The sequence below is a fragment of the Salvelinus fontinalis genome, chromosome 8 (assembly GCF_029448725.1).
Source record: "Salvelinus fontinalis isolate EN_2023a chromosome 8, ASM2944872v1, whole genome shotgun sequence".
NCBI classification, from domain to species: Eukaryota; Metazoa; Chordata; class Actinopteri; order Salmoniformes; family Salmonidae; genus Salvelinus; species Salvelinus fontinalis.
The window spans coordinates 15668885-15740973 of record NC_074672.1 but is presented as its reverse complement, the minus strand read 5'-3'; the positions used below and the strand labels follow the sequence as shown (position 1 = coordinate 15740973).

Genomic DNA, 72089 nt, shown 5'->3' with positions numbered 1-72089 from the left:
CCTGTCTGTTTCTCTCACTCGCTTCCTCTTTCTCTCACTTCTTTTCTCTCCTCTCACTTTTCCGTTCCCTCTATCGTTTCCCTTTGTGCTCCCTTGGATCTATTGTCCAGACAGTGAACGTGCCTGGGGTAGCAAAGGCTTGCTTTCGGCACACTTCTTTGAGAATTATTTAAGGCTGAGGAGTTTCTGTGAAATGAATATTTGATGTAGAGGACCTGAGCGGAGTGCCTCTCCCCACCTCCCCTCTTCCACTAGCCCAATGCAACACTTCAGAGATGGGTTGAGGAGAGACTCCACACCACCTGCCTCCACCTTCACCCCAACTACAAACACACTCCACCCATACCTTTTTTTTTAGTCAAGGGTAGAGTTACATTCTCAACACACAGGAAGAGCTGGTATGTTACACGTGAATATACAGTGCCACATATATGTGCTGATCCAGTTCTATCAGATCCAGTTCTACTGCTTCGAGAGCAGTCTTTTTGTTGTTGTCTCACACTTCTTCCTTTTCCATGCCTCTCCAGTTCTTTACCACGTAGTGTGCTGTCTGTGTCAAGAATATCGATGACATAATGCCATGGTTCTTCAGTGTTTTAATCATGATGCTTTGTCTATGAACTTTTGATTCCTAGAATGGCCACAAGAGGAAGGTAACGAGTCCGACAGAAATGACTTTGCTTCCTATTAACGGCAGCTTGGTTTTAGAAACATAGTCTTACAGTGTCATCTAGTGGCCAACTCAATAGTTGTCCTTGTTTGTACTCAAATTCACTATAATGTATCACAAGATCATGGTCAGAAAAGCCTGAAAGCAAAGAATGCAAGCTACACAAAGTACAGTGCCTTCAGAAAGTATTCACACCACTGGATTTTTCCCACATTTTGTTATTACAGCCCAAATTTAAAATGGATTAAATGTAAATGTTTGTCACTGGTCTACACACAATACCCCATCATGTCAAAATTTAATCATGTTTTTGAATTAAATTAATTAAATTAAACGTTTTTTTAGTCCTGAACTTATACACATACAATTCGAGCAGTGAATTTCAAACACAGATTTAACCACAAAGACCAGGGAGGTTTTCCAATGGTTCCCTGGTAAAGAAGCGCAGCTATTGGTAGATGGGTAAAAATAATAATAAAAAGCAGACAATGAATATCCCTTTGAGCATGGTGAAGTTATACACTTTGGATGGTGTATCAATACACCCAGTCACTACAAGGATACAGGCGTCCTTCCTGACGTCCTTCCTGACTCAGTTGCTGGCAGTGGTGAAAAGTACTTTTTGGGGTATCTGTACTTTACTTTACTATTTATATTTTTGACAACTTGTACTTTACTTCACTACATTCCTTAAGAAAATATTGTACTTTTTACTCCGTACCATTTCCTTGACACCCAAAAGTACCTGTTACATTTTGAATGGACAGGAAAATAGTTCAATTCACACACTTATCAACCGAACATCCCTGGTCATCCCTAGTGCCTCTGATCTGGCGGACTAACTAAACACACATGCTTGGTTTGTAAATGATGTCTGAGAGTTGGAGTGTGCCCCTGGCTTTCTGTAAATAAAACAAGAAAATGGTGGCACCTGGTTTGCTTAATATACGGAATTTGAAATGATTTATACTTTTACTTTTGATACTTAAGTATATTTTAAACTAAAAACTTTTAGACTTTTACTCAAATAGTATTTTACTGGGTGACTTTTACTGAGTCATTTTCTATTAAGATATCTTACCTTTTACTCAAGTATGACAATTGGGTATTTTTTCCACCACTGGTTGCCGGACAGGAAGGAAATCACTCCGGGATTTCTCCATGAGGCCAATGGTGACTTCAAATGAGTTACAGAGTTTAATGGCTGTGATAGAAGAAAACTAAGGATGGATCAACAAAGTTGTAGTTAGTCCACAACACTAACATAATTGGACAGAGTGAAAAGAATACTCCAAAACATGTATCCTGTTTGCAATAAGGCACTAAAGTAATATGGCAAAAAATGTGGCAAAGCAAGTCACTTTTTGTCCTTAATACAAAGTGTTATGTTTGGGGTAAATCCAATACAACGCATTACTGAGTACCACTCTCCATATTTTCAAGCATAGTGGTGGTTGCATCATGTTATGGTTATGCTTGTAATCGTTAAGGTCTAGGGAGTTTATCAGGATAAAAAAGAAATGGAATGGAGCTAAGCAAATTCCTCTGAAACCTGGTGCAGTCTGCTTTCCACCAGACACTGGGAGATGACTTCACCTTTCAGGAAGGACCATAATCTAGACTGGAGTGGCTTACCAAGAAGACAGTGCAGGTTCCTGAGTGGCCGAGTTAGTTTTGACTTAAATCTACTTGAAAATGTATGGCAAGACCTGAAAATGGTTGTCTAGCAATGATAAACAACCAGTTTGACAGAGCTTGAAGATTTTAGAAAAGAACCTTCACGCGTGTAATAACAATAATCCATGTGTTTCACGTCTAGGAACACACAGTAACACAAATCAAATTAAGCTTTATTTACACAGCACATTTCAGACATGGAATGCAAATGCAATGTGCTTCACGGGAAAAAACAAAACAATTAAATAAAAATACTATTCCAGAGACTGGGGGTATAGTAACTAAAAGCTGTCTTTCTATTCCTCTTGGTCCTAGGCTTTGGGATAGTTAACACAGGATCCGAGGAACCTACTGGGCACATAACTTATGTCTGACATGTATTGGGGTACACAATCGTGGATTGATTTAAAAACCAATAGAATGATATTTAAATGAATTCTAAAACTCACAGGCAGCCAGTCCAGAGGCCTTAAACCCGGTGTAATGTGTGCTCTCCGTCTGGTCTTGGCCAGTACCCGTGCTGCAGCATTCTGTATGTTTTGCAGTTGACCAATGGCTTTCTTGGGTCGACCAGACATGAGAGCATTACAGTAGTCATGCCTGCTTGTAATAAAAGCATAGATGAATCTATATCAGCCTGAGAGAGAAACAGACGCTCCTTGAAACCTAAGTCATTCACCAGAGAACAATGACAACGATTTGTATTTATTGGGTTAAAGTTAAACTAAGCAATGACCTTTTTGAGTTAAGGTATATACACTGAACCAAAATTTAAATGCAACATTTAAAGTGTTGGTCCCATGTTTCATGAGCTGAAATAAAAGATCCCAAAAATTTACAAAAAGCTTATTTCTCTCAAATGTTGTGCAAAAAAAATTGCTTACATCCCTGTTAGTGAGCATTTCTTCTTTGCCAAAATAATCCATCCACCTGTCAGGTGTGGCATATCAAGATGCTGATTAAATGGCATGATCATTACACAGGTGCAGCTTATGCTGGGGACAATAAAAGGCCACTCTAAAATGTGCAATGCCACAGATGTCTCAAGTTTTGAGGGCTCATGCTGACTGCAGGAATGTCCACCAGAGCTGTTAACAGATAATTTAATGTTCATTTCTCTACCATAAGCCACCTCCAAAGTGGCTTTAGAGAATTTGGCAGTACATCCAACCGGCCTCACGACCGTAGACCACGTGCATGACATCGTGTGGGCGATCGGTTTGCTGATGTCAATGTTGGTGGGGTTATGGTATGGGCAGCCATAAGTTCCAGTAGTGATGTGTGGGTTGACTCATAACCCACAGTTCCGTGGTTATATCTGTAGGGTGGGCGGTTTTAGGGTCATGAAATATTGTGTTGATGGAGGGAGGGAGGGAGTGTGGGTGGGTTGAATAAAGAGAAACAATTAATTTAAAAAATCCATAAATGTACAGTACCAGTCAAAAGTTTGGACACACCTACTCATTCCAGGGTTTTTTACTATCTTCTACATTGTAGAATAGTAGTGAAGACATCAAAACTATGAAATAACACAAATGGAATCATGTAGTAACCAAAAAAAGTGTTAAACAAATCTAAATATATTTGAGATTCTTCAAAGTGGCCACCCTTTTGCCTTGATGAAAGCTTTGCACTCTCTTGGCATTCTCTCAACCAGCTTCATGAGGTAGTCACCTGGAATGCATTTCAATTAACGGGTGTGCCTTTTTAACACTTTTTGTTTACTACATGATTCCATGTGTGTTATTTCAAAGTATTGAGGTCTTCACTATTGTTCTACAATGTAGAAAATGGTACAAATAAAGAAAAACCCTAGAATGAGTAGGTGTGTCCAAACTTTTGACTGGTACTGAATAAGGGACTTATTGACATTGGAACCCATTATAGAGCTGTCAACGCCAACTCTGTCATCCCACACAGACAGACAGTGTGCGAAAGAGCCAAACAACAGGCCGCAACAGAGACGGCTACACTGTCTGAGTCAATCAACAAGGCTTTAGATTACAGTGGCGTTGCCATTACCACAGACGTGGACGGATTATTTCAACAAAAGGGAACATTGGGAAGACAGAAGATTGGCAACTGAAAAGTCGTGTCATCACCACCATGGAGTTTGACCCAAACCTGAGGAAGACAGCAGAGAGCATCCACGAGCAAATCAGCAAGGAACTCAACGACTTTGGAAATCCAGGTGAACGTCTCTCTAGAATCGTCTTTGTGACCAAGACGCAAACAAAGGCAGCGCTGCGCAACCACCACTGGATCCCTTACACAGCTCATGTACTGAACACAGTCCTAAAACATTCCACGAAAAGAAGGCACTACAGTGTGTCCGTGAAGTTACTGAGCTGATGGAAGCATGCAAGAGCCTTGTGACTTACCTAAAGAAGACCAGTGCTGTCACCAACTTACCCCGTGCAGTAATCCAAGATTGCAGGACTCACTGGAACAGCAAGGCTGACATGCTGGAGTCGGTCAGCAAGCAATACCCAGAAATACGACAAATGCTCGAGGACAAAGACCCACTGGACCGAATGAAGGGTATTTACCAGGATGAGCGGAGTACTCTCATCGGCTTCATGGAAGCATCTGTAGCGCTAGAAGGAGAGATGTACCCCATTCTCCATTTGTTGATGCTCTGGTTTTACAAACTAAAACAACACTGTGAGCAACACATATAACAAACAACACATATAGAGATCTACTTTATATGTAGATCCACCCTGCACGGTACATATCCAGGTGCAACCAACTGAAACCTGGCACAGTGAACACTATTCTGTTTCCTAACAGTGCAACCAAAAACAAGCGCATTTTTGATATTTGCGGGTTAGGGTCTGGTGCGGGCCTTAGATTTTCAGTATGTCACATATAATCTAGCGGATGGGTTATCAATTGCAGGTGGGTGATAGTGAACAAACAGCTGACCTGCGCATCACTAAGCTACGGACAATGAAAATAATTGCATTTTATCCATGGCAATTTGAATGCACAGAGCACATACCGTGACGAGATCCTGAGGCCCATTGTTGTGCCATTCAGTGGCCGCCATCGCCTCATGTTTCAGCATAATACAAGACCCCATGTCCAAGGATCTATACACAGTTCCTGGAAGCTGAAAATGTCCCAGTTCTCCCATGGCCTGTATACTCACCAGACATGTCATCCATTGAACATGTGTGGGATGCTCTGGATCAACATATTCAACAGTGTGTTCCAGTTCCCGCCAATATCCAGCAACTTGGGACAGCCATTGAAGAGGAGTGGGACAACATTCCACAGGCCACAATCAACAGCCTGATCAACTCTATGTGAAGGAGATGTGTCGCGCTGCATGAGGCAAATGGTGGTCACACCAGATACTGACTGGTTTTCTAGTCCACGACCCTACCTTTTATTTTAAAGGTATCTGTGACCAACAAATGCATCACTGTATTCCCAGTCATGTGAAATCCATAGATTAGGGTCTAATAAACTTATTTCAATTGATTTTCCTTTTTATCAGCTGTAACTCAGTAGAATCGTTGCATGTTGCAATTTTATTTTTGTTCAGTATTGAACAAAACTGAACCCGTTGGAACGCAAAATAAGTTGTGGTTTATTGGTAAACTATAGGCAAAAAAAGAAGATATGAGAGAAAAATATTAATTTGTGAAGTTCACCTGATGGTCTGGTCGACGGAGGCACTGAGCAGCTGGCTGCTGACCTCGCAGGAACTGAGGCAGGTGACACCTTTTACTGTGGGAGTGTTCAAAGCACCGCAAGCACTGGCCACTCTGGATAGTCCACACCTAATCAGAGGAGAGACAAGTTAGGGAAGGTAATGTGAGTATTCACTCAACCCAATGTAAGAGTTTGAACAAAGAGGGGAAAGTGACACTCCCATAATGTCAGTACAGACCTGTTTATCTGTTTTTGTGCTGGGCCCCTGTGGCCAGCATCTGTCCCCCTGCTGGAACACATAAACAGCACTGTCATCCATCATCATGACGGTATCCTGCGTCGCACTCACACATACGAACATATGCAATATGTCTGAGCTGTGTGAGGAAGCGTTCCTCCTCCACGTCCTTCACGGCAGCCTTCTACCTGAATAAGTCAGTTGTTATACCTGGGGTCAGGAGACGCTGGTGATACTGCCGTTTAGGGACAGCGGGAAGAGGTTAAAATGCTAATCAGCCATCTCAAATGTGAGAAATCAAGCTGCTGCATAAGCCTGGTCACAGATCAGACTATGTGCCGAATGAATGTGAAAAAGACCCTATGGGGGCCCAGGGGAACATGTAACCTTTCCCAGCAGGGCCATGAGATGGGAGGGGGCACTACGCTGACCTCCCCAGCCAAGGCCTCAGCGATAGCCGTGTGATGCTTCTCTTTGCTGCTGCCATCTGGGTAGGCCTGGAGGACACACACTGAGAAATGACACAAACACAAGACTGCAGGAGCTCGTAAGAGCCCATAACAAACAGACCAAGGTCATCTCTGAGTGACAAATGTCTACTTTTTCTAGGATTTCAAAAACCAATGATTGCAAAGTTAAGCCAACCATATAACTAATTTGAACAATTTCCACAGAAAAGTTTACAAACATTTACTTGAACAGTGGTAACAGAATGACAATTCGTTCTGTTTCTGCTGTCATTCTGTTACAAAACGTCATCTGCACTGTTCAAGTAAATGTGTTTTTGTCAAATGATTCTCGTGCATAGAGTTGTATGGTTTGTTTAAACTTTGCAATCATTGGTGTTTGTTTGACATATACATTTTAATGCAAGAAATATGAGTCTCTGCATTACTCTTAACGTGGACTCGCCCTTCTAACACGCTAATTAACTATTGACTAACTGATGGACAGTATGACTTACGTAATTGTAGTGGAAGGGCTCCAAAGATGAATGGATCCATCCAGCAGTAGAATAATCAGAACCATCTGGGCGCTGCTTAATGAATTAATCCCACAAGCCTGATCTGGCAACACGGCCAAAGTGGAGTCAGTTACAGCCCTCTCACTCTCTTTCTCTAGTAACTCACAGGATGAAACTGAAGAGGAAGTGAGGTACTCAATATTGTCGCTGTACTAGTTTCCTCCAAAACCAATGCATTCAGTTCCTTCTGGGCTTGTAAGTAAACATTTCAAGGTAAAGTCTACACTGTATTTGTATTCGGGGCATTCGGTGCATATGTCATGTTTTTGATCATCATGTCTTGTCCCTGTGCTTCCCTCTGCTGGTCTTATTAGGTTCTTTCCCTCTTTCTATCCTTCTCTCTCCTCCTCCCTTTCTCCCTCTCCCGCTCTCTCTCTATCGTTCCGTTCCTGCTCCCAGCTGTTTCTCATTCTCCTAACGACCTCATTTACTCTTTCACACCTGTCCCCTATTTTTGCCCTCATTAGAGTTCCTATTTCTTCCTCTGTTTTCCGCTTCAGTCCTTGTCGGATTCTTGTTTGATGTTTGCTGTTCAGTGTCCTTGTTCCGCCCTGTCGTGTTTTTGCCTTCATCAGATGCTGCATGTGAGCAGGTGTCTAGTGGTCGCGTCTCCAGTCGTTCATCTCTACTGACGAGAGGATTTCAGTTTTCCTGTTTTGTTTTTACCTTAGATATATCAGGAGTATCGTTTTTGTCTAAGACTGGAATAAAGACTCTGTTTCTATTACGTCGCTTTTGGGTCCTCCTTCATCAGCATAACAGAAGAATCCGACCAAGAATGGACCCAGCGACTACGGATTCTCGCAAGACTGCCATCGAGATCCAGGGAGAAATGCTCGGTAGACACGAGCAGGAATTGTCTGCTGCTCGTCATGCCGTTGAGACCCTGGCCGCTCATGTCTCCGATCTCTCAGGACAGTTTCAGAGTCTTCGTCTCGTGCCACCAGCTACTTCCTGGTCTTCCAAGTCTCCGGAACCTAGGGTTAATAACCCACCTTGTTACTCTGGGCAGCCCACTGAGTGTCGCTCCTTTCTCACCCAGTGTGATATTGTGTTCTCTCTCCAGCCCAACACATACTCAGGAGAGAGAGCTCGGATCGCTTACGTCATATCGCTCCTGACTGGTCGGGCTCGGGAGTGGGGCACAGCTATCTGGGAGGCAAGGGCTGAGTGTTCTAACGTTTATCAGAACTTTAAGGAGGAGATGATACGCGTTTTTGATCGTTCTGTTTTTGGGAAGGAGGCTTCCAGGGTCCTGGCTTCCCTATGTCAAGGTGATCGATCCATAACGGATTACTCTATAGAGTTTCGCACTCTTGCTGCATCCAGTGACTGGAACGAGCCGGCGTTGCTCGCTCGTTTTCTGGAGGGACTTCACGCTGAGGTTAAGGATGAGATTCTCTCCCGGGAGGTTCCTTCCAGCGTGGACTCTTTGATTGCACTCGCCATCCGCATAGAACGACGGGTAGATCTTCGTCACCGAGCTCGTGGAAGAGAGCTCGCGTTAACGGTGTTTCCCCTCTCCGCATCTCAACCATCTTCTCCCATCAGCTCAGAGACTGAGCCCATGCAGCTGGGAGGTATTCGCATCTCGACTAAGGAGAGGGAACGGAGAATCACCAACCGCCTTTGTCTCTATTGCGGTTCTGCTGGACATTTTGTCATATCATGTCCAGTAAAAGCCAGAGCTCATCAGTAAGCGGAGGGCTACTGGTGAGCGCTACTACTCAGGTCTCTCCATCAAGATCCTGTACTACCTTGTCGGTCCATCTACGCTGGACCGGTTCGGCTGCTTCCTGCAGTGCCTTGATAGACTCTGGGGCTGAGGGTTGTTTTATGGACGAAGCATGGGCTCGGAAACATGAGATTCCTCTCAGACAGTTAGGGAGGCCCACGCCCATGTTCGCCTTAGATGGTAGTTCTCTCCCCAGTATCAGATGTGAGACACTACCTTTAACCCTCACAGTATCTGGTAACCACAGTGAGACCATTTCCTTTTTGATTTTTCGTTCACCTTTTACACCTGTTGTTTTGGGTCATCCCTGGCTAGTATGTCATAATCCTTCTATTAATTGGTCTAGTAATTCTATCCTATCCTGGAATGTTTCTTGTCATGTGAAGTGTTTAATGTCTGCTATACCTCCTGTTTCTTCTGTCCCCTCTACTCAGGAGGAACCTGGTGATTTGACAGGAGTGCCGGAGGAATATCATGATCTACGCACGGTCTTCAGTCGGTCCAGAGCCAGCTCTCTTCCTCCTCACCGGTCGTATGATTGTTGTATTGATCTCCTTCCGGGGACCACTCCTCCTCGGGGTAGACTATTCTCTCTGTCGGCTCCCGAACGTAAGGCTCTCGAGGATTATCTGTCTGTTTCTCTCGACGCCGGTACTGTGGTGCCTTCTTCCTCTCCCGCCGGAGCGGGGTTTTTCTTTGTTAAGAAGAAGGACGGTACTCTGCGCCCCTGCGTGGATTATCGAGGGCTGAATGACATAACGGTTAAGAATCGTTATCCGCTTCCCCTTATGTCGTCAGCCTTCGAGATGCTGCAGGGAGCCAGGTTCTTTACTAAGTTGGACCTTCGTAACGCTTACCATCTCGTACGCATCAGAGAGGGGGACGAGTGGAAAACGGCGTTTAACACTCCGTTAGGGCATTTTGAATACCGGGTTCTGCCGTTCGGTCTCTCTAATGCTCCAGCTGTCTTTCAGGCATTAGTTAATGATGTACTGAGAGACATGCTGAACATCTTTGTTTTCGTTTACCTTGACGATATCCTGATTTTTTCACCGTCACTCGAGATTCATGTTCAGCACGTTCGACGTGTACTCCAGCGCCTTTTAGAGAATTGTCTCTACGTGAAGGCTGAGAAGTGCGCCTTTCATGTCTCCTCTGTCACTTTTCTCGGTTCTGTTATTTCCGCTGAAGGCATTCAGATGGATCCCGCTAAGGTCCAGGCTGTCAGCGATTGGCCTGTTCCTAAGTCACGTGTCGAGTTGCAGCGCTTTCTCGGTTTCGCTAATTTCTATCGGCGTTTCATTCGTAATTTCGGTCAAGTGGCTGCCCCTCTCACAGCTCTGACTTCTGTCAAGACTTGCTTTAAGTGGTCCGGTTCCGCCCAGGGAGCTTTTGATCTCCTCAAGAAGCGTTTTACATCCGCCCCTATCCTTGTTACTCCTGACGTCACTAAACAGTTCATTGTCGAGGTTGACGCTTCAGAGGTGGGCGTGGGAGCCATTCTGTCCCAGCGCTTCCAGTCTGACGATAAGGTTCATCCTTGCGCTTACTTTTCTCATCGCCTGTCGCCATCGGAACGCAACTATGATGTGGGTAACCGCGAACTGCTCGCTATCCGCTTAGCCATAGGCGAATGGCGACAGTGGTTGGAGGGGGCGACCGTTCCTTTTGTCGTTTGGACTGACCATAAGAACCTTGAGTACATCCGTTCTGCCAAACGACTTAATGCACGTCAAGCTCGTTGGGCGTTGTTTTTCGCTCGTTTCGAGTTCGTGATTTCCTATCGCCCGGGGAATAAGAACACCAAGCCTGATGCCTTATCCCGTCTCTTTAGTTCTTCTGTGGTTTCTACCGACCCCGAGGGGATTCTTCCTGAAGGGCGTGTTGTCGGGTTGACTGTCTGGGGAATTGAGAGACAGGTAAAGCAAGCACTCACTCACACTGCGTCGCTGCGCGCTTGTCCTAGTAACCTTCTGTTTGTTCCTGTCTCTACTCGTCTGGCTGTTCTTCAGTGGGCTCATTCTGCCAAGTTAGCTGGCCACCCCGGCGTTCGGGGTACGCTTGCTTCTATTCGCCAGCGGTTTTGGTGGCCTACTCAGGAGCGGGACACGCGCCGTTTCGTGGCTGCTTGTTCGGACTGCGCGCAGACTAAGTCAGGTAACTCTCCTCCTGCCGGTCGTCTCAGACCGCTTCCCATTCCTTCTCGACCATGGTCTCACATCGCCTTAGACTTTATTACCGGTCTGCCTTCGTCTGCGGGGAAGACTGTGATTCTTACGGTTATCGATAGGTTCTCTAAGGCGGCACATTTCATTCCCCTCGCTAAGCTTCCTTCCGCTAAGGAGACGGCACAAATCATCATTGAGAATGTGTTCAGAATTCATGGCCTCCCGTTAGACGCCGTTTCAGACAGAGGTCCGCAATTCACGTCACAGTTTTGGAGGGAGTTCTGTCGTTTGATTGGTGCTTCCGTCAGTCTCTCTTCCGGATTTCATCCCCAGTCTAACGGTCAAGCAGAAAGGGCCAATCAGTCGATTGGTCGCATTTTACGCAGCCTTTCGTTTCGAAACCCTGCGTCTTGGGCAGAACAGCTCCCCTGGGCTGAGTACGCTCACAACTCGCTTCCTTCGTCTGCTACCGGGCTATCTCCGTTTCAGAGTAGTCTTGGTTACCAGCCTCCTCTGTTCTCGTCCCAGCTCGCCGAGTCCAGCGTTCCCTCCGCTCAGGCTTTTGTCCAACGTTGTGAGCGCACTTGGAGGAGGGTCAGGTCTGCACTTTGCCGTTACAGGGCGCAGACTGTGAGAGCCGCCAATAAACGTAGGATTAAGAGTCCTAGGTATTGTCGCGGTCAGAGAGTGTGGCTTTCCACTCGTAACCTTCCCCTTACGACAGCTTCTCGCAAGTTGACTCCGCGGTTCATTGGTCCGTTCCGTGTCTCTCAGGTCGTCAATCCTGTCGCTGTGCGACTGCTTCTTCCGCGACATCTTCGTCGCGTCCACCCTGTCTTCCATGTCTCTTGTGTCAAGCCTTTTCTTCGCGCTCCCGTTCGTCTTACCACCCCCCCCTCCCGTCCTTGTCGAGGGCGCACCTATTTACAAGGTACGGAAGATCATGGACATGCGTTCTCGGGGACGTGGTCACCAGTATTTAGTGGATTGGGAGGGTTACGGTCCTGAGGAGAGGAGTTGGGTTCCATCTCGGGATGTGCTGGACCGTTCGTTGATTGATGATTTCCTTCGTTGCCGCCAGGGTTCCTCCTCGAGTGCGCCAGGAGGCGCTCGGTGAGTGGGGGGGTACTGTCATGTTTTTGATCATCATGTCTTGTCCCTGTGCTTCCCTCTGCTGGTCTTATTAGGTTCTTTCCCTCTTTCTATCCTTCTCTCTCCTCCTCCCTTTCTCCCTCTCCCGCTCTCTCTCTATCGTTCCGTTCCTGCTCCCAGCTGTTTCTCATTCTCCTAACGACCTCATTTACTCTTTCACACCTGTCCCCTATTTTTGCCCTCATTAGAGTTCCTATTTCTTCCTCTGTTTTCCGCTTCAGTCCTTGTCGGATTCTTGTTTGATGTTTGCTGTTCAGTGTCCTTGTTCCGCCCTGTCGTGTTTTTGCCTTCATCAGATGCTGCATGTGAGCAGGTGTCTAGTGGTCGCGTCTCCAGTCGTTCATCTCTACTGACGAGAGGATTTCAGTTTTCCTGTTTTGTTTTTACCTTAGATATATCAGGAGTATCGTTTTTGTCTAAGACTGGAATAAAGACTCTGTTTCTATTACGTCGCTTTTGGGTCCTCCTTCATCAGCATAACAGCATATGACAAAGTTTGATTTGATTCCACACAAATGCCTTTTTCTACTGCATGTACATGTATACTGCATGTGTATAATCAAATCTAACTGTATTGGTATATGATATAAAGGTAGATGGACATGTGTAGTAATTCAAGACAAAGGGTATGACTAAAACCACATTCTTTTGCGCTGACCAGGGTATAAGCACATACTCATGTTTATCTTTTCATGTCGCTCTCTTTTTTTCATCCTTTATTTATTCCTCCATTTTGTTCTATGCTTTCCTGTTCTTCTGTAGAAGTTAACCCCATAGTTCAGGTCCTCTGTGAGACCCAGAGGACCTTTTTTTTACGCTACACATAAATCACTTCAAGAAGTCTGCCCAGCCACCAAATCACCGCCAATTAGTGGTTGTAATGAGACTCTCCGCTACTCTTTCTCTCTCCCCTGGCTCTGGCCCTGCACTACAGGGAAGGAGGGAGGAAGGGAGGGAGAGAAGTCGAGATGATGAGTTATGGAGAAGGATGGATGGAGAGTGAAGGTGAGAGGTCCAAAATGATGAGGCAGTCAAACTCACACTGATGCTAAAATTGGCCAACTTTATAGAAGCAATTGAGAGAGTTCTTAGTAGAAGCATGTTTGTTTTATCTAAGTTGTTGTGCTTGTTTTTCCAATTTAACATGTCTTGTTTTTTTGTGTGGTGCTTCCTAGAATTTAAGCTGTACAGATGTGTTAGCTGTTTGGTTTATCGCCGTTGGAGATGTTGTTATTATTTTTGCTGGACTGCTGGTGTACGTGCAGGGCTGGGGTGTAACACACTGCCTGTCTCTCTCTCGCTGTGTGTGTGTGTGTGTGTGTGTGTGTGTGTGTGTGTGTGTGTGTGTGTGTGTGTGTGTGTGTGTGTGTGGTGGCGGGGCTCTCTGGGTTGGTTTTATGAACATTAAATGTATGCGCTCTCCTGGGACAAGCTTTATTAAAGCAGAACATCTGTAGGAAGAGGAGAACATAGAAGCAAAGGAACTTGGCTCTACTCTTCCCTGTTTTGGGAAGTACATTACAGCCTACTCCAAATCAATAAAACAAGCAGGTCATGCATGTCAGAAATTAATGGATGCAGATTGAGAGAACCAATCACTTGGACTATATTGCAACATATTGACAGGAGCCAGGTCAAGTGGTCAACACTGTTTGGGCTACAATAATAATGTAACATATACTTTTTAGAATAGATTTAGGTGATGTTTACATTAAAATGCAGTGCTGCCTTCCAGCAACATAACGTAATACCATGGTTGTTGCGAATGCTACAGGGTCTTTCCTACCTTCCTGTTTGCCTCTGTCTCCCCTGACAGTCACCGAGATGGCGCTAGTGTGACAAGTCCGTAGTCGTCCCTCTGTATCAGCAATGGCATCAGGCCTTGGCAGAACCAGGGTTCCCTGATCGGTCTTCACTAGGGACAGGGCTGGGCTGAACAGGGCCTGGTCATTGGCCAGCTGGACTGTCTGGAGCCTCTCCATTGTCCAGTACTCATAGCAGAGCATTTCTATTGGCATATACCTTTCAGAGCCTTAACACACATGCAGTGTCAAGCCCCTGAGATTAGTGAACAGACAAACAGCAGAGAACATTGGACATGCGCAGAGCCTGTCAGTCTTCTGCATCATTGTGTAAGAACCCTGGCTGTGGAGAGTTGAGGCTTAGCGCTTCCATCACCTCGTCCATTAAATTCTCTCTCTTTCCACTACATACAGTGCATTTGGAAAGTATTCAGACTCCTTCCCTTTTTCCACATTTTGTTACATTACAGAAATCTTATCAATCTACACACAATACACCATAATGACAAAGTGAAAACAGGTTTTTAGAAATGTTTGCAAATGTATTACAATTCAAAAACAATATCTTATTTGCATGAGTATTCAGACCCTTCGCTATGAGACTCAAATTGAGCTCAGGTGCATCCTGTTTCCATTGATCTTCATTGATGTTTCTACAACTTGATTGGAGTCCACATTTGGTAAATTCAATTGATTGGACATGATTTGGAAAGGCACACACCTGTCTGTATAAGGTCCCACAGTTGACAGTGCATTTCAGAGCAAATACCAAGCCATGAGATCGAATGAATTGTCCGTAGAGGAAGGGGAAGGGTACCAAAAAATGTCTGCAACATTGAAGCTCCCCAGGAACAAAGTGGCCTCCATTATTCTTAAATGGAAGAAGTTTGGAACCACCAAGACTCTTCCTAGAGCTGGCCGCCTGGCCAAACTGAGCAATCGTGGGAGATGGGACATTTGTCAGGGAGGCGACCAAGACAGACCTCTAGAGTTCCTCTGTGGAGATGGAGAACTTTCCAGAAGGACAACCATCTCTGCAGCACTTCACCAATCAGGCCTTCATGGTAGAGCCAGACAGAAGCCACTCCTCTGTAAAAGGAACATGACAGCCCGCTTGGAGTTTGCCAAAATTCACCTACAGGACTCTCAGACCATGAGAAACAAGATTCTCTGGTCTGATGAAACCAAGAATGAATTCTTTGGCCTGAATGCCAAGCGTCATGCTTGGAGGAAACCAGGCACCATCCTTACGGTAAAGCGTTATGGTGGCAGCATCATGCTGTGGGGATGTTTTTCAGCGGCAGGGACTGGGAGACTAGTCAGGATGGAGGGAAAGATAAATGGAGCAAAATACAGAGAGATCCTTGACAACCTGCTTCAGAGCACTCAGTACCTCAGACTGGGGCGACGGTTCACTTTCCAACAGGACCACGACCATAAGGACACAGCTAAGACACTGCAGGAGTGGCTTCTGGTTCAAGTCTCTGAATGGCCCAACCAGAGCCCGGACTTGAATCCGATCAAACTTCTCTGGAGAGACCTGAAAATAGCTGTGCAATGACACTCCGTATCCAACCTGACAGAACTTGAGAGGATCTGCAAAGAAGAAGGGAGAAACTCCCCAAATACAGGTGTGCCAAGCTTGTAGCGTCATACCCAAGAAGACTCAAGGCTGTAATCGCTGCCAAAGGTGCTTCAACAAAGTACTGAGTAAATGGTCTGAATACTGTAAATGTGATATTTTAGTAGTTTTTTTTGTAATACATTTGCAAACATTTCTAAACCTGTTTTTGCTTTGTCATTATAGGGTATTGTGTGTAGATTGATGGGGGAAAAAGTATCTAATGCATTTTAGAATAAGGCTGTAACGTAACAAAATGTGGATAAAGTGAATGGGTCTGAATACTTTAGAATGCACTGTATGTGGGAGAGGACTGGACTCTGGTCAGGGTCTCCTGTTAGTGAAGAGATTTACAGCAGAGAAATCCCCATAACCCACTCTCTCAGCAGCCACAATCACAAGGTCAGGAAAGCCTTCGCTTTGATTCTGCTGGGAAAGGTACCGTGCCTGCTGCCACGGTGATGGGTGCTCGTGGCTGGGGACAGGTGTGTGTGTGTGTGTGTGTGTGTGTGTGTGTGTGTGTGTGTGTGTGTGTGTGTGTGTGTGTGTGTGTGTTGTGATGACCCTCCCACTCTGTCTGCCATATTCTTTCTCTTTGCTCTTGTTTTCCTTATTAAGATGTCGGTGGGCGGAGCTGGGAGGGTGGTCAGCGACATGGGACACACCTGGGCCTGGGTGTGTCCCGGGATAAATACACCTCTTCCTCATTCATCGAGGAGACTTTCTTCATGCAGACACACTGATAAAGTTTGATTGTGGCCTGTTTGTTTGTTTGTTTGCTTTGGCACCTTTCAACACCCCTCATTATCACATTTATGCACGCAACCACTCACTTACACTAGTGATTACTGACTACACACACCATTGCTAATTGTATTTACGTTACCTCAGTTAATAAATATATTTTTGTTATTCCTAATTTCCACTGTCTCCCTTTTTGTTACGGACTTTGAGCCGGTTCGTGACAGCGTGTGCGCTCGGGAATGTGTGTACTACGACCTTGTCTGCTCAGCATTTAGAAAGGGTGGGCTTGAGGAAAGGGTCAGTAAAGGGATCGGATTACCATACCCCAGTCAGTCCCTAAAGAAAGTGAACATACACAGGGACTAGCAGGAGTGTCCCAGTCCCCGACACTTGCCTGCTCTTGCCTTGATTCAGCCCCATCTGGTCCGATTGTTAGACCAGCAATTTTGCAGGCAATCCCCAAGAAACACCAGTCTGGCTGCTTTTACAAAGAGAGAGAAAATAAATTGCTGGATCCCAAATGTTGCTTGGATAGGGTATGAGATTGCGAAAACACCATGTGTGTTTGCATATGGCATGGGTGTAGGGTGATTTTGTTTGTGTGTGGGGGTTTCTGTGGGTGTGAGCAGCCGCACCGAACGTTGTGTGTGTGTGGGGGGGTGTTCACTGGATGACCCATCCCAGTTAAACTGACTCACCAGTCCAGGGACAAACTTAAAGCCCAGGTGGAGTAGAATGGAGTGATGTGGAGAGATGTGATGTCTGATGCAATGCACTGCTATGGGCCTCTGAGCTATGCAGCACAATATTAAGCAGGCGGGCAGACCAGGGGAGATTGCTTCCTGTTTACCAGGTGCATCTTCAAAGCAGAACCGATCAGACGAGCCCCTCCAGAGCCAACAGGCTGACGGGGATGTCTCAGTTAGGGGTAGATACAGCGAGTCATGTTGTGGTCTACTCTGAATATACAGCGGAGGTGCTAGTTCACTGGTATCGTAAAGCTTGATTTTAGGGATCGTTAAAAGAATGCACAGTACAGTTTAGATGGCATACCACTCTCAGCAATAGCTTTCCAGGTTTGTGGAAATAGCTGGATAGGTTTACTGATCCAGACAACAGCGCACAAATTCTGAATAGACAGATGTGATGATGCACACCCGGATTATATTACCACTCACACAGACCTACTACGCCCTGATCACGCCCTGAATCCCTTTCTACACACACACACGAAAACGTCCAGCTGCATGAGAAGAGTTCAACTCAGCCAGTAAGAAAAGGGGTGTGGTGAAGGAGACTGAGAAGGAGGGATAGAGAGAGAGAGAGGGGAGCAAAGGAGAGAGGCCATATGAAACCAGCAGAGCATAAGCCACGCTTTATCCTGCCAGTCTGTCCCGCTCTGTGAGCACAGGAAACACGCGACTCCCCCAGCCCTCACTCACTCATTCATCACTCTCTTTCACACACTTCTACAGACACACACACAGCGGCTCACCAAGGACTGGAGGATGGCTGTGTCCATGAGAAGAATGAATGGGTCCTGGAGAGGGATGGCTCTAGCCCTGCTTCTCTGTACTCTGCTCCTACACAGTGAGTACTACACATCTTTAAGCCTCTCCACCTGGCTCTTAAGTTATCTGTGTCTTACATGCTCAGTCTTAAACTATGGTTGAGTCAGTAAGCGAACTCTGTAAGCATGGCACCTCAGTAAACGGAACCTTGTAGTCTCTCTGAATCTGAGAAGCTAGGAGAGAGTTAGAAGATGAAAAAAGGCATAGTAAGGGAGAGAGAGTTTGTGAGCAAGTAGGATGATGCAACATAATCTCGTAACTTAAACTCTATGCCAAGATGTGAACGTGCCAATCAAATGTACCATGATGTCATTTCCAGCACCTTAAATAGCATGTGAGTTTTCTCACAAGTGTGTTCAGTAATGCTTGTGTTATTATGTGACATGAAGCAGTTTGGAGCATTACAGGGCTGGTGAAAAGTTGTAGCGGTGGCCAGCTGACAAAGGGGCCTCATGCAACTGCTCTGGAGTGGAAAGTTGCCGTTGAGAATAATTAGAGACTACATCCTGAGAAGGGTTTGTGTGAACATAAAGATGTTTTATTGTCACATATACCGGATAGGCGGAGTGAAATATGTTGTTTTACAGGGTCAGCCATAGTAGGGATAAATGCCTTTCTCAAATGCACATTCAGCTTTTTCACCTTTGTCGGCTCGAGTATTCGAAACAGTGACCTTTCTGTTACTGGCCCAATGCTCTAACCGCTGGTCTATCTGCCGTGTGTGTGTGTATGGGTGGAGAGCAAGCTTTTTCCAAAACGGGCTCTGCTCATTTCTGAAACATGGAGGTCCATTAAGCGTTAAGTTATTCAGATGTAATCTTTTTAAATGGGGAAATATACTTCTGGGAGTACAATCGGCATCTCTGCAGTGTGTTTGGGGGTCTTTCCATCTGTGTCCAGAAGTTTAATAGGAGAAGGAAGCTTATCCTGTGTCTGATTCCTGCTTGTCTTCTGAAGATGCAGGATGTGTGTGTGATGGGGAATTGACCATACATTATCTGTTGATTCAGCAGGGAGTAAAAATAGGTCCCTTAAGGGACGCCCCTTAGGTGGTGGCAACCGTCAAACTGTATGTGTGGTGGGGATTTCTGTTTAAACGGGGACCTCTTTTCCCCTCATGTTGGGAAGGTGAGGGTAGAAGGTTCAGCAGTCTGGTCCAAATCACACTGTTAAGTCTGTTAATATAGATGATAATTGCATAGTGTTAGGGCTTGGAGAGGAGACCGGTGGGACTGGTGTTGGTCCGGGGTGACTTCTCCAGAGCTTAGTACTGGCTCATCTGGGCACTGGGACAGTAAAACATTAGTTCTCTGGCACATTGTGAACACTATGCCAGACTAACCAGGAGGAGGAAAATAAACGATGAAAGCCTTAATGTTACTCCAAAGTGGACCAGAACATGTGCTAAGAACATGCTCTATACGCATGGCACATTAGAAAGGTACATGTGTCACGAACCTGCTCGAAGTTCGTAACAAAAAGGGAGACAATGTGGAGATAATGAATATATTTTGTTATTCCTTAACTAAAGTAAACTAAATACAATTAACAATGGTGTGTGTAGTCAGTAATCAGTGTAAGTGAGTGGTTGCATGCATAAATGTGATAATGAGGGGTGTTGAAAGGTGCCAAAGCAAACAAACAAACAAACAAACAGCCACAAAAATGCCACAACCAAAATCTATCAGTGTGTCTGCATGGAAAGAGTCTCCTCAATGAATGGGGAAGAGGTGCATTTATCCCGGGACACACCCGGGGCAAGGTGTGTCCCATGTCGCTGACGACCCTCCCAGCTCCGCCCGCCAACATCTTAATAGGGAAAACAAGAGCAAAGAGAAAGAATATGGCAGACAGAGTGGGAGGGTTGTCACACATGCCAATTGCAGCAGTCTGGTTATTAGATTCACAAGATTTTAATGGAAGTTCATTTAGTGACTGCCCCCCCATAGGTCATGAAGGATGCGGTTTACTTTTGGCATTAAACAGCTATACTGTGATTTTTCCTTTTGATTGTATCATTGGCGAGTACCCTAACAAATGGTTAGATCTTCAACTAACTATCAACTATTTAGGTTTATATTGTGAAATTGTTAGAATCAGAACATTACTGTACGTCAGTAATATGTTACCATTCCCGTTTCAGGTTAGCAGCTTTTTCAGCTCTTGCTTTTCACTTAGAGAATCTTAGAGTGGTGTTGCCACAAGTCCTCCCTATCTCCTCCCCCATTCCAGACACAGCCAACCACGCTCCACTGGTCACACTCACCTGCAACATAGTTGACACTTGCGCCAAAGGCACGGCTACGTGAATTTGCCAATGAATGCTCAGCATTTGGAACACATTTGAAAAACCTCTGCCAAACCCAGAACATAAACGGCTGTAGATTGTTGCCAGGGTGATTCAGTTCTGCGTGTACGGCCTAGATCATTGGCATGTTTTGTAGAAGCTGGTGGTACTGATGTTGAAATGTAAAGATATTCACGCCCCTAATGAGTCTATAGAGAGGCCCTGTGTTCCATATCAGCCCACCGTTATGACACTTATCTGTCCCTTTTCTAAACTACATGAAGAGGTTGGATGTTCAGTTCCACTAAAATACTATTTTAATGTTTCACAGTGAATTAACATTGTATCTATATTGGGAAAGTTCTTTTTATCATGTCTTGGTAAGTTGATGAATCCAGCATCAGTCCAGAGGACAGTTGTGGTCTTGTTCTTGGAGGGTATTTGCTGTGGATAAGGTTTAATCAATGACACAGTGGAATTAGGGCCAGTGATGTCATCAACCCGAGGAGGAGAGGCAGCTGATTCCAGAGTTCTATTAAATGACCTTGTTTGTGCTTCTACTCAAAAGAGCCAAACATGAGCCATTACAGTACAGGCCTCTGGATATATCTGGAAACTAATAAACTCATTTCCCAGGGGCCACTGGGCTTATCTTTCATACAAACATGCATGTTTGTGGATAGCCTGATGCCTCTGGGGAGATATCATTGAGGTCAACCACATGACCCCCCCCCCCCCCCCCCCCCCCCCGACACGGGAGCTCCACTGTGGTGAGTTACAGTTGGAAGCTACAGTTGGTTGGGCCGTTATCTGCAGCAGTTGCAGCATGGCTGTAGTGACTCAAGGTTTACTGTGGGTAACTGAGATGGGAGTCCTCTGTAACTGTAGTCCTTAGGGCTCCTAAGCACCTGACCACAGAAGGCCATGCATTCCAGTGGTGGATGCAGGGCTCAGATGTCGCAGCAGGAATGCCAATGCAAACCTTTTTAGAGGTGTCAACCACTGAGACCAACAACCCAGCCAACCAAAATCGGTTTTGTGGAAGTTCCCACAACATTCATTAGGTCGCTGCAAATGTTCTTGTAACACAAAAACTGTCCAGTCGTGCTGATGATTATAGACTTTTTGTATCAAATATTTGCCTGATGTTCTAAGAACGTTCCTAGAAAACATTTAATCTGTTCTTTAAAGGTTCCCAGAATGTTTCATAAAGTTGTGGGATAAGATATGTTCCCAAAACACAAAAACTGTCCAGTTTGTGTGGATGATTCTAAAATGTTTATTTTAGGATGAAAAAAACATTCACCTGATGTTAAAGGAACTTTAGCAGAACACATTTTGGCTGTTCTGTAAAGGTTCCCAGAACGTTTCTTTAGCTTGTTGGAACATTGTGGGGATATGACGAAAGAAAAGCTTTTTTTATACACACTAATAATTAGATAATCATAATAGTCAAAATCGAAAACGGCGATTTAAAACACCTGATTTTCTGAGCAGTCTTTCAGATGATCAGGTTCAGGTTCAATCGTGTTCCCGCGGTGTATTTGAACTACGCAGGTGCCAGCACCAGCAGCACAAGCCTCCCTCTTATGCACGAGTGAAGTGAGTTCTGAAAAACTCAAAATATACGTCTTAAAAATTGATTTCACACACAAACTTTATATGTCCGTTATTTTGGGGAAAAGGCTTCTCAAAAATAGCATGTTTGCTGTGGTAGAACGTTTTATTTTGATTGCCGATTTTCCTGCATTTAAGTCCTATCAGGTAGTCTGATTTCAGATGTGTCCATGTAAACAGGGTTATTAGGGAAATCGTTCTTCTTACAAAGCATGCAAACATTTAAATAAAACTATATTAATCTGAATATTCACAATGATGATATTATTGTGTGCATGTAACCAGTGGTGACCCGTCATTCAGGGCATGTGGGGCTCTACCCCAACTGTTTTGAGCCCCACATTTTTAGCAAAAAAATATATTATTATTTTGGCATTAATACATGTCACATCAGTTTGCAAACAATGTAGAAAATATATATCATTGAGTTAATAAAGCCACATACAAACATGGTCTCTTTTTTGTTTCTTGAGTAAGGCAACTCCAAAATGCAGTTTTTTCAGCCTAGCTCAGTGCTTTCTGTGGTGGTGGGGCGGGACAGCAGAAAATAGGAGCATTGCGCCGTGATTGGCTTAGTGTTCTGTCACTCATGGGGACACTACATCACCACCAAGTCTAAATCCTTAGTAAGGGTAGACATCGAAAGTTCAAGCCCTTTGGGTCCTGCCATAGTTACATTAGTAGTGCCCTTCCATGAAGGCTCAAGGTCATTGGCCACAGATAAAATGACATCAAATCACGTTATATGTACAGTAGCTTTGATTGGACTGATCTTGTCAACATCTAACTTTGAAAATCTTAGCTAGCAGTAATCATGAATCAAGTCGACAATCTACTGGCAAATCCTTTTTAAATTATAGATAAAATGTATCGGTGCTCATCGGCCATTGGACATAAACATTACACAACAAGTCGCAAATTCAGCAGTGAGTGGTTTGAAAGGAATCGGTGACAGTGGCTAACGAGCTCAGACTGGGAAAATACGTTTTGAACGGTCATCCAACTCGGAATTGTAAATCCGGCCTCATTCTCTTTCGTTGATGAAATGAAGGACCGCTGCAATGACGGCCTACCCCGGCCAAACCCGGACGACACTGGGCCAATTGTGCGCCGCTCTATGGGACTCCCAATCACGGCCAGATGTGAGCCAGCCTGGATTCGAACCAGAGACTGTAGTGAGGCCTCTTGCACTGAGATGCAGAGCCTTAGACCACTGCGCCACTTGTGAAAAATGTCTTATATGCTGCTGCATAAATTATGTAATATGCCAGGGAGATATGTATACTGTAGCTAAGAAAGTAATACTAAGTGTATGTTGTGTAGTAAGCTGGGTTAGGGTTAGTTATTGACTACGTCCATCCTAGCTCGCTCATTAATGTCTTAATCGAAATTATAGATAGACTCTTATCCGCTTGTCGTCCCCTTGTGCCATAGTTTGTACATCTCAATTGTCAGTAGAAACCACATTTTGTTTAAGCAAGTCAGCCAAATCAGCTATGTTTTTTTTTAAAGGCAGTAAATGAGGCTGAATTAACTGTTTTGCTGCCAGACAAGATTCCGCTGATAGCCAGGTGTAGCAGTGGTAAAATGTTGGGACTGCTGTTGGGACAGCTTTATGTAGGCCCTAACAGTTTGTGGGCGCCGTTTGTCACCGTTATAGTGCAATGAATGTATTGTTTAGTGTTGTGTTGTGGCTTTGCTGGCATGCATCCCACTTTGTTTTGTTTTTTGCCCCACCATGATTTACATGCTCAAATCGCCACTGCATGTAACCGTACTCTGAATCAACTCAATGGTGTGTTAAATGTGTGTTAAGCTAACCTAACGTTCTCTTCATATCCAAGCCTGCTGTTTAAACTACGCACTTTCATCACGAACACTGATAGCGTTTGTTTCCGTTTCCCATTGCTTTGATTCAGCATCTAGACAGTCTCAAATATGCATCACTGAAATGGACTGGGTCATAAATGCTGCATGATGTCATATCAACGCCTCTTGGAATACATGAATATGAGGAGCCCTAGCATCTGTAGAGAGGGGGGAATCTAGCTCTACCTTTACAGCTATATGGAGAAGAGAAAATACACTTGAATGTGTTTTAATTTCACGGTTGGGTTGGTACTCCAGTAGCTGCTAAATGTGCCACTAATTCAGTGCTTGTGGCATAGTGGCGTGAGCCATTGTATTCCAAAGTATGTGCATCCATTCCAAATGGCTGAAGAGGGACAGACACAATGTGCATTCCTATCATTTGGGGGAATTCCAATCCATGGCTCTCCTCACAACACATCCTTTTACATGTCTGAGTATTTTGTCTCTATGGCAACCGCTTGATTGATGTTTTGATAGGCCGGCTAGACTTTCAGGGTGGCATGAAGCATAAAGTCTGGAAAAAATATGGACACCCAAAGCAGCACAGTGAAGACCAGCACAAAGAGGAGTGATGGCTCTATGTTTGAGCCGGTTGGACGCCGGAGTACCAGTAGTTGGAGTGGGATCGGTTCTGAATCTCTTTTCTGTGATATAAACTAACGGACAAAATACAAAGTTTAGTTTAAGGAGAGGCATTCCATACCCAATGGGGAGATAAGATTGTGCCCTTCAAGTCTCCATGCTTTGACTCTGCAATGCTCTCAGACAACATCTCCGGCCAACATAAACAAGGGCAGAATATTGGCACTTTTTTTCTCATGGCCCTCTGCTATTGACTAGCATTCCATCGGTCCCAAGTCAGAATGGTTAACGTTGGACTCTGGCTTTTTACGTAACCGGCTGGCAGATAACGGTCTTATGACCGAGTGAGAGCAGGGTGTTGGGTGTGTGTCCTCTTTGGACTAGAGCTGGATTACAGTTAACTGGCAGTTTCCTCAGTGGTTTTGTTAAAACGAATATGTGTCAAAATGAAGCTGAAATCATCTTGTTTGTCGGTGTCATTTCTAGAGGGTTCGACAGGAAATTCTCACAAACAAACACAACCGCTCCCCTTTGTCCAGTCGATTACCTCGAACTCTGGACAACATAACAAAGACCTCCTCCAATAACAAAGAGCTGTTCTCTTCAACAGAAAATCTCCATTTGGGCATTGGCTTCTATCAAAACTTAAACGAAGGCAACAAACCCAAGGTTAAGCACAATCACTACTGCCGACAATTACCTTTCTAGGACAAGGGACTGGACAAAGACAAAAGACTGTAGACTCTAGCAACAATATTTACCAAGCTAAACAGTCTTAATGAATTAGAGACGGTGTGTAACCATTCAAATATTACTCTCCTCATTATGACTGTTTCTAGCAATGTTTTTGTTCCTTATTTATGTCTGACTGTTATTGTCATGTATTGAAAAAGAGCATTTTGGTTTGATATTTTCTAGTTTTACAGCTGTTGAGGCTTTAACAAAAGCTGCATCCCAAATACCACCCTCTTCCCAACATGGTGCACTACTTTTTAACAGAGCCCTATGGGCCCTGGTCAAAATTATTCCACTACATACGGAATTATGGTGCCATTTGGGATTATACCAAGGAGCAACAGCATTCTCCTCTCCGCCAAGTTCTCTTTCATTTCAACTCACCACCGCAACCTGCTAGAGAGCAGAAACATTTTGGGAGCTTCTAGACAACACTCCTCCAGACTAAAGTCAGTGAATCTAATGAACAACCATGAAATTAGGGGACATTTCAAAACATCGACATGGACTTACGCTGTGTCTGTGCTTCTTTCGCCAATGCTTACATGAGCTCAGCCTCTGTGTTGAAACCTTATCACAGATTTAACTCATGGTCATTTGATGTCACAGATTGTCAGAATAGAAAACCACAGTGGGTTTACAAGAACAGTAAGTGTATGGCAAGTGTACATCTAAGGCAAGACATGCTTGTCAAGAGAAGGCAGAGTGAGGCAAGGCTCTCAAGGGTGTTTCGTTTAGCCTGGGGAACAAAGGATTTTTAATGAGGGTTGGCTGAGGCCCTTTCACTGCTAGAGTAATTGCTCCTGGTAATTAATGTTCAGCTAGAAAGTCGTTGGGGCCTTTATGCTGCTGGCTAATTTAAAACAAACGATTACATCCTGTTCCTGCTCTCAGTGGCACTTTCTTTCTCTGTGTCTGTGTCTGTGTCTGTGTCTGTGTCTGTGTCTGTGTCTGCGTCTGCGTCTGCGTCTGCGTCTGCGTCTGCGTGTGTGTGTGTGTGTGTCTGTGTGTGTGTGTGTGTTTTGTCTGTGTGTGTGTGTGTGTGTGTCCTGGTGTCTGGGAAGGTCTCTATGTGCGGGGTAATCACGGCGTATAACCAGTCAGTCTTTTATTCTTCACTCCCTAAACCACTGCATAAAGCCCGCCAGTGGAGGAGGACTATAAATGTAGATATCCTAAACACAGCCTCTCCCCATTCTTTTCCCACTCTGATGTCAAAAAGCTGTGGGAACTCATCCAGCAACATCTGCACTCAGCAACAGTAAGCCCAGGCAGCTTTGGTTCTGACAGTGGGAGCTGTGAGGCGAGGAACAGGCCTGTCAGAGCAGCTGGTATTTGGGCCTGTATCCCAAATGGCACCCTATTCCCTACATAATGCACTACTTTTGACTGGAGCTCTATGGACCTTGGTAAATAAGTAGTACACTATGTAGGGAATAGGTTGCCATTTGGGATTCAACTTTGGTGTAGAGGAGCGAGGAGCCCTATCCTTCAGTAATGAGATGAATGGACTATTTAGGAAACAGAGGCTTAAGTTACGGAGGGGCTGCCTGCCCAAACTATTTTGATGAGAGCGTTGTTAGTGCTGGAAAAATACCATGCCCATTTATTAAGCTTATAACAAAGCCTCATCCACATTCAGGCCTTTTTGCCCTAGAATGGATTTCAAAAGCAGATTTATGGAAATCGATTTTTGGCATAGTCCACAACAAAGTTGTGACAGTCACAATATATAGAAAAATGCCTGTGGCAGTATAGAACCTTACATGTAGCCTATGAGTGAAGGCTCTCTGTCGTTATGAGGTAATTGGTGAACCTGCTGTGTGTGTTTCTATGGGAGGCCTGCTGGGTATTATCGATGGCCCCAGCATACTCACCTCTGAGGCTTAGTGAAGTCTCAGCATGCCGCGTGCTGTGAGAGACATATCCTGTCCAAGGATGTGCATAGATCATAACATTCCACCGTCTGCCGCTAAAAACACTAAGATGTTGCCGCAGTGGATAGCAGTCGTTTTACAGGCTGCTGACCAATTCTGCTATTGTTTTTTTATGCTGATTTTAACTTGTTCGAGACTATCCTATCAACGGGACTTGAACTGTAATGTTCTTTGTTTCAAGGAGTCGTCCCCACAGTGACCAGTACAGATGGACTTGGTTGACTTGCTGACTAGTAGGAATGGGATCCCTTTTCAGCCTCCCTGGAAATCCACCCTGGTCTGAGGCGGGGGGGAGGGGGGGCTCTATTAGGAGAACACATGAGACTTCAGTTTAATAGCGCAATTGAAATTTAAAGGTAATTACCAATTGAGCCGACATACAGTATCAGTCAAATGTTTGGACATACCTACTCATTCAAGGTTTACTATTTAGAATATTTTTGAATAATAGTGAAGACATCAACTATGAACTAACACTTATGGAATCTTGTAGTAACCACAAAAGTGTTAAACAAATCAAAATATATATTTTATATTTGCCTTGATGACAGTTTTGCACAAAGAATATTCCAAAACATGCATTCTGTTTGCAACGAGGCACACAAGTAATACTACAAAAAATGTGCCAAAGAAATTCACTTTTTGTTCTGAATACAAACTGTTATGTTTGTGGCAAATCCAACACAACATATTACTGAGTACCAATCTCCATATTTTCAAGCATAGTGGTGACTGCATCAAGTTATGGTTATGCTGGTAAATCGTTAAGGACTGGGAAAATCTTCAGGATAAAAAAATAAACAGAATGGAACACAAAATCCTAGAGGAAAACCTGGTTGTCTGCTTTCCACCAGACACTGGGAGATAAATTCACCTTTCACCAGGACAATAACCTAAAACACAAGGCCAAATCTACACTGGAGTTGCTTACCAAGAAGACAGTGAATGTTCCTGAATGGCCAAGTTACAGTTTTGACATAAATCTGTTTGTAAATCCATGGCAAGACCTGAAAATGACTGTCTAGCAACGACCAACAACCAATTTGACAACTTAAAGAATTCTGAAAAGAATACTGGGCAAATGTTGCTCTTAGAGTCACTGATAGACTCGCGGCTGTAATCGCTGCCAAAGGTGATTCTAACATGTATTGACTCAGGGGGTTGAATACTTATCTAATCAATATACTATATATTAGTGTATATTCATTCCCCGTGTTTTTTTGTTTTTTTCTTACAAATGTTTGCCTTTTTCTTCTCCTTTTAACATTAGTATTTTGTGTAGATCATTGACAAAAAATGACAATTAAATACATTTGAATCCCACTTTGTAACACAAAAATGTGGGAAAAGTCAAGAGGTGTGAATACTTTGAAGGCACTGTATATGTACTTATTATTGCTAATAATGCTGTGTGCCTTTTTAAAAATCTATAACTGTGGTTCCTGTTGTTGCAGGAACTGTCATCTATGTCAAAGACTGCTTGTGGAAATGAGTTTGTGGTTAACAAAATGTACCTGTTAGCGTGCATTAAGGCACATCACCCGAGGGAGGGGGAAGTTCCCGAGCCCAGAATAGAAATATTGGTTCATAAGCTTAGCCAAATGTGCCTCCTTTGTGAGTGTCTCCAGAAGCTGAAGATGCATTGACAACGCATTCCGTCTAAGAAGTATTGATGAAGTAATAGTACATTGTATTGACGAAGTAACTGCTGTGTTAATGAAGTGCTGCTGAATAGTCTTACCGTCCTAAAGAAGTTCTGTTTGTGTATTATTTGAGTCCGCCTCCCCTTCAGTTTGGAGGTGAGCCCAAGGGTGTAGGCTGAGCCTGAGGCCTGTCTGTCTCTGAGTGGATTCTGACGTCAAGGGGCTCCTGATCATCTGCCTGAGACTAGGCAGGGCTAGGGAGAGAGACAGACAGGGGTTCCCCAGGGAGACTGACATATGCAGTGCTGAACCCCACCCTGTTGGAAGCCCCCAGGACCCTACCCTGCTACAGCCCAGGCCACATCCACAGCCCTCCCCAGGCCCTAATTACAGAGGGTGTCACGTTCCTGACCTATTTATGTTAGTTGTTATGTGTGTTAGTTGGTCAGGACGTGAGGTTGGGTGGGCATTCTATGTTTTCTGTTTCCGTGTTGGTTTTGGGTTGCCTGGTATGGCTCTTAATTAGAGGCAGGTGTTTGGCGTTCCTCTAATTAAGAGTCATATTTAGGTAGGCGTTGTCACAGTGTTCGTTGTGGGTGATTGTCTTCCGTGTTTGTGTTATGTTTGCACCATACGGAACTGTATACGGTTTGTTCGGTTTATGTAGTCTGTTTCCTATTCGTGCGTTCTTCGTGTCTATGTAAGTTCTCATGTTTAGGTCAGTCTACGTCGTTTGTTATTTTGTATCATTTCAAGTGTAGTTCGTGTTCGTTTTTCGTCTTGTCATTAAATCCATTATGTATTCACAACCTGCTGCGCCTTGGCTCCCTCAATACACCTCCTCGTCTTATGAAGAGAGAGAGGACCGCCGTTACAGAATCACCCACCATACCAGAGCCAAGCAGCGGAGTCAACGGAGTAAGGGACAGGAAAAGAAGGAGCAATGGACATGGGACGATATCTTGGACGGAAAAGGTTGCTACACATGGGAGGAGATCCTGGCTGGTAGGGATCGCCTCCCATGGGAACAGCTGGAGGCACTGAGGAGAGCGGAGGCTACCGGAGAGAGGAACCAGAGCTATGAGGGAACGCGTCTGGCACGGAAGCCCAAAAAGCCCGTAAGTAATTCCCAAAAATGTCTTGGGGGGGGGGCTAGGAGGTAGTGGGCCAAGGGCAGGTAGGAGACCTGCGCCCACTTCCCAGGCTTACCGTGGAGAGCGGGAGTACGGTCAGGCGCCGTGTTACGCAGTAGAGCGCACGGTGTCTCCTGTACGAGTGCATAGCCCAGTGCGGGTGATTCCACCTCCCCGCACTGGGAGGGCTAGATTGGGTATTGAGCCAGGTGTCATGAGGCCGGCTCAACGCGTCTGGTCTCCAGTGCGTCTCCTCGGGCCAGCATACATGGCACCTGCCTTACGCATGGTTTCCCCGGTTCGCCTACATAGGCCGGTGCGGGTTATTCCACCTCCCCGCACTGGTCGGGCGACCGGGAGCATTCAACCAGGTAAGGTTGGGCAGGCTCAATGCTTAAGAGTGCCAGTACGCCTCCACGGTCCGGTATTTCCGGCACCACCTCCCCGCCCCAGCCTAGTACCTACAGTGCCTACACTATGCACTAGGCTACCTGTGCGTCTCCTGAGCCCAGTTCCTCCTCCACGCACTCTCTCTGTAGTGCGTGTATCCAGTTCGGTGCCTCCAGTTCCGGCACCACGCACAAAGCCTCCTGTGCGTCTCCAGAGCCCTGAACACACTGTATCTTCTCCCCCTACTAATCCTGATGTGCTTGTCCTCAGCCCGGTGTCACCAGTGCCGGTACCTCGCATCAGGGATAGAGTAGGCTTTGAGAGTACAGTGTGCCCTGTCCCTGCTCCCCGCACTAGTAGGAAGGTGCTTATCCTTAGCCCGGTGCCTCCAGTTCCGGCACCACGCACCAGGTCTACAGTGCGCCGTATCCGGCCAGAGCCATCCGTCTCCCCAACGCCATCTGAGCCATCCGTCTCCCCAGCGCCATCTGAGCCATCCGTCTCCCCAGCGCCATCTGAGCCATCCGTCTCCCCAGCGCCGTCTGAGCCATCCGTCTGCCATGAGCCTGCAAAGCCGCCCGTCTGCCATGAGCCTGCAAAGCCGCCCGTCTGCCATGAGCCTACAGAGCCGTCCGCCAGACAGGAGCCGCCAGAGCCGCCCGCCAGACAGGAGCCGCCAGAGCCGCCCGCCAGACAGGATCTGCCAGAGCCGCCAACCAGACAGGATCTGCCAGAGCCGCCCGCCAGACAGGATCTGCCAGAGCCGCCAACCAGACAGGATCTGCCAGAGCCGCCAACCAGACAGGATCTGCCAGAGCCGCCAACCAGACAGGATCTGCCAGAGCCGCCAACCAGACAGGATCTGCCAGAGCCGCCAACCAGACAGGATCTGCCAGAGCCACCAACCAGACAGGATCTGCCAGAGCCGCCAACCAGACAGGATCTGCCAGAGCCGCCAACGAGCCATGAGCGTCGAGAGCCGTCAGCCCGCCATGAGCGTCGAGAGCCGTCAGCCCGCCATGAGCGTCGAGAGCCGTCAGCCCGCCATGAGCGTCGAGAGCCGTCAGCCCGCCATGAGCGTCGAGAGCCGTCAGCCCGCCATGAGCGTCGAGAGCCGTCAGCCCGCCATGAGCGTCGAGAGCCGTCAGCCCGCCATGAGCGTCCAGATTCGTCAGTCAGCCATGAGCTGCCCTTCAGCCTTAAACGGCTAGATACCCAGAACTGCCCATCAGTCCAGAGCTGTCTCTCTGTCCGGAGCTGCCTCTCAGTCCGGAGTTGCCCCTCTATCATTATCTCCCTCTCTATCTTGATCTACCTCTATATTCTTATCTATCCCTCTGTCTTGATCTATCTCTCTGTCCCGGTGCTGTCCCTATCAGTGATGTTATTAAGAGGATTTTGTGGGGGTAAAAGGAGGGTGGACATTCTTAGAGGGAGGAAGCTTGGATGGATTATGGTGGGGTGGGGACCTCGCCCGGAGCCTGAGCCACCACCGTGGTTAGATGCCCACCCAGACCCTCCCCTAGACTTTGTGCTGGTGCGCCCGGAGTTCGCACCTTATGGGGGGGGTAATGTCACGTTCCTGACCTATTTATGTTAGTTGTTATGTGTGTTAGTTGGTCAGGACGTGAGGTTGGGTGGGCATTCTATGTTTTCTGTTTCTGTGTTGGTTTTGGGTTGCCTGGTATGGCTCTTAATTAGAGGCAGGTGTTTGGCGTTCCTCTAATTAAGAGTCATATTTAGGTAGGCGTTGTCACAGTGTTCGTTGTGGGTGATTGTCTTCCGTGTTTGTGTTATGTTTGCACCATACGGAACTGTATACGGTTTGTTCGGTTTATGTAGTCTGTTTCCTATTCGTGCGTTCTTCGTGTCTATGTAAGTTCTCATGTTTAGGTCAGTCTACGTCGTTTGTTATTTTGTATCATTTCAAGTGTAGTTCGTGTTCGTTTTTCGTCTTGTCATTAAATCCATTATGTATTCACAACCTGCTGCGCCTTGGCTCCCTCAATACACCTCCTCTTCTTATGAAGAGAGAGAGGACCGCCGTTACAGAGGGGTTAGAGAGGCCATGCTCTCTGTGTGCCCCTTTAATTCAGTGTGGAGATGTTTGTTTTGGTTCAGTCTCTATTCTCCTTCCCCACCCTGCATCCCCAACACTAGGATAACAAAAAGGGTCAGAGATGGCTATCGAAATGGGAAAAGGTTTCAGAGGAAGAGTAGAGGGAGCGAGGAAGAGACAGGGACACGTGAGAGTAAGTGCGAATAGCAGACATCTTCACAATAAATCAGCAAAAACTTCACAATATTTACATTACATTTTAGTAATTTTTCAGACGCTGTTATACCAAAAGCAAGCATCTACAAAAGAGCCCAGTAAATCAGGGTTTGATGGTCTGTAATTGAGGCATTGTGGTGGGCGACGAAAGCAGACAGATACGTGGCACGGCCAGTGGTACAGAGTAAACATGATGCCACACAGTTTGTTGATCTCTCCACACGACATTCCTCCTGACTGGGCTGGGGAGTCGCCCGAGTTCAGCCAGATCGTTTACAGCAGCCAAATGGCAAAAGTCACTCAAACCTCAGTCGTGTGCTCCTTAGACCCTCCTGGGGATATGGGGGGACACTGGGTCATTGTCTAGTGCAAGGTCACACACACAGATACCAAATGCACACATGAAGATTCACTGGGGCTTGAGGTCAGTGGACATGTTCCACTGTTCTCCATGACCTCTTCTATTAGATGTGCTCTTCAAGACGTCTCTCTGTTTCCGTTCAAATCAAATCAAAGTGTATTGGTCGCGTGCACAGTTTAGCAGATGTTATAGCGGGTGCAGCGAAATGCTTGTTTTACTCGCTCCTAACAGTGCAGTAAAATGTCAATGAATCCAGTTAACAACTCTAACACTATCAGTAATCAAAATGCAATCTATGTGTATGTACACCAAAAATATATACTAAGGCTGGCCCTTGGATGTACACAGAGAGCTAACATTAATAATATGCATGTCAATCTCTCCTGGCTCAAAGTGGAGGAGAGATTGACTTCATCACTACTTGTATGTGTGAGAGGTATTAACATGTTGAATGCACCGAGCTGTCTCTTTGAACAACTGGCACACAGCTCGGACACCCATGCATACCCCACAAGACATGCCACCGGAGGTCTCTTCACAGTCCCCAAGTCCAGAACAGACTATGGGAGGCGCACAGTACTATAAAGAGCCATGACTACATGGAACTCTATTCCACATCAAGTAACTCATGCAAGCAGTACAATTAGATTTAAAATCAGATAAAAATACACCTTATGGAACAGTGGGGACTGTGAAGTAACACAAACACAGGCACAGACACATGCATACAAACACATGATAACATACGCACTATACACACACACACGAACACATGGATTTTGTGTTGTAAATATGTGGTAGGGTATGGGCCTGAGGGCACACACTTAAAATGTTGTGAAATCTGTTGTGAATATATTGTAATGTTAAAAAAATATATAATTGCCTTAACTTTGTTAGACCCCAGGAAGAGTAGCTGCTGCCCTGGCAGGTACTAATGGGGATCCATAACAAATATAAATACACTGAGTGTACAAAACATTATGAACACCTGCTCTTTCCCTGACATAGACTGACAGGTGAATCCAGGTGAAAGCCATGATCCCTCATTGATGTCACCTGTTAAATCCACTTTAATCAGTGTAGATGAAGGGGAGGAGATAGGTTAAAGAATGAGTTTTAAGCCTTGAGACATGGATTGTGTATGTGTGCCATTCAGAGGGTGAATGGGCAAGACAAAAGATTGAAGTGCCTTTGAACAGGGTATGGTAGTAGGTAGTTTCCTGTGTGTATCAAGAATGGTCCACCACTTGACACTGTGGCATTGGAGTCAACATGGGCCAGCCCTCGTTGTGGAATGCTTTTGACACCTTGTAGTCCATACCCTGACTGAATGGAGGTTTTTCTGAGGCAAAAGGGGGTCCAACTCAATATTAGGAAGGTGTTCCTAATGTTTTGTTCACTCAGTGTATGTACAGCAGTATATATTTCAGTGAGCTATGTCAAGAATCCAGTAGATGAATACACAGTGTGAAAACAGTATAAAATAAATGGTCCAGTGTTTTAATGTCTTTATATACTGTACATGGGACACATCAGCTGTGTGTGTGTGTGTGTGTGTGTGTGTGTGTGTGTGTGTGTGTGTGTGTGTGTGTGTGTGTGTGTGTGTGTGTGTGTGTGTGTGTGTGTGTGTGTGTGTGTGTGTGTGTGTGTGTGTGTGTGAGTTAGTTCAGGAGTCTGTGTGTGTGTTTTGTGTGTGTGCAAAAACGTCTACGGTGCAGGACAGAGTACTGTCCCGGTAGACAGCTTGTGATTTCTGTTCAACAGTCTGATGGCCTATCGATAGAAGCTGTTTCCAAGCCTTTTGGTCACAGGTCTGATGCACTTGTACTGCCTGCTAGACTCTAGCAGAGTGAGCAGTCCGTGGCCCGGGTGGCTGAGGTCCTTAATGACTTTCTTGGCCTTCCTTTGACACTGAGTGCTGTAAATATCCTGGAGGGCAGGCAGCGTGCCCCGATAGCGTGCCGGGCTGACCGTACCACCCTCTGAAGAGCCTTGCGGTTCAGGACTGTGCAGTCATTGTACCAGGCGTTGATGCAGCGAGCTCTCAACGGTGAATCCGTGGACGTTTCACTTCTTCAGCCGCCTGAGGTTGAGGCGCTGTTGTTCCTTCACCACGGTGTCGATGTGATGGGACCATCGACCACCGTTGGTCCTGCTGTGATCAAACAGTTTTTACCCCGAGCTGTCATCATCTCACCTGGCATGGGTCCTGTCGCATCTTCTCCCTGCGTGTGTGTATTCCAAGTGGGTTAGGTATACTGGCTGACCCGTTCCTGACCCACAGACTCACTACACTGCTCTGCCATGTGCACTAGCAGTGCGGAACAAACAAATGATCCTCTTGCAATCTTTCCCCTCTGCGCTCTTGCAAATCTGGCAATCAAATGTTATGCGTTTCGTTTTGGAGACCCGAGCTGCTCAGGAGCACAATCTGTTCCGTTGGTGCCACAATGACATCAGAGTGAGGAGCCCGGAAACACTCTCCACAGAGCTGAAAAGGGCCTGGACCCTGTCTGAGAAGAGCTGGCGACATACACACAAACACTGGATTCCTCTCTGCACAAACAGACACACCCACACCCAAAGTCACATCTCAAACTCTTACTGTAAGAGTCTGTCCTCAAATTCAACAACTACATCCACCTGGATTGTCGGATCTTTTGGTTTCATTGTCGGTGTACCGCTGTGTATATGTGCAATGAATTGAACCATCAAAACAGCAGCCATCAACTATTATGGGCGAATAGATTCATGTGTATAACTCTAGTCCCCTCGATATGCAACTTTTCAGGGAAGCCAGGAAGCAATACACACAGTCAGTTAGGAAAGCAAAGGCTAGCTTTTTCAAACAGAAATGTACATCCTGCAGCACTAATTCCAAAAAGTTTTGGGACACTTTAACGTCTATGGAGAATAAGAGCACCTCCTCCCAGCTACCCACTGCACTGAGACTAGGAAACACTGTTACCACTGATAAATCCATGATAATCGAGAATTACAATAAGCATTTCTCTACGGCTGGCCATGCTTTCCACCTAGCTACAACCAACCCCTGCCAACAGCTCTGCACCCCCTCCAGCAACTGGCCCAAGCCCCCCCTGCTTCTCCTTCACCCAAATCCAGACAGCTGATGTTCTGAAAGAGATGCAAAATCTTAATCCCTACAAATCAGCTGGGCTAGAAAATCCGGACCCTCTCTTCCTAAAATTATCCGCCGCCATTGTTGCAACCCCTATTAGTAGTCTGTTCAACCACTCTTTCGTATCGTCTGAGATTCGTAAAGATTGGAAAGCTGCCGCGGTCATCCCCCTCTTCAAAGGGGGAGACACGCTTGACCCTAACTGTTACAGACCTATATCCATCCTGCCCTGCCCTTCTAAAGTCTTCGAGAGCCAAGTAAACAAACGTTATCGTAACCACCATCGATAAAAGACAGTACTGTGCAGCCGTCTTCATAGACCTGGCCAAGGCTTTCACCTCTGTCAATCACCGTATTCTTATCGGCAGACTCAACAGCCTTGGTTTCTCAAATGACTGCCTCGCCTGGTTCACTTAACTTCTCAGTTCGATTTGACACACTGAACTCTAAGGGCTTATTGTCCGAACCTCTGGCAGACTCTATGGGGGTGCCACAGGGTTCAATTCTCGGGCCAACTCTTTTCCCTGTATATATCAATGATGTCGCTCTTGCTGAGGGTGATTCTTTGATCCACCTCTACGCAGACGACACCATTCTGTATACATCTGGTCCTTCTTTGGACACTGTGTTAACAAACCTCCAAACGAGCTTCAACACCATCCTTATGTGGCCTCCAACTGCTCTTAAATGATAGTAAAAAGAATTGCATGCCCTTCAACTGATCTCTGCCCGCACCCGCCCACCCGAACAGGAAATTGCTACTCTGCACGGTTCTGACCTAGAATATGTGGTCAACTATAAATACCTAGGTGTCTTGCTTGACTGTAAACTCTCCTTCAAGATGCACATTAAGCATCTCCAATCCAAAGATAAACCTAGAATCGGCTTCCTATTTTGCAACAAAGCCTCCTTCACTCATGCTGCCAAGCATACAGTCGTAAAACTGACCATCCTACCAATCCTTGACTTCGGCGATATCATTTACAAAATAGCCTCTCTCTACTCATCAGGGCCTCCCGGGTGGAGCAGTGGTCTAGGGCACTGCATCGCAGTGCTACCTGTGTCACCAGAGACTCTGGGTCCGTGGGGCGATGCACAATTGGCCTAGCGTCGCCCGGGCTGGGGAGGGTTTGGCCAGTAGGGATGTCCTTGTCTCATCGCCCACTAGCGACTCCTGTAGCGGGCCGGGCGCAGTGCGCGCTAACCAGGTCGCCAGGTGCACGGTGTTTCCTCCGACACATTGGTGCGGCTGGCTTCCGGGTTGGATGCGCGCTGTGTTAAGAAGCAGTGCGGCTTGGTTGGGTTTTGTATCGGAGGACGCATGGCTTTCAACCTTCGTCTCTCCCGAGCCCGTACGGGAGTTGTAGCGATGAGACAAGATAGTAACTACTAACAATTCGATACCACAAAATTGGGGAGAAAAGGGGGTAAAAATTATTTTTTTTAAACGCTCTACTCATCAAATTGGATGCAGTCTATCACAGTGCCATCTGTTTTGTCACCAAAGCCCCATATACTACCCACCACTGCGACCTGTATGGTCTCGTTGGCTGGTCCTCGCTACATATTCGTCGCGAAACCCACTGGCTCCAGGCCATCTATAAGTCTTTGCTAGGTAAAGCTCCGCCTTATCTCAGCTCACTGGTCACAATATTAACACCCACCCGTAGCACGTGCTCCAGCAGATATATCTCACTGGTCATCCCCAAAGCCAACAGCTCTCTTGGCCGCCTTTCCATCCAGTTCTCTGCTGCCAATGACTGGAACGAATTGCAAAAATCACTGAAGTTGGAGACTTATATCTCCCTCACTAACTTCAGCAGCTGTCAGAGCAGCTTACCGATCGCTGCAGCTGTACACAGCCCATCTGTAGATGGCCCATCCAACCAACTACCTACCTCATCCCCATATTTGATTTTGTTTTTCTGCTCATTTGCACACCAGTATTTTTACTTGCACATCCTCATCTGCACTTATATCACTCCAGTGTAAATTGCTCAATTGTAATTATTTAGCCACTATTTCACTATTGGCCAATTTATTGCCTTACCTTCTTACTTCATTTGCACACACTGTACGTTTGTTTATCCCATGTGTAACTCTGTGTTGTATCTGTCGCACTGCTTTGCTTTATCTCGGCCAGGTCGCAGTTGTAAATGAGAACTTGTTCTCAACTGGCCTACCTGTTTAAATAAAATAAAATAGTCCAGACACAATCCCCCAAGCTCGCTCGCTCAGCGTATGCGTGTCATGATTAGGGTTAGGGGGAGGTATAGAGGGCCCATATATCTCAGATTTAGCTAGAAGGGCCAAATGGAGGTTGCCTGGCTGGTTGGGAAGCAAAAACAAATGTGGGATCTGGCTTTCACAGACATCAACACACGTAAATTAATGATAAGAGACATCTTCCCTCCCGCTCATAATCCTCTCCCTCCACTCCTCCACGGTTGGTTTGCCCCGAGCAGCAATGGGAGGACTTGGTCTCTCTCCAAGCCAGGAGCAGAGCCCATGGGGCTTCTAATATCTGCTATGGTAACCTTGTTTGCTATGGCAACAGGGCCAATAAAGAGAACTACTCTCACTGTTGTTCAGTGAGTGTTGCATCAGCTCCAACAGGGGAGTTTCATGGGAGAAGAACCTATTATGTGTTTGTGGGGCTTATGAATGTACCATAAGTTTTCAGGTCTGCACATTTGGGTGTGTGCATTCATAGTGACAGTGGTGGTGGCTCATCGTTAAAACGACCTCCGATTTATAAATACAATTTATTCCTTGTGACCTCCCCTGAACTCTCGATATAAAAAAACGATTGTGCGCGATCGTGAAATACACACTTTCAGGGATAGTACACACGTATTTATGGATATGTAGATACTATAGACAGTCGCGCTGTACATATATCAAGGATGTCAAGTCAGTGACCTCATCCAGTGACATACACCGCTCCCCTAAGACAATATAACCATGGAGTCAACCTCCTCATCATAGATCAACCCAACAGAAATATCTACAGACACGTCTCTGCAGTGTGTCAGGCAGATCCATGGCTGTCCTCTCCTCTTATTTGGCCATAGAACCTTACTACTAACTACTGTATCATGGGACAGCAGTGTAATTGTGGTTGATGGGTCAGGCCACAGCCAGGCTGTAGAGGCAGACCACAGGGACCACGGGGGCCAGGCCCCTGTCACGGCCATACCGCAACCCATGATTTAGTGGCCCATGCCTCATCACCACACTGTGACACATGCTAAAACAGACAGGGTAGCATTGGCTGTGGATGGCTGAGTGTATTGAAGGGTCTGTAGCCACCGCCTCACACTAGGTCAATGGTTTGACTATCACTGGTTTTCAGGCCCAATGCTCCAAGACCTCCAAAACAAAACACACAGGAAAGAAGAAAAGGTGTGTGTTTATGTGGAGTGTGAGTTTTTTAGCGCACCTGTGTGTGTTTGTGTGTGTGGGCTGAGAGCAAGCTCATGTGGTGGTCTGACACGGTAGTGGAGTGAGGGGCTCATGGAAGGGCTTGGCTGGGGGGTAAGATTTCTCCATCAGACCTCAGCTGTGCAGTGTCCACTGAAGCCTCACTCCCAGACGTGCTTAACACATTCTATGCTCGCTTCGAGGCAGACAATACTGAGCCATCCAGGAACGCTCCGGACGACCAGGTGTTTTCGCTCTCCGAGGCTGACTTGAGGAAAGCTCTCAAAATAATAAATAGTCACAAAGCCACCAGCCCAGATGGCTCCTTGTGTGTGCTTAAATTCATCATCGCAATAGAAGAAAAAGGAAGTAATTAAGATAAATAACGTGTTGTGGTGTGCTCATAAGCTCTGATTACGCCGCAGCGTTGGGTAGATAACTATTCCAGTTATAGATAGGGCTTTACAAACCACGCTTGTTTCCACCCACATCAGGAAGTGTTTAAACTGTTAACTTGCAGTGTAAAGTTAGTGCCGGTTAGCCATACACAGATTTTTTATTTTATTTTATCTTATGTGTGTTTTACAAAACAGTGTTTTGTTAACTTTAAAGGGCTGTGGCCAGAGAAATGTACGTGACATATGCTAAGTTTACATCTTTGAGCCGGTGCCCAGAAAACAGTGGTTATCTTCATGTACTGTACCATATCTCAGTAAACCTGCTTTTAATAACGTGTACATGCGGAGACACAGGGCCTCCGCTGTGTTAGGGTAGAAGAATACGTGTGTCTTTGTCAGTGTAACTAGATAACCCAGCTGAGGGGTATTGACGGTTGTGGATCACGGCCAGTCCTTTGATGGAGCGTTAGCCTGCATTCTGGAGCCTGGGTGACAATGAGTTTGGACTCTAGAATGCCAGCTCTAGAATGCCAGCTCACACACTAGCCCATAGGAACAATGCTGAAATTGCTCAACATTTGGACAGATAAATCATATCAAATTATTTTCAAAATGTACTTGCTCGTTATGAATCAGCATTCTAGGGTAGGCTTAAAGCAACATTTGTCAGTTATCTTAAAAATGTCCACTCTGGCCCCAATAGCAAGTGTAGAACCAATAAGCCTATAGCAACCGTAGACTCCAACAATAACAAAACATGATAAAATAGGCCTATAACCCATTAACCTCATATAAACTCACATGGATAAAAGTTTTTCTACAGTTTCACTTGACTTTACCAACATCCAGGCTTGCCTGCAACAGCTGACCAATCCTATTTTAGAAATGTGTTTTTTCCCTGATCGTCGGTGTAGAGTCAGGGGTCCTGACTGTAGAGGGTAGGGTTTATTTGTGCAGGCTGTAGAGGCCAGTACCACACACTTTGACCATTAACTACCTAGGGTTACTGAGCAAACAGGCCAAATCAGTTCACTGTTGGGGTGGTCAGGGGGATGAGGCGCAGGGTGGCAATCACAGGGGACAGGCTGGGTTAACCTGCCTTCCACACCCGGACGACATTCACACAAACACACCACCCACGTGCTAAAAAAGTCAACCTACAAATTAGCCATCTGAATCTGGGGTGTATAGCTGTGTTAGCATTAGGTGATGACACGTAGACCTACATCTACAACCGGGCTACCACAGTAAGTAAGTTACCACAGTAAGTAAGTTACCACAGACAATTTCTTTGAGAGTGCCGAGCTACTTTATGAAAGGAAGTAACACTAAATAAAGAAGTGTTTGAGCTCTCCCTTCTGTGCAGTATACAAAGGCCTTGGATCAAGGCTACATACACTATATACACAACAGTATGTGGACACCCTTTCAAATGAGTGGATTTGACTATTTCAGCCACATCCATTGCTGACAGATGTATAAAATCAAGCACACGTCCATGCAATCTCCATAGACAAACATTGACAGTGTAATGGCCTTACTGAAGAGCTCTGTGACTTTCAACATGGCAATGTCATAGGATGCCATCTTTCCAACAAGTCAGTTCGTCAAATTTCTGCCCTGGTCAACTGTAAGTGCTGTTATTGTGAAGTGGAAACGTCTAGGAGCAACAAAGGCTCAGCCACAAGGTGGTAGGACATACAAGCTCACAGAATGGGACACCCGAGTGCTGAAGCGCGTCGCGCGTAAAAATTGTCTGTCCTCTGGACTCTGGAGCAGTGGAAACGCGTTCTCTGGAGTGAGGAATCAAACTACCTGCCCCAATGCATAGTGCCATCTTTAAAGTTTGGTGGAGGAGGAATAATGGCCTGGGGCTGTTATTCCAGTGAAGGGAAATCTTAACGCTACAGCATACAATGACATTCTAGATGATTCTGTGCTTCTAACTTTGTGGCAACAGTTTGGGAAATGCCCTTTCCTGTTTCAGCATGACAATGCCCCCAGGCACAAAGCAAGGTTCATTCAGAAATGGTTTGTCGAGATCTGTGTGGAAGAACTTGACTGGCCTGCACAGAGCCCCGACCTCAACCACACCTTCGGGATTAATTGGAATGCTGACTGCGAGCCATGCCTAATTGCCAAACATCAGTGCCCGACTTCACTAATGCTCTTTTGGCTGAATGGAAGCAAGTCCCCGCCCCAATGTTCCAACATCTAGTGGAAAGCCTTCCCAGAAGAGTGGAGGCTGTTATAGCAGCAAAGAGGGGACCAACTCCTTATTAATGCCAATGATTTTGGAATGAGATGTTCGACAAGCAGGTGTCCACATACACTATATGACCAAAAGTATCTTAGCAATGGTATCAGGTCTACATGTTGACTCATGTTGGTTTCTCTCACCCAGATGAAGTTCACTGTCAAGATTCCATTGATACACCTTATACATCCGATGCCAAAGATGCCCCGGATGCTGCACCCACAGACGCCCCGGATGCTGCACCCACAGACACCCCAGGTGCTGCACCCACAGACACCCCAGGTGCTGCACCCACAGACGCCCCAGATGCTGCACCCACAGACACCCCGGGGGCTGCACCCACAGACGCAACAGGTAAGATCTTAATAAGATCCCTGACCAAAGTCCACATCAAAGCTTTGAAGTCAGTAGTTAGGCCTATATGCTATATCCAAGGAGAGGACAATGGATTATGATTTTAAGATTGGCTCTCACTACGCCCATTAAAATTCTAGGAGCATAATATTGACAGAAGTAGAGTCTTTGTATAGCTCTGGATAATGAATATAGGGTAGAGTAATGAGTATAATACCTTTCCATTAACCATTGGTCAATCATCTATAAGTGAATTACATTCCACCCATTCGTAATGCATTTAATGACACTTATAACCTCAGCAGAGCTAGTAGGCCTAGTGCTCAGAGTTCTAACTATCACACTGCTCTGCCGGCTTAGGAGTCACAGCCCTCGCAGACGACACTCAAGGTACTGATGCTTATTATTATTTTATCTGATAGTCCTCTTACTTCTTGTTCTTCATTTCCTTCTCTCTATTTAAAGAAAATAGAACTAGATACTAATTATGAACTAAAATGAACTTCAATCCACTTGACCATACGTTTGGTCACTTCCCTTTCACAACTGTCGGTTTGTTATTATACGTTGTCCTGTCCACCTGTCCAGTCTGTTCGTCTCTACCGGTACCTGTTGCATGTTTGTTTGTTTTCTTCTTCACTTCCATTGTCTTCCATCAGGTGACTGGGCTAGGATAGGTCAAAAACTAGGGTTGTGATGGGGCATGTGGGTGGGATTGTGAGGATTCCGGAGGGTGGTCAAGGGGACTGGGTATTCGGAGCTGCATGATTTCAATAAAATTGTTTTAAAAAACAGGTACTGATGCCACCATCGAACCCCAAGCCCCTGTAGACGACAAAGCCACTACCGTCGCTAACTCCACAGCTGACAACACTGCTGGGACCAGTACTCCAGTACCAGACCAGGACACTGCCTTCACCTCCATGGTGCCAGAGCATGACCCCTTAGCCACAGGTGACACCTCTGGCACCACAGCTGGACCTGGTGTTGACACACAGGGCACTGAAGCTACTGATGACCCGGGTGCACCTGTTGTGCTACTGGGGCATCAGGCCCCTGTTTTTGTTCTTGTGAGTAATACTCAACTACATCATGGTGGGGAATGCCTTCAATGCATTTAGATGCTGTATCATATTAACATGCTAAAAGAAGGCTCAAGACAGTACATTTCTTTCAAATTCCCTGTATCATAAGTCAATGTAAAGGGGCTGCTGCCTATATACATAGACTTAAAATCACTGGCCACTTTAATAAATGGAACACTAGTCTCTTTAATAATGTTTACGTATCTTGCATTACTCATCTCATATGTATATACTGTATTCTATACTATATCTTAGTCTATGCCACTCTGACATTGCTCAGATATACCATATATTTATATATTCTTAATTTCATTCCATTGTGTGTATTGGGTATATGTTGTGTAATGCGTTAGATATTACTGCACTGTCGGAGCTAGAAGCACAAGCACTTCGCTACAACATCTGCTAAACACATGTATGTGACCAATAACATCTGCTAATCACATGTATGTGACCAATAACATCTGCGAATCACATGTATGTGACCAATAACATCTGCTAATCACATGTATGTGACCAATAACATTTGATTTGATTTGAGGGAAAGTAGCAGATGATTAGTGAATGGAGAGATACGTTTACAAAACTGATGTCAATTACTGAGTGAAAGCTTTATGCCGTCTCTGTCTCTGCAGCCCATTGTTGAGTGTGTGGACAAGGAGGCAGTGAAGGACAAGGACACAGTCAAGGTGGAGCTTTCTTCAGAAACTAGCTGTGTGAGTATCAACATGTTTTACTGTTATTATGAAATACATCCTTATGGACTTTTCCCATGCCCTATTAGCCTCTGTGGTGTACCACCCGACCCAGGTCTTATCTGTTACAATACAGGATAGTCTAAGCCATTAACAAGGGTATCTCTTGTACAGTTACCCTCCCCCATCCTCTACAAGTGTATACTGTGCTGTACTCTTTTCCCAACCACATCACTAACAGAGATGTCAGCCTGTACCAACCAGCTACCTGTGAGACCGACATACAGACAGAGATAGACAGACAGGAGGAAAAAGTTGGGGCCCCTTACCCCCTCAACCCTGCTGACACATTCCTTTATACCCTGGCCCTTATCTGGCTCCCAGCACCTTGGCCCGGGAGGAAGTCTCTGTTTCATTCCACTTAGCCACGGAAAGATTAATACATCTCAAACTGCTCGTTGGAAATATGGGAACTGATAAAGGCAGATGTTTTCTCAGATATTCTTTAGCCGTTCTAAATCATCCGTCCATCTGTCGTCATAGGAGATAAATGAGGAGGAGGACTGATGTCTCCTTCCTGGACGCCTCTGTGGGTTGTAGGGGTCTAAGGTCAGTGGAAGAATAGTAGGGGTGTAGCATGAGTCGCTGGCAACTGACTACGTATTCCTAGTCAGTTGGAAATCCACTCCAAAAAAGAGGAACATCTCTCAATGACAAAAGTCATGTAATGTGGTCTCAAACAAATGTGCCTGTAAATTCCCATGAGATCCCATGAGAAGCAGTTCCTTTATCGGAAGAACCAGTCAACACTCCCTATAAATAGCAGCACCTAATAATAACACAATTATTATAGAGAACAGACACATTAGTCTCACTCAAATGTCAATAAAAAACAGCCCTCTCGCAGACCTAGAAATAGAAATGCAGACATGGAGTCGTGGTTTAAGAGTGAGGCGCGACGGAGAAGGGTGACATCTTACGAGTTCCAACCCGACTTTGCTATTTAGTGACTTTTTCGTGTTGTATCTATACTTTTTTGTACAGAAAGTTCATACTATTATTACATACATGTATGTCAAAGCACTTCTGGACACCTCGATTTCGACTTCAAATCCGACTTCAACTTCTACTAAGCTGTTCCCTTGTTCATGTACGGCCTTAGCCCAAATGACAGATGATTGGCTAAAGAGTATGGATGACAGGAAGTTAGTGGGTGCAGTGTTGTTAGACGTCAGTGTTTCTTTCGATGTAATTGATCATGTACTATTGACAGGTAAACTCAAGTGTTATGGATTCACATCCACTTCTCTATCCTGGATGGAAAGCTATCTATCCAGAAGAACACAGATTTCTATTAATGGAAGTTTCTCATACAGTATACATCTAAGCTGTGGGATTCCGCAAGACAGCTGTCTAGGCCCCCTCTGCTACATTTTTACGAATTATTTACCATTTGTAATTTAAAAAGCAAGTGTGGTAATGTATGCTGATGACTACTATGTATAGACAAGAAAATGCATTTACTTTGTCAGGTGATTCAATCTTTGGTCCTGTCACACAGAGTAGTGTCCATTAATATGGTAATCTGCAGTAAAAAATATATAATGTACCAGTCAAGGGTTTTTCTTTATTTTTACTATTTTCTACATTGTAGAATAATAGTGAAGACATCAAAACTATGAAATAACACATATGGAATCATATTTAAATACTATTATATAATATATATAATATTATACCTTATCAAATACCTTATTATCTATCCTGATGCCTAGTCCCTTCATGTACATATCTACCTCAAATCCCTGCACATTGATCTGGCACTGGTACTCGCTGTTTAAAGCTTTATTCTTGTGTATTTTATTACCCTTGTGTTACTATTTTTATTATGCCTTTTTTACTCGGCCTTGTTGGGAAGGGTTCGTAAGCAGGCATTTCACAGTAAAGTCTACACCCGTTGTATTCGGCGCATGTGACAAATATAATTTTATTTGAGAAGCCCACTGTGATGAACAGAGATCCGGAACCCTGCTTTAAAGAGTCACTGGTGAGTGAGTGAGTCTCTTCCATTACGCAAAGGTATATGGCGTGGTGAACGCACGGACATAACAGCCTACTGTAATGAACACGATGGAAGACAGAGCTGGTTTCAAGCGCAGGGCGCAGCAGGTGTTTATTGTAAAGGACCACAGGAGGAGGCAGGTAGCTGGGCAGAAGGTCATATACAGGGGGTCCAAAAAGGCAACAGTACAGGCAGGGAAAGGCTAGTAACGTCATCCAGGAGATCAGGCAATTGGTCGATAACAGGAAATCCGATAGGCTAAAGTACAGGCAAAAGGCATCGTTAGTGAGGCAGGCAAAAACTATCATACATGGGAGTAAATTACAGGAAAACCAGCGCTCCGAATAGAAGTGTGTCACAAAACAAACAATACCTCACAGTGATGGGGTGCAAAGAACTGAACTAAATAGTGTGTGATAATGACATACAGGGGTGTGAACAGGTGATCAGAATTCAGGTGATTGGGATCTGGAGAGTGAGCTGTGTTCAGGGGATCTATGTGTTTGAGAGTGTGAGCTGGAAAGTGGGTTGGAAGTGAGTTGCGTTCAGATCTACGTGTTTGAGAGTGTGAGTTGGAAGCAGACGTTACACCTACAGTAACCTTTAACACCCTGCAAGTCTACTGTGAAGCATCTGAGAGGTATCAACACTACAGAGAGGGAGAGAATGCCGAGAGAGAGCATAGTGTACATTTGTGGGAAAGCAGCAGACGGCTGCTGCTTCAAATACTGGCGTCATTGTATGTTTGGTGATGTTCAGATGAGGATTGACATGCCCTGCTTAGGACAGCACCAACACAGTCTGAGCAGTCAAGTTCCTTATAGTCACTGTACAACAGGGCATGCCAAAAGACTGTAGGGACCCCTGTCTGTCTGTGAGAACAAACAGATTAGAAATGAGTGTTGTGGTTTTAACACATTATAAATAATTGTATGTTTTATGGTTCAAATAGTGAGCAAAACAATATGATCTTTAATCTGAAATGTTTTTCCCATAGTCAGTGACCAAGAGAATCATGGAGGATTCAGCCTGGTGCACAGGAGACTGCAACCTTAAACTGTTCCAGGAGGAGAACTCTAACACACTGGTTTTGACACGCGCTAATGGTAGATTTACCTGTATTGTCTTATGTACTATAATGTGTTCGATTTATTTATTTAATTTTTTTGTGGGGGGGGGGGGGGCTTTGAATATTTGAATGATAAGAGTATTTGATTATTGGAATTTGAAAGGTGCCTTTTTCACAACTGCCATTTGTCTCTCCCCTAACAGGTGGAGTCAAAGAATTGTCAGAGAGCCTGAACAGCCATGCCATCAAGGGCCAGGTATGATCCCTGTTAGCACTAGAGATGGAGTGTTCAATACTGTATTTATTCTTGTTATACTATCTTTTATACACGACTCTGAATGTACTGTGACACGAGTGCCATGACGGCTTTAGTTAGTTGTTTCATAGCAACCGCAATAGCAATTTGTTTATAGGAGAGACAGAGAGAGTATAAAGAACCAAACGGGGAAGGGAAACACAAGGCCCCACTTCCAAATCACTTTGATTTAATATAAAACCCGGGAGTGAACAGTCCCGTCACCAGGGTGAGGAATCTCCCCCAGCTTCCCAGAGTCCCCTTCACCCCAATGACATCTCTACCAACTGACACAGCCCTGTGATCACAACACTGGCGAGAGTCCCTCCTCCCCCCTCTCTCTGTGATGTTGTCTTGTCCTGTGTATCCCTGTCTAGGTTGCAAACTCTACCTTGGTCCCCTCATAGATAGTTATTGAGCCCATTCACTTTAATCACTTGAACAGCCATATTGAAATGTGCCTGAACTAATCATGTCAACTTCTTGTCACTCATTGTCATGCCAATGAGTGAGGCTAAGGTTAAGACTGTTATTGCTATCATTATTGTCATGCCATGTTTCCAATTGGCTCATTCATCCAACCTTCTCTCCCCTGTAACTATTCCCCAGGTCGTTGCTGTGAATGAGAATGTGTTCAGTCAACTTACCTGGTAAAATAAGGGTTAAAAAAAAATACAATCAGCAATGGAGTTCAATTGGCAAGAGATCTGGTGGGATCTAGGTTAGCACATTGGCTAGCTAGCAAGCAATCCTAGATTCATGAGCAGAGTAGCTAGCTGCATGTCTTTTATTTTTGGAAAAATGTATTTGCTGCATTGCCGCTGACTAGCAAGGTCACCAATTCATTGCCGCTGGCTAGCAAGGTCACCAATTCATTGCCGCTGGCTAGCAAGGTCACTGATTCATTGCCGCTGACTAGCAAGGTCACCAATTCATTGCCGCTGGCTAGCAAGGTCACTGATTCATTGCCGCTGGCTATCAAGGTCACCAATTCATTGCCGCTGACTAGCAAGGTCACTGATTCATTGCCGCTGACTAGCAAGGTCACCTATTCATTGCCGCTGGCTAGCAAGGTCACCGATTCATTGCCGCTGGCTATCAAGGTCACCAATTCATTGCCGCTGACTAGCAAGGTCACCAATTCATTGCCGCTGACTAGCAAGGTCACCAATTCATTGCCGCTGACTATCAAGGTCACTGATTCATTGCCGCTGACTATCAAGGTCACCAATTCATTGCCGCTGACTATCAAGGTCACCAATTCATTGCCGCTGACTATCAAGGTCACTGATTCATTGCCGCTGGCTAGCAAGGTCACTGATTCATTGCCGCTGGCTAGCAAGGTCACTGATTCATTGCCGCTGGCTAGCAAGGTCACTGATTCATTGCCGCTGGCTATCAAGGTCACCAATTCATTGCCGCTGGCTATCAAGGTCACTGATTCATTGCCGCTGGCTATCAAGGTCACCAATTCATTGCCGCTGACTAGCAAGGTCACCAATTCATTGCCGCTGGCTATCAAGGTCACTGATTCATTGCCGCTGACTAGCAAGGTCACCAATTCATTGCCGCTGGCTATCAAGGTCACTGATTCATTGCCGCTGGCTATCAAGGTCACTGATTCATTGCCGCTGGCTATCAAGGTCACTGATTCATTGCCGCTGGCTATCAAGGTCACTGATTCATTGCCGCTGACTAGCAAGGTCACCAATTCATTGCCGCTGGCTATCAAGGTCACTGATTCATTGCCGCTGACTAGCAAGGTCACCAATTCATTGCCGCTGACTAGCAAGGTCACCAATTCATTGCCGCTGGCTATCAAGGTCACTGATTCATTGCCGCTGACTAGCAAGGTCACCAATTCATTGCCGCTGGCTATCAAGGTCACTGATTCATTCCCGCTGGCTATCAAGGTCACTGATTCATTGCCGCTGGCTATCAAGGTCACTGATTCATTGCCGCTGGCTATCAAGGTCACTGATTCATTGCCGCTGGCTATCAAGGTCACTGATTCATTGCCGCTGGCTATCAAGGTCACCAATTCATTGCCGCTGGCTATCAAGGTCACTGATTCATTGCCGCTGGCTATCAAGGTCACTGATTCATTGCCGCTGGCTATCAAGGTCACTGATTCATTGCCGCTGGCTATCAAGGTCACCAATTCATTGCCGCTGGCTAGCAAGGTCACCAATTCATTGCCGCTGGCTATCAAGGTCACTGATTCATTGCCGCTGGCTATCAAGGTTACTGATTCATTGCCGCTGGCTATCAAGGTCACTGATTCATTGCCGCTGGCTATCAAGGTCACCGATTCATTGCCGCTGGCTATCAAGGTCACTGATTCATTGCCGCTGGCTATCAAGGTCACTGATTCATTGCCGCTGGCTATCAAGGTCACTGATTCATTGCCGCTGGCTATCAAGGTCACTGATTCATTGCCGCTGGCTATCAAGGTCACCGATTCATTGCCGCTGGCTATCAAGGTCACTGATTCATTGCCGCTGGCTATCAAGGTCACCGATTCATTGCCGCTGGCTAGCAAGGTCACTGATTCATTGCCGCTGGCTATCAAGGTCACCGATTCATTGCCGCTGGCTATCAAGGTCACTGATTCATTGCCGCTGGCTAGCAAGGTCACTGATTCATTGCCGCTGGCTATCAAGGTCACCAATTCATTGCCGCTGGCTATCAAGGTCACTGATTCATTGCCGCTGACAATCAAGGTCACTGATTCATTGCCGCTGGCTATCAAGGTCACCAATTTGAAAACTGTCCATGTCTTCATAATGTACGCCTTACTGAATTCACAATTAGTTTAGCTTTACATCTACACTGCTGATGACAAGATTGTGTACGAAGCTAACATCCCTGCAAGCAAGCAAAAAAATCTACCGTCTATCTCGTAAATGTCTCCTTCTTTGACTGCTTTCAGCATCCGTCTTCATCTGCCAATCTTTTTTAGTTAGCTAGCTAACTTGTTGGTGGCACATTTTGCAAGTTTCTGGTCCATCTAACCACCACTCTTTGAAAGGCAACTTTCCCTGCGAAAAGTTTGTTTGAAAGTCTAACGGAAAAATAAGTTAAATATAACAGATTTGCAGTAGGGTCACTATGATTATATAACTCAGTATTAACCAGTCATCTCTCTCTCTATTTATTAATTTATTTATCGTTTGTTCGTTCTCTTTCTCGTTTGTTCATTCTCTTTCTCATTTGTTCGTTCTCTCAATTTCTTTTTATCTCTGTAGCTGGGTGTGGTGGAGGCAGCTCCTCAGTGGGGTAAACACTCTTCCACCGTGCTGGTGCCTCTGCTCATCACTGGCCTGCTGTTGGCTGCTGCCCTCATCGGAGGCTCCTGTCTGAAGAAACACTGCAGACACAACGCCAAGGGCATGAGGCTGGTCAGTCATCGTTGTTAGGCTATTTACTTACAGTCAAATCAAATCAAATGTCACGTGCGCCGACTACAACAGGTGTAGACCTTACAGTGAAATGCTTACTTACAGGCTCTAACCAATAGTGCAAAAAAGGTGTTAGGTGAACAATAGGTAAGTAAAGAAATAAAATAACAGTAAAAAGACAGGCTATATAGAGTAGCGATGCTACATACAGACACCGGTTAGTCAGGCTGATTGAGGTAGTGCAGTATGTACACGTAGGGCTATTCACCTGTTTACTGTTGTGGTTGACCGTTGTTTCAATGCATCTAGATTCTAGTTGCAATATGTAGGCTACCCTAGATCTCATTCGTGTATGACCTTAGAGTGGTACCCATTAGTTGTACTGTATTGTATTGCAGCACTGATTAACCTTGAGCATAGGCCAGATGTGCTCTATCCCCTTAGCTGCAGCTCCACCGGGTTAAGTTGTCAATGATTTGATGTAGATGGTACACTGTACAGCTAATGGTGTAATGGAGTTTTTAGCATTGTGTGATTTCAAACAATGTTTTCACTGACCTGTGTTCCATTAATTCAACATGCAAAGCTCGGTGCTTTCAATAAAATTGTACATTCCCCAAAAATATAATACACACATTTTTGCAGGCAGGTTTTTCTGTTTTATGATATTTCTAACACTGATACAAATCAAAATGGGAAAATAATCAAAACACTTTATTTTAGAGGAATTGTTGCCAGCCTTGTAATATTGGAAAGTTCTGGCAAACTGTCACAGAGGAACTTAAAAAAAAAAAATGAAATAAATGATCTAGGCAAGTCAGTTAAGAACAAATTCTTATTTACAATGACGGCCTACACAGGCCAAACCTGGACGACGCTGGGTCAATTGTGCGCTGCTCTTTGGGACTCCCAATCACAGCCGGTTGTGATACAGCCTGGATTCGAACCAGGGTGTCTGTAGTGACTCCTCTAGCACTGAGATGCAGTGTCTTAGAACGATGCACCACTCGGGAGAACTTACAGCAACACTGTGAGTTCCAGCAGCACACGCCCTATGTAATGAGATCTATACAGCTGTGTATGTGCGTGCAATGGTTTCATCTCCTTGCCAAAGAGCTACAGCTGTTTTTTTTAAGACCACTGAGGTCACATGATAAAGACCATCACCTGGTATGTGCCTTCGAGAGAAACCCAGAGAGTAGAGCCATATTGCGGACGTCACTGCTCTACTTCAGTCACTACTGGAGCTCAAACCCAACTGCAGCTCAACTCCTCTAAGGGTTTTTGATACTTAGAATCGATTTATCAGTGGAATAGATTGTAACATTCAAAATTGGTGGTGTGTACTGTATACAGTAGCATATTGTTAAATATATCCATCCATGTTTGTTTGTAATAGTCCAGCAGCATGTTATGTTGATCGTGTTTGTGTTTGCCCAGGCTGAGGATGCGTACCCAGTGGATGAGGAGAACCAGGGGAACACCCTGATGTCTGTGGCTCCTCTCAACCCCCTGGAGACCCGGGAGAAGCCTGCTAACGGTGATTCCCAAGAGGCCGCCAAGACCCAGCCCCCTCCCACCAACGGCCACTCCACCACCAACTTGGCAGACACAGAGCTGTGAAGACCCCCCTAGAACCCTTGGAGAAGAATGAAACTTACCCCCCATCTCTCCAACACCAACCCTTCCCTTCAGAACACGGCAGAACTCCAGCGACCCCATCCTACAGTGGACATCAAGGACAAAAACTGCCCCTCATAACCCCAATAAACCCAATAACCCCCACATAAACACTCCTTCAGACTCTCTATGTCCCCCACTTTGGCTACATACAACTCCATGGTAAAGACAGATAAGATTGATGATGATAAGGCTTGATACTAATGTGAATGATGATGATAATAATGATGCCGAGGGCTGTATCCCTGTCCCTTGGATGCTTTCGTCATTCAGGCCTGGAGGTTGGGCTGAGGCAGGACTGGGTGGGGAGGGAGGGTTTTACGTTGTTAATCCCCACTGGCTCCAGGACGGCAGCTGGGGTCCCATCAACCACGTCATCTGCCCTGCCTGCACGTCATCAGGTTTAAAGCTTCCTTCCAAAAATCCGTTAACCATAAATAGAAGCAAAGCTTCACGTTGAATTCAAATTTGTCCTTAGACCTTAGTTGATCGCAAAAATAAACTAACATCCTTAAATCTGTTTACAAAGTTCTGAGTGGAATAAAGGAGCGCTCTGAGCTTGTTTGTTCATCTTTGTGCATGCTTGTGTGTTTGTGCTTGTTTTTTGTGTATGGGTGTGTATTTGAGCTAGCAATTGTGTGTGTGCGCAAGACTGTCTGCGTGCGTGTTTTTACGTGTGTGCACCAGCTATACATTTATATTTTTTTCTCAATTTTGTAAAACGAGTAGACAAGGTGATGGCTTAGGGAGTTAGGTCCCCTAGTAGTGGCGAGAAGATGGGTCCTCTTTTGGTGCTTAATCTCACTGCCAATCTGTAGGAGATGAAGCAGGAAATAATTCTCCCCTTCATTACTGCAAGCTGAACCCTGATCAGCCAATGCTCTGACAGGAGGTAGAAAAAGAAGATCCACACCGTGTCACCATGGCAACTGCTGAAAACCATACCAGAATGATTTGTATAATGTCTGGGGCACAGTGTAGTGTATATAAAGAGGTCAGGTGTGCCAATCCTTTAAAATAAATCAGTATTATGATATTTTCAAGACCTTTTGTATTGGTATAGAATTAGACACTTAATACATACAGTATTATATTGAACAATGTTATATAATATGCTTCTGTTATATCATGTTTTTGTGACTCTTGTGTACTCACACTTGCTTTGTTCTAAGCCACAGAAATCATTTTCACCAGCTTGCCATGCAGACATAATGTATAGGAAGGAGTGATCACACCCAGAAAGTACTTGCAGCTTCTTTTTGTTTAATTTTAAGTCATATGAATTCTGAGGTTAAGGTATTGTTTGGGTCTCTTTTAGTGTGTCTGAAACATGTTTTTAGCCTAGTTGCCCATATACGCAGGTAGCCTAGTGGTTAGAGTGTTGGGCCAGTAACCGAAAGGTTGCTAGATTGAATCCCCGAGCTGACAAGGTAAAAATGTCGTTCTGCCCCTGAACAAGGCAGTTAAGCCGTCATTGTAAATAAGAAATTTGTTCTTAACTGACTTGCCTAGTTAAATAAATAAAAAATATATACATGTTGCTCAATGCTTGGCAATACATTTTAGCAGAACTGCATTTAAAACACAGCCCAATCTATTGTTTAAAAGTACACTCGGCATGCATAGCAGGGTGATTTCTTGTTTATAGACCTCTACAAGTAGATGAATCCATGTAGTCCACCCTTAAAATCAGGAACTAAGGGGAATATTACAATTTCCATTATGCATAACATTACATCACTGTTTTTGTTTTATCTAACTGGAGGAATTTGCCATTTAAAAAAAATATTTGAGCACATAAGTGTTACCTTACTTTCATTTCTACTTTTCAGAAATGTTCTATATTTTTAACATCCCAAAATTACTGTTTTAATTCTACTAGCATCCTAAAGTTCAAGATAGGAATCAAGTTTGGAAAATAAAATAATATTTTTATAAATGGACATTTTCATCTAATTCCCAGGGCAAAGAAAAGTTGTAGGCCTCTTAACCATAACTACATGTATCCACTGGATATCCTCAGTTGACTTCACTCGGTCTGTCGTCTGCTGTGTTGGAGGGAATGTTGTCGTCTGCTGTGTTGGAGGGAATGTTGTCGTCTGCTGTGTTGGAGGGAATGTTGTCGTCTGCTGTGTTGGAGGGAATGTTGTCGTCTGCTGTGTTGGAGGGAATGTTGTCGTCTGCTGTGTTGGAGGGAATGTTGTCGTCTGCTGTGTTGGAGGGAATGTTGTCGTCTGCTGTGTTGGAGGGAATGTTGTCGTCTGCTGTGTTGGAGGGAATGTTGTCGTCTGCTGTGTTGGAGGGAATGTTGTCGTCTGCTGTGTTGGAGGGAATGTTGTCGTCTGCTGTGTTGGAGGGAATGTTGTCGTCTGCTGTGTTGGAGGGAATGTACAGTCGTGGGCAAAAGTTTTGAGAATGACACAAATATTAATTTTCAAAGTCTGCTGCCTCAGTTTGTATGATGGCAATTTGCATATACTCCAGAATGTTATGAAGAGTGATCAGATTAATTGCAATTAATTTCAGTCCCTCTTTGCCATGCAAATGAACTAAATCCCCCAAAAAACATTTCCACTGCATTTTAGCCCTGCCACAAAAGGACCAGCTGACATCATGTCAGTGATTCTCTCGTTAACACAGGTGTGAGTGTTGACGAGGACAAGGCTGGAGATCACACTGCCATGCTGATTGAGTTTGAATAACAGACTGGAAGCTTCAAAAGGAGGGTGGTGCTTGGAATCATTGTTCTTCCTCTGTCAACCATGGTTACATGCAAGGTAACACGTGCAGTCATCATTGCTTTGCACAAAAAGGGCTTCACAGGAAAGGATATTGCTGCCAGTAAGATTGCACCTAAATCAAACATTATCGGATCATCAAGAACTTCAAGGAGAGCGGTTCAATTGTTGTGAAGAAGGCTTCAGGGCGCCCAAGAAAGTCCAGCAACCGCCAGGACCGTCTCCTAAAGTTGATTCAGCTGCGGGATCGGGGCACCACCAGTACAGAGCTTGCTCAGGAATGGCAGCAGGCAGGTGTGAGTGCATCTGCACGCACAGTGAGGCGAAGACTTTTGGAGGATGGCCTGGTGTCAAGAAGGGCAGCAAAGAAGCCACTTCTCTCCACGAAAAACATCAGGGACAGACTGATATTCTGCAAAAGGTACAGGGATTGGACTGCTGAGGACTGGGGTAAAGTCATTTTCTCTGATGAATCCCCTTTCTGATTGTTTGGGGCATTTGGAAAAAAGCTTGTCTGGAGAAGACAAGGTGAGTGCTACCATCAGTCCTGTGTCATGCCAACAGTAAAGCATCCTGAGACCATTCATGTGTGGGGTTGCTTCTCAGCCAAGGGAGTGGGCTCACTCACAATTTTGCCTAAGAACACAGCCATGAATAAAGATTGGTACCAACACATCCTCCGAGAGCAACTTCTTCCAACCATCCAGGAACAGTTTGGTGACGAAAAATGCCTTTTCCAGCATGATGGAGCAAAAGTGATAACTAAGTGGCTCGTGGAACAAAACATCGATATTTTGGGTCCAAGGCCAGGAAACTCCCCAGATCTTAATCCCATTGAGAACTTGTGGTCAATCCTCAAGAGGCGGGTGGACAAACAAAACCCCACAAATTCTGACAAGCTCCAAGCATTGATTATGCAAGAATGGGCTGCCATCAGTCAGGATGTGGCCCAGAAATTAATTGAAAGCATGCCAGGGCGGATTGCAGAGGTATTGAAAAAGAAAGTTCAACACTGCAAATATTGACTCTTTGCATCAAATTCATGTAATTGTCAATAAAAGCCTTTGACACTTATGAAATGCTTGTAATTATACTTCAGTATTACGTAGTAACATCTGACAAAAAAATCTAAAGACACTGAGGCAGCAGACTTTGTGAAAATTAATATTTGTGTCATTCTCAAAACTTTTGGCCACGACTGTATACAGGCAAGGTTATGGCTGGGGCATTTTTTATTTTTTTTAAGCTCTACACCGCTGTAAATCCCATACAGCCAATAAGGTCACACAGCTGGTTTGCATAAGCAGTAGTAATGACATCACTTCACACAGTTTTATCTTTCACTGTTTGGGTGGGGCAAAGAAAACATCCCACAGCTGTCTCTATGTGTTGGTCGTGATAACCAAGTGCCAGACAGGTTAAGATTGATAGGAAAACCGCCAAGTTTATTATTTGCAGTCTCTTTATAGACAGTTTGTAAGATAAGAGAGTAAAATATTGCTCAGCCCACCGTGATATCTACACGCCCAAGCTATATTCAGCCTGTACTTTTGGATATAGCACTTTCTGTCAATTTATCTACATGGTTGGTCAAAAGATATCTGCCACCATTTACACACCCCTCCCAGTAATCACAAGACACCCATGTGACACCCCCCCCCCCCCCCCCCCCCCGAATGGAAAGTATTAATCCAAGGTCGTTAGTGAGATTATGAATGTGCCCTCAAACCAAGTGCCAATGTGTCCCAGACACTAGACAAAAGCAAGGCCATGCCTGGGGACAGTCTAATCAACAACTCTGGCTTTATACAGATATGCCTTTGTCCAGAAGAGGAGTATAAACAGTATATGACAGTAGAGAGGCAGTATTACAATCACAGTACACAGTAGAGCCATAGCTTATTAGAATGACAGTATTCTCCGGCACCATAGCTTAGAACACATAAAAGCAGATGAACATTCTGTCTGTAAATCCATCTCTCTACTGTTATCTTTTGTATCATCAATGAAAGTAATATTGGCAGGAATCTTGCTCCATATTGAGAAATCTCTGCATGATTTAAACATGATTTCAAAAGGTAATTTTTCTGTAGAGGTGAGACAACGTTTGGAGAGAGGCCATCTATATTTTACTGGACAGATGTGTCTGAGCTGGGGTGGAGCTGAGTTTTGTATTTACTGTGCGGGAGGACCAGAGGAACCCACCCATGTGAGACAAACGAACGACTGCCCCCACTCGGAAGTTCAAGGCCGACCGCGGTACTGCAGGCATTGTTGACAGAAAACATGAAATGTCGATCTTCATTGTTCATCTTCGTGTACATAAATAAAACATTCAAAGACAATCATGTTACCAATAGTAATTTCTAATAAACCAGATGTATGTCCTTGAACCGATTATTTTAAAATCGCACACAGAAGTAGTTTTTGGGATAATTTAGTTGCTAATGGAAGCCTGCAGTACCCCGGTCTGCCTTCAACGTGAGTTAACCAATGAGAGGCAGCAGCACTGAGTTAGCATGCAAAATTACGGCCACTTCAAGCCATTCACTCCTCCCTTTCACCTTTATACCACTCAATCCCTCTAACCCGGCCCTGTGTGTGACTAGGGTAGTCAGAGATTATGAACACATCTCAACTGGCTGTTTTCATGGCGGGCGGGTCTCCCTTGGTGTAGACACAGCTGTGCGGCATGTCATGTTTTTCCTCTTCCTGCCAAGACGCGCCCCTGACACCCCATCTCCCCTCACTGATGGTAAAATAATATCCGGCAGGAATGGAGGAAGAGGGGAGAGGACAGGGCCGTAGCAGGTAAATCTGTCCCATAGGATTACAGTGTCGCCAACACGTAATGGTAGAAACAAGACTGATGATGCAAACTCTGTCAAGTAAAAATGAACTAAATAATTCCCTAATCCCACTGATATTTTTTTTAGGACTATGTAATGTTATATTAGTTACATACTACACACAAACTAAGGAATAGTTTCTTGACGAATAGTGTGACAGCACAAGTATGTATGGGGTGCGTTCGTAAATTCAATCTGGAGTCCCTATTTTAGATACGGGTGTGTTCGTAAATTCAATCTTGAAAGCCAGAGTGCACTCTGGGCATTCGTAAAATCAGAGCATTGTCAGTTGTCCATTCATAAATGCAGAGCGATTTGTTCTCGAGTGTTCAGAGCGCACACTGGATGCTGTGGCCGAAGAGTAGGGTTGATCCGAGCGTTTGGACCTCACAACGACAGTCAAGCACCCACGCTAACGTCGGCTAGCTTGCTAGCTACTTCTATACACAAATTGTACTCACCCTATCAGAGCTGGTTAGGGTGTTTTCATGTTATCTAGCGCGTTGGTGACTGTAACTGCTGCTGGCAACAACTTAATTACGCCTTTTGCCGACTTTACTGACACCGGCCATATTCAATGGGTGTTGAGGTTCGTAAATGAATTAGTTATCCTGCGCTCTGGCTCTGAAATAGCAGTAGATAGCCAGAGTGAATTTACGAAAGCACCCTACTTCTTGAAATTTAACTCAGCATCAAACACCCTGACGTATTGCTTATTTTTGAGCCAGATCCACCTCTCAGGTTTGGACTGTTTCGTTCCGGAACCTATTTGCCAGTATCCGGTATGTCTCCTGACATGAAACATAATTTTCACTGTTTCTAATCCGAGTCGCCTCCTCTGTAATTCTGATGCCCCTTAAAAATACGTAGACTAATGTGAAAACGTTCATTTTCAGCCCGCGCCTGATATTCTAATAATTGATTTGGTTTGGGCCAGCCCAGTTTTATGATTTGCGCAACATTGTAGCCTTAGAGACCACCTCGTGGGAGTTGCTGTTGTGTGAGAGAAAAAGCCTGCATGTATCACTCACATAACCAGAATGAGATGAACTTTCTATGATCTCTCTCCCTTTCTCTACTCTGATAGACATGAGCCTGCAACTCTCATCTCTCCACCGTTGCACTTCATCATTTATTTTGAAATAACTGATGAAGTCCCCTTCCCATGGGAAGGGTGCTGGACAAGTGCTGCAGTACCCCTGATAAATTGGAATACATTTGCCAAAGTTCAAATCAAAATCAAATAACATTTTATTGGTCACATACACATGTTTAGCAGAAGTTATTGCGGGTGTAGCGAAATTCTTGTGTTTCTAGTGTGCAACAATATCTAACAAGTAATATCTAACAATTTCACAACAATACACACAATTTTAAAGTAAAGGGATGGATACAGAATATATAAATATTTGGACGAGCAATGTGAGAGCAGCATAGACTAAAATAGAGTAGGATAGAGTAGAATACAGTATATACATATGAGTAGTGCAAAATATGTAAACATTAATAAAGTGACTAGTGTTCCAATTATTAAAGTGGCCAGTGATTTCAAGTCTATGTATACCTAGGCAGCAGCCTCTAAGGGGCTTGAGATAGAAGCTGTTTTTCAGTCTCTCGGTCCCAGCTTTGATGCACCTGTACTGACCTCGCCTTCTGGATGATAGCAGGGTGAACAGGCTCAGGTGGTTGATGTCCTTGATGAACTTTTTGGCCTTCCTATGACATCTGGTGCTGTAGGTATCCTGGAGGGCAGGTAGTTTGCTCCCGGTGATGCGTTGGGCAGACTGCACCACCCTCTGGAGCGGTGCAGTTGCCGTACCAGGCGGTGATACAGCCCGACACGATAATCTCAATTGTGTATCTGTAAAAGTTTGTGACGGTTTCAGGTGCCAAGCCAAATTTCTTCTGCCTCCTGAGGTTGAAGAGGTGCTGTTGCGTCTTCTTCACCACACTCTGTGTGGGTGGACCATTTCAGTTTGTCATTGATATGTATGCTGAGGAACTTGAAGCTTTCCACCTTCTCCTTCTCCTGTCGATGTACTCCCTCTGCTGTTTCCGGAAGTCCACGATCATCTCCTTCATTTTGTTGGCGAAGGGTGAGAGGTTATTTTCCTGGCACCACACTCCCAGGGCCCTCACCTCCTCCCTGTAGGCTGTCTCGTTGTTGTTGGTAATCAGGCCCACTACTGTTGTGTCATCTGCAAACTTGATGATTGAGTTGGAGGCATGCGTGGCCACACAGTCATGGGTGAACAAGGAGTACAGGAACGGGCTGAACACGCACCCTTGTGGGGCCCCTGTGTTGAGGATCAGCAAAGTGGAGGTGTTGTTTCCTACCTTCACCACCTGGGAGTCGGCCCATCAGGATGTCTAGGACCCTAGACCCAGGATGTCTAGGAGCTGCACAGGGCGGGGTTCAGACCCTGGGCCCCAAGCTTAATGATGAGCTTGGAGGGTACTATGGTGATGAAGGCTGAGTTATAGTCAATGAACAGCATTCTTACATAGGTATTCCTCTTGTCCAGATGGGATAGGGCAGAGTGATGGCAATTGCATTGTCTGTGGACCTATTTTTTAAATGTATTTTCTATTTAACCTTTATTTAACTAGGCAAGTCAGTTAAGAACAAATTCTTACTTACAATGATGGCCTAGGAACAGTCCCTAAACTGCCTTGTTCAGTTACTGGCCCAACACTCTAACCACTAGGCTACCTGCCGCCCCTATTGGGGAGGTAAGCAAATTGAAGTGGGTCTAGGTTGTCAGGTAAGGTAGAGGTGATATGATCATTGACTAGTCTCTCAAAGCACTTCATGATGACAGAAGTGAGTGCTACGGGGTGATAGTCATTTAGTTCAGTTACCTTTGCTTTCTTGGGTACAAATAAAATGTTATTGGTCACATACACATGTTTAGCAGATGTTATTGCGGGTGTAGCGAAATTCTTGTGTTTCTAGCTCCAACAGTGCAGTAATATTCATTTAGTTCAGTTACTTTTGCTTTCTTGTGTACAGGAACAATGGTGGACATCTTAAAGCATGTAGGGACAGCAGACTGGGATAGGGAGAGATTGAATATGTCCATAACCACTACAGTCAGCTGATCTGCGCATGCTCTGAGGACGCGGCTAGGGATGCCGTCTGGGCCGGCAGCCTTGCGAGGGTTAGCACACTTAAATGTCTTATTCAAGTCGGCCACGGAGAAGGAGAGCCCACAGTCCTTGGTAGCTGGCCGCATAGCACAGTGTTATCCTCAAAGCGAGTGAAAAATATGTTTAGCTTATCCGGGAGCAAGACGTCGGTGTCCGCAACGTGTCAGGTTTTCCCTTTGTAATCCGTGATTGTCTGTAGTCCCTGCCACATAAGTCTTGTCTCTGAGTCGTCGAATTGCGACTCCACTTTGTCTCTGTACTGATGTCTTGCTTGTTTGATCATTTTACAAAGAGAATAACTACACTGTTTGTATTCTGCCATATTCCCAGTCACCTTGCCGTGGTTAAATGCGGTGGTTCGCGCTTTCAGTTTTGCGCAAATGCTGCCATCTATCCACGGTTTATGAATTGGGTATGTTTCAATATTCACAGTGGGTACAACATCTCCTATACATTTCCTGATAAACTCAGTCACCCGTATCTGTGTATTCGTGATATTATTGTCAGAGGTTACCCGGAACATATCCCAGACCGCATGATCAAAACAATCTTGAAGCATGGATTCCGATTGGTGTTATAGAATTACTGCCTATGTTCATAAATAAATGAAATAATTCCGAATTCAACATCAGGAGTAGATCTATAATTTACCCTCAGAGGATCAGTAGCTTATTTGTTTTAAAATAGCCTAGCTATGGATTGTGTGTAGACCAATCACAAGGCATTGCCTACAGTCGGGAGCTCTGTGAAAATCTGTCAGTGAACAGCATGCAGCCAAAATGACATCGAATTGCATGAAATGCGTTTATAAAAGCGCCTCTACTCTACTGCTCTAGTCTAGACCCCTATTCACATGGGATGATATGCATGCAATGCTTTAATATGAAGGGGATTTTCCTGCACCTCAGAGCTCCCAGGTCAGCCCCTTCTCGCGCTCACTTTTTGTTCTGGCACCTCCAGATTTACAAATGAAGTGTTTACATCATGGCCACCCATGCTCAGGAGTTTCCTATTAGGAAGGAATGTTTACCAACTTCCTGTTTCTCTGGGACTGTGTTCCCTGTTGGCCTGTTGATGTTGACTCAGAGCTTATCTCTCGGCAGTGTAGACTCAACATCTGGCCTGACAGAGCAGGGCAGGATAACCTCTGGCAAGGACCCTTTCCACAGCTACAGAACAGATGTCTACGTAGTGTCTATCTGAGACCCTCCCCTGGTACCCTGTATGGAAATGGGTGCAGGGATTTTTTTTAACCTAGGAGTTGATGGAGAAATTGGCATTTTGCTGGTTATTGGATAGTGGTAATGTACTACAACAGATAAGGATATGTATTGTCCTTTATGAACATTTTAGTTGATACATGGCACTGCTTTATGATAATAACGATTGGCTCCGGAGACAAATATGAAATCATTTCAATGGCAATGTCAATCACTCCCTTGACTATACAATAACAGTCACCATATGGACACCTCTGAACCTTTAATGACAGTAGAGATGCATATAATGATTGAAATCAATGGGGAAATCCATAGAGTTCTAAGTGGAATCTCTTGGGCTCCAAAAATGTTACACTGTAGTCATGAGGCCAAACAATAAGGCGTAGAACAGAATCCCAATCGGCCAATCTCAGTTTTCTAAAGCATGGAGTCAATGAGGCGGGAACAACGGCTGCTAAAGTGCAGGCGGGATATCTGCAGAGTCAGGGGAGTCTAGAACTGTCTGGCTGTGTTCTCACTCAGTTTAGCCCTGAGAAAGCAACCTCTCAGACCCTCAGTTTGTTTCAACAAATCTGTAGTTGCAGTGTGGAGGGCGGAGAAGAGAACAGATTATAAAAGAGATCTTTCATCAGGAACACAATATAGGCTGTCAGTTTGCTAGCCTAGGATCAGGTGCTTTTATCACCGAAGGAAATGTCTCATTTTGACAGGGCCTTTCTTTTTTGGGGAAATACCATTCCAAATTGGCACAGAGAGTTTAACTGTACTGATTCACAATATGAATCAACATCAGCATAGAGCTGCAGGAATGCTTGTATCAGCTGGCCATTGAGAAGAGCATGTCAAGTTCTCATTTCAGAGGGGGGAAAGTAGAAATACATTTTTAGGCAAGTCAGTTAAGAACAAATTCTTATTTTCAAAGACAGCCTAGGAACAGTGGGTTAACTGCCTTGTTCAGGGGCAGAACAACAGATTTTTATCTTGTCAGCTCGGGGATTTGATCTTGCAACCTTTCGGTTATTAGTCCAACACTCTAACCACTAGGCTACCTGCCGCCCCTACAACTAAAACGGAAGGTCAGCTAAGGACAAAATAACTGCAGCAAATAGATGTCTGATTATACACGGCGTGATGCCATGATGCCTAATATATATGTAACTTAATCTGACCACTACCCTGACATGGTTAACCTTTAGTTGGGAATGGGGATCAATGTGTCCAGCTCTGTGTCCAGCGCCTGCACGCGCCCAGACATTGGACAGTTATTTTGCAGATGTTATTGCAGGTGCAGCAAAATGCTTTTGTTTCTAGCTCCAATAGTACAGTAATACCTAACAATACAAAACAATACACACTAATCCCAAAAATAAAAAGAACGAGCAATGTCAGACTCCGGAATAGAAATATACCCTGAGTGTACAAAACATTAAAAACACCTTCCTAATATTGAGTTGCACCCCTTTTTCGCTCAGAACAGCCTCAGTTCATCGGGAAATGGACTCTACGAGGTGTCGAAAGCATTCCACAGGGATGCTAGCCCATGTTGACGCCAATGCTTCCCACAGTTTTGTCAAGTTGGCTGGGTGTCCTTTGGGTGGTGGACTATTCTTGATACACACAGGAAACTGTTGAGCGTGAAAACCTCAGCAGCGTTGCAGTTCTTGACACCCTCAAACCTGTGTGCTGGGCACTTACTACCGTACCCCGTTCAAAGGCACTTAAATCTTTTGTCTTGCCCATTCACCCTCCGAATGGCACACAATCCATGTCTCTGTTGTCTCAAGGCTTAACAATCCTTCATTTGACCTGTCTCCTCCCCTTTACCTACACTGATTGAAGTGGATTTAACAAATAATAGCAATAAAAGGACCATAGCTTTCACTTGGATTCACCTGGTCGGTGGTGAAAAGAGCAGGTGTTCCTAATGTTTTGTACACTCAGAATACATGTACATGATGGTGTGTATGGACAGTATATGAATAGAAAAGGTGTGTGCAGCAGTAGTTAGGATGAGCCTTGACTAGATACAGTATATGAATAGAAAAGGTGTGTGCAGCAGTAGTTAGGATGAGCCTTGACTAGAGACAGTAAATGAATAGAAAAGGTGTGTGCAGCAGTAGTTAGGATGAGCCTTGACTAGATACAGTAAATGAATAGAAAAGGTGTGTGCAGCAGTAGTTAGGATGAGCCTTGACTAGAGACAGTAAATGCGGTGCCTTCAGAAACGATTTAGTTTGTCCACATTTTGTTGTGTTACAACTTGAATAAAACATGTATTACTGAACTATACACACAACACCCCATAATGTCAAAGGGATTTCACCATGAGCCAATGGTTACAGAGTTGAATGGTTGTGATATGAGAAAACTGAGGATGCATAGACAACATTGACCACATTGACGTGTGTACAGTATTCCGGATAGTAGCTCGTATCCCGTTTAAGGTCTTATTCGGGATAAGCCGTTTACATGCGTCTTTTATATCCTTCTCATGAGTATCATTGTATCCATGAATAAACAGAATATTCCTAATTTAATTATGGATTAAATGGAACAGTAACTGAAATATAGACAATGACAGTAGGCCTATAACTTCTCACATGTAGAGTAATATAATATTAACTCCTGCAGAATTAGGCTATGCATTTCCTGCAGTGAAATTATAAAATAATTGCTAATTTTGTCTCAGTAACAGGATTGGAGAAATATGATTTATTTATTTCAGCATGCGAATGAGTGTGTAATGTGTTGTCTTTGACACTGTTATGCAAGCAGACAGTATTTCAACCACATAAAATACAGTATGTACCTAAGACAAACTGAAGTCTTATCAGAAACGTGTTTGGTTTTCTCAGCTTTAATTTCCTTAAAACCGGTCAAACTGATGACATTTGGACATTTTGCACAGGACCAACCTTTCCACTGTTTTGGAGTTTTCTCCCCGGCCTTAAACGAAACAGACAACTTTACCGCTGTTAACTAGATTACTAATGCATTCATTCTATCGATGTAAGACATTATTCTGGTGAGCACTACTTAATTTATGCTTCTAGATTAACAAGTTATGACAGAAGAGAAGCTGCATGTATCAAACTATAGTTGACAAACAAATGGCCAGTAGTAAATTATAGTAAATTAATTATAGTAGGCTAAATCATTATGGAATTATTGTGGTGGAGCGAACTGCCCAGGTATCCTACTTTATGAAGTGATTTGCTTGACAATCAGATGAAAACATCATCACACAACAAACATGGTATGTGAAACAGTCTTTGCAGACCACAAACACAACAGTAAACGGGATAAGATGTTTACATGCCACAGTATCCCGTCTTAGATTAGCATAGCCCAAGGATCTTATCCGGGTTTCTCATAACCGGGATACAAGCTTTTTGGGGTTATTGTAAACAGGATATGATGTGTATATGCGTCATATCAAAAACAGAATACTTGAGTATCCTGAATAATAATGGTTTATTGGTGTGCATGTAAACATGGTCTTTGTAGTTACTCTGCAATACTAATCTAAATGAAAAGAAGGAAGCCTGTACAGAATAAAAATATTCTAAAAAATGCATCCCGTTTGCAACAAGGCACTTAAGTAAAAAATGTGGCAAAGAAATTACATTATTGTTCTGAATAGAAAGTGCGATGTTTGGGGCAAATCCAACACAACACATTACTGAGTACCACTCTTCATATTTTCAAGCATGGTGGTGGCTGCATAACTCATGTTATGGGTATGCTTGTCGTCGGAAAGGACAAGGGAGTTTTTTAGGATAAAAATAAACGGAATACAGCTATAAACACAAACAAAATCCTAGAGGAAAATCTGGTTCAGTCTGCTTTCCAACAGACACTGGGAGACATATTCACATTTCAGCAGGACAATAACCTAAAACATAGAATCAAATCTACACTGGAGTTGCTAACCAAGACGACGTTGAATGTTCCTGAGTGGCCTAGTTACAGTTTGACTTAAATCACCTTGAAAATCTATGGAAAGACTTGAAAATCGCTGTTTAGCAATGATCAACAATCAACTTGACTGAGCTTGAAGAATTTTTGAAAGAATACTATCCAGGTGTGCAAAGCTCTAAGAGACTTACCCAAAAAGTATTAACATCTGTAATCGCAGCCAAAGGTGCTTCTTATATAAATGAGACATTTCAGTATTTCCTTTTCAATAAATGTGCAAACATTTCTAAAAACATGTTTTCAGTTTGTCATTATTGTGAGTAGATGGGCGAGAAAAAAATCAATTTCATACATTTTTAATTCAGGCTGTAACACAACAACATATGGAATAAGTCAAGGGGTATGCATAGTTTCTCAAGGCACTGTACATATAAAGTGTGTAAAACAGTATGTAAACATTTAAGTGACCAGTGTTCAATGACTATGTACATATGGCAGCAGTCTCTAAGGTGCAGGGTAGAGTACCGGGTGGTGGCCAGCTAGTAATAGTGACTTAGTTCAGGTCAGGGTACTGGGCGGAGGCCGGTTAGTGGTAACTATTTAACAGTCTGCTGGCCTTTAGATACAGTAGAAGTTGTTGTATCGGTCTCTCGTCACAGCTTTAATGCAACTCTGCTGTCTCCGCCTTCTAGATGGTAGCGGGGTAAGCAGGCCATGGCTTGGGTGGCTGAGGTCGATCTTATGGTTTTCCTCATTCATTGGGCTGATCGTACCACCCTCTGGAGAGCCCTGCGGTTGCCGTGAAACAGCCTGACAGGATGCTCTCAGTGGTACGTCTGTAGAAGTTCGTGAGAGTCTTACGGGCGAAGACTAATTTCTTCAGCCTCCTGCCTCGCTGTTTCGCCTTCTTCACCACACTGTCTGTGTGGGTGGACCATTTCAGATTGTCAGTGATGTGCACACCGAGGAACTTGAAGCTTTTCATCCTCTCTACTGCAGCCCCGTTGACGTGGATGGGGTTCTCTCTGCTGCTCCTGAAGTTCACGATCAGCTCCTTGGTTTTGTTGACGTTGAGAGAGTTTGTTGACGTTCACCTCCTCCCTGTAGGCTGTCTTGTCGTTGTTGGTAATCAGGCCTACCACTGTTGTGTCGTCTGCAAACTTGATGACTAATATGGAGATGTGAATGGTCATGCAGTCATGGGTGAACAGGGAGTACAGGAGGGGGCAGAGCACGCACCCTTGTGGGGCCCCCTGTTGATGATCAGAGTAGCGAAGGTGTTGTTGCCACCTGGGGTCGACCCGTCAGGATGTCCAGGACCCAATTGCACAGGGTGGCGTTCAGACCCGGGGCCCCGAGCTTAGTGATGAACTTGGTGTTGAAGGCTGAGCTGTAGTCGATGAACATCGTTCTTACATTGGTATTCCTTTTGTCCCGATGGGATGGGGAGTGTGCAGTGCTATGGTGATTGCGTCATCAGTCAATCTGTTGGGGCGGTATGCAAATTGAAGTGGGCCTAGGGTGTTGGGTAAGGTGGAGGTGATATGATACTAAACTAGCCTCTCAAAGCATTTCTTGTTGACAGTAGTGAGTGCTATGGGGTGATAGTCATTCAGTTCAGTTACCTTCGCTTTCTTGGGTATAGGAACAATGGTGGACATCTTGAAGCATATGAGGACAACAGACTGGGATAGGGAGGAATTTGAATATCTCCAACCAGTTGATTTGCACATGCTCTGAGGATGCGGCTTGGGATGCCATCTTGGCCGGAAGCCTTACGAGGGTTAACACGCTTAAATGTCTAACTCACGTCTGTCACAAAGAACGAGAGCTCACAGTCCTCGTGAGCGGCGGTGGCCAGTGTCGGCGGCACAGTGTTTACCTCGAAGAGGGCGAAGAAGGTGTTTAGCTTGACCAGTAGCAAGGCGTTGGTGCCCACGACGTGGCTGCTCTTCCCTTTATAATCCTTGATTCTCTGGAGTCCCTGCCACATCCCTGCCACACGTCTCATTAGTACCGTCAGTGGTTGTTTTTGCAAGGAGATACCAGTAGTGGAGCATGCTCTGGAAAGCTTGATCCAAAGATCTAGGCAGAGACTATTTTAAGGTATAGTAAATCTTTAATACAAGCAGATGTAGGGGAGATCTGTCTCTCTGATCACAGATCAGGGAAGGACTCGGAGAGGAGATGGTTGGATGTCCCTCGTATAGAGGGAGGTGATAATACAATCATATCGGTTACACAACAGCTATTTTATACAAGCAACAGTTCCAGAACCCAATGGCCTTGTGTTAGGGTGCAACAGTCTATGAAATGCAGTTCATCACAGTTCCCCACAGCACAGAGCATAAACCTTGAGAAGTTACAACAGCTCACCCCAAATTCCGCCACCACAATGCGTTTCCAAACCTGAGAGGTTTTATGAAATGGGGAGATGGAGAGATACGCTGTAGCTAGCTGGCTCACATTCACATCATTTGACCCCTGTGACAGGGCTGGAATGTCCCACTGTACATCATACACATACTGTGTATGGTTAAAACACACAGGCACACCTCACACATAAATATATATATACACACACATGCACACTTACACACACTCAACAATATCCAACAGAAACACAGCTATGACATAGTAAGATATCCACCAAACTAAACACATCATGGCAGATTTTCTCAAGAGATATCCACCCCTCATTCGTGAGGATGAGATCCATTAAAAGGGTGGGAGCCACATAAAGAAGCTAGTCTGGGTCCCCAGTGACTGGTCTGAGCACATGAGGGACTGACCAGACACATCCACCCCAACACACACACACACACACACTCTCTCTCTCTCTCTCTCTCTCTCTCTCTCTCTCTCTCTCTCTCTCTCTCTCTCTCTCTCTCTCTCTCTCTCTCTCTCTCTCTCTCTCTCTCTCTCTCTCTCTCTCTCTCACATACATACATACATACATACATACATACATACATACATACATACATACATACATACATACATACATATGCACACCTTATCCTCAGCCAAACTCATTTCTCTCCTCTCCGGTTGATCAGCAAACACTCGGTCTCTGAGCAACCTTGTGACACATAGCTGGTCCGGGGTGCAACATTAATCTGTTAATGTGTTTACAGTTCTTCTCAATTGCTAAAACACTAAAAACCCATTGGCTGAACAAAGTTCTCAGTTGCCTGGACTCATTTAGCTAATTATGCAGTCTGTTGTCAATACCTTAAACCACTTCACATGGTAAAACACAATTTGCAGATCTCACTTAGACTTTTCAGCAAAACTCTAAACACATTCTCATTCTCAAAACACATTCTGCACTCTAATGCACATGTCACCCATACTGGTAAACACAAGTGGCAACAATCAAATACAAATAGAGAACACATGTCATTGATTGAACACAACCACTAAAAATTAATTTAACCTGTTTCAAATGATGCGACACAACCAATATAAGCCAGTTCAGAGAGCAAACAGGTTGTTGAAGGTGGGAAGGAGAAAGTCTGAGAATGGATAGAAGAAACAATGTGAGAGGACGAGGACGAGTGCGTATGCGATGTGGGCGACGAGGAGGAAGAGGAAGAGGAGGGCAAGAAAGAGGAAGAGGAGGACGAAGAGGAAGAGGAAGACAAAGAGTGGAAATATCTGATGAAATTCGAGCAACAGTTATAGACCATGTTCTTGTCCATGGACTGACAATGAGGGAAGCAGGATTTTCTGTGTCCACCATAGTAAGGACATTCAGAGAAGAGAACAGGTACAGTATACTACTGTATTTTTGTAATTGCAAATTTACTGTACTACACTATATGCAGCTGTTTCAATAGACATTTGTAAAGTTAATCACTGTATGTATTGTACTGCATGAATATGTTTTGTAACTGCACAACTACTTTTTGTAGAATTGCAAGGCTGCCACATGCAGGTGGAAAGACAGCTATATTCACTAGGGAGCAAGAGGCCGTTATAGTTGGCATGGTCCTTCAAGATAATGCAATACGACTCAGAGAAATCCAGGAACGAGTGATACAAGACAACACACACTTCCAGGGAATCGACAATGTGAGCATTTCCACAATTGACCGTGTCCTCCATCGTAACAGGATGCGAATGAAACAAGTATACAGAGTAACTTTTGAGCGCAACTCACCAAGGGTGAAAGAACTGCGAGCTCAGTATGTGCAAGTAAGTGTACATTCAGAAACATTTACTGTAATCCAGATTGTCTACAGTACTAACACATACTATGTGAATGACATTACTCTTCAGTACATACAATGTATGTGAATTAGAAGCCTAATTGTACTCTACAGTATAGCACTGTTTCTGTACGACTTACAAAATCCTACATACAGTATATTGTATTTCTACACAGACAATATTTGACTTGGAATCCTTGGACAGACCCCATGAGTTCATCTTTGTCAATGAAGCAGGCTTCAATCTAACAAAGAGGAGAAGGAGAGGCCGAAACATGATTGGACAGCGGGCCATTGTTGAAGTTCATGGTCAACGAGGTGGCAATGTCACAATCTGTGCTGCTATCAGCAACCATGTTACCATGTTACACTCGGGCCATATAACACCCAGCACCTTCTAAGATTTATTGCCAATCTAAGAGATATTTTATTTGAGCAGCAGGTTCAAGAGCAGCAGGGTCAAGAGCTAAATGAGAATCCCATTCCCACCTATGTGATAGTGTGGGACAATGTCAGTTTCCACCGAGCTGCTCAGGTAAGGGAATGGTTTAACATCAATGGGCAGTTTACGAACTTGTACCTCCCTCCATACTCGCCTTTCCTGAATCAGATTGAGGAGTTTTTCTCCTCTTGGAGATGGAAAGTGTATGACAGACAACCCTACACCAGAGTAAATCTGCTGCAAGCCATGGATTTAGCCTGTGGTGATTATTTTTTATTTATTTCACCTTTATTTAACCAGGTAGGCTAGTTGAGAACAAGTTCTCATTTGCAACTGCGACCTGGCCAAGATAAAGCATAGCAGTGTGAACAGACAACAACACAGAGTTACACATGGAGTAAACAATAAACAAGTCAATAACATGGTAGAAAAAAAAGAGAATCTATATACAATGTGTGCAAAAGGCATGAGGTAGGCAATAAATCGAATAATTACAGTTTAGCAGATTAACACTGGAGTGATAAATCATCAGATGATCATGTGCAAGAAGAGATACTGGTGTGCAAAAGAGCAGAAAAGTAAATAAATAAAAGCAGTATGGGGGGTGAGGTAGGTAAATTGGGTGGGTAGTTTACAGATGGACTATGTACAGCTGCAGCGATCGGTTAGCTGCTCGGATAGCAGATTTTTAAAGTTGTTGAGGGAGATAAAAGTCTCCAACTTCAGAGATTTTTGCAATTCGTTCCAGTCGCAGGCAGCAGAGAACTGGAAGGAAAGGCGTCCAAATGAGGTTTTGGCTTTAG

At 44.7% G+C, this 72089-nt stretch overlaps 1 protein-coding gene across 2 annotated transcripts; it reads left to right on the top strand.

Moving 5' to 3' along the window:
* Positions 1 to 17791: 17791 nt before the first annotated feature.
* cd34 (CD34 molecule) lies at positions 17792 to 56572 on the top strand. 2 transcript variants are annotated; one of them, XM_055931341.1, is made up of 9 exons: positions 17792 to 18084; positions 42262 to 42468; positions 42829 to 42858; positions 43264 to 43538; positions 44189 to 44269; positions 47308 to 47416; positions 47583 to 47635; positions 50923 to 51075; positions 52516 to 56572. In XM_055931341.1, exons 1-9 carry the CDS (start codon positions 18003 to 18005, stop codon positions 52696 to 52698), a joined length of 1173 nt encoding a protein of 390 aa, XP_055787316.1. In that variant the 5' UTR covers positions 17792 to 18002; the 3' UTR covers positions 52699 to 56572. The 2 variants fall into 2 exon arrangements, with proteins under 2 accessions (XP_055787316.1, XP_055787317.1); XM_055931342.1 differs by lacking the exon at positions 42829 to 42858 and having other exon boundaries at positions 17793 to 18084.
* Positions 56573 to 72089: the final 15517 nt, after the last annotated feature.

Coding starts and splice junctions, on each gene's coding strand:
- cd34 (XM_055931341.1), top strand. CDS start 18,003: ATGGCTGTGTCCATGAGAAGAATGAATGGGTCCTGGAGAGGGATGGCT. Junction 42,859..43,263: donor CCTCGCAGACGACACTCAAG/GTACTGATGCTT, acceptor TTTAAAAAACAG/GTACTGATGCCACCATCGAA. Junction 44,270..47,307: donor TTTCTTCAGAAACTAGCTGT/GTGAGTATCAAC, acceptor TTTTTCCCATAG/TCAGTGACCAAGAGAATCAT.